This window comes from Oncorhynchus mykiss, chromosome 8 (assembly GCF_013265735.2).
Source record: "Oncorhynchus mykiss isolate Arlee chromosome 8, USDA_OmykA_1.1, whole genome shotgun sequence".
Classification (NCBI taxonomy): domain Eukaryota; kingdom Metazoa; phylum Chordata; class Actinopteri; order Salmoniformes; family Salmonidae; genus Oncorhynchus; species Oncorhynchus mykiss.
Genome location: NC_048572.1, coordinates 48110433 through 48182521, shown reverse-complemented (window position 1 = coordinate 48182521; position 72089 = coordinate 48110433). Strand labels below are relative to the sequence as shown.

The 72089-nt window shown below is 41.7% G+C and overlaps 1 protein-coding gene across 2 annotated transcripts; it reads right to left on the bottom strand.

Moving 5' to 3' along the window:
- Nucleotides 1-19975: 19975 nt before the first annotated feature.
- On the bottom strand, nucleotides 19976-36732 carry si:dkey-181m9.8. 2 transcript variants are annotated; one of them, XM_021612704.2, is made up of 21 exons: nucleotides 36417-36732; nucleotides 35459-35549; nucleotides 35101-35166; nucleotides 34811-34980; nucleotides 34418-34566; nucleotides 31465-31541; nucleotides 30141-30311; nucleotides 29683-29787; nucleotides 28376-28636; nucleotides 28019-28110; nucleotides 27615-27803; nucleotides 27083-27268; nucleotides 25054-25152; nucleotides 24687-24776; nucleotides 24489-24603; nucleotides 24055-24173; nucleotides 23656-23769; nucleotides 21888-21954; nucleotides 21554-21641; nucleotides 21225-21393; nucleotides 19976-20824 (listed from the first exon to the last, which is right to left on the bottom strand). In XM_021612704.2, exons 1-21 carry the CDS (start codon nucleotides 36459-36461, stop codon nucleotides 20648-20650), a joined length of 2640 nt encoding a protein of 879 aa, XP_021468379.2. In that variant the 5' UTR covers nucleotides 36462-36732; the 3' UTR covers nucleotides 19976-20647. The 2 variants fall into 2 exon arrangements, with proteins under 2 accessions (XP_021468379.2, XP_021468381.2); XM_021612706.2 differs by having other exon boundaries at nucleotides 34811-34977.
- Between the last annotated feature and the right edge of the window lie 35357 nt (nucleotides 36733-72089).

Below are 72089 nucleotides of genomic sequence, written 5' to 3'. Positions count from 1 at the left end.
TAATACATTTTACAATAAGGCTGTAACCTAACAAAATGTAGAGAAAGTCGAGTGGTCTGAATACTTTCCGTAGGCACTGTATATGCTTTATAATGCTTTTGAATGACACTTCCGGTTTTGGCATGAAATCCCAGGTTACCTGGGACAAAAGTTATTGATTCATTAGTAAAATTCTGGGAAAATATTCAACCCTTGCATGGATCAGAAAACCAGTCAGTATCTGGTGTGACCATAATTTGCCTTATGCTGTTGATTGTGGTCTGTGGAATGTTGTCCCACTCCTCTTCAATGGCTGTGAGAAGTTGCTGGATATTGGCGGGAACTGGAACACGCTGCCATTCCCTTCGATCCAGAGCATCCCAAACATGGTCAATGGGTCACGTCTGATGAGTATGCAGGCCATGTAAGAACTGGGACATTTTTAGCTTCTAGGAATTGCGTACAGATCCTTGCGACATGGGGTCGTGCATTATCATGCTGAAACATGAGGTGATGGCAGCGAATGAATGGCACGACAATGGACCTCAGGATATCATCATGGTCTCTCTTTGCATTCCAATTGCCATCGATAAAATCCATTGTGTTCAATGTCCGTAGCTTATGCCTGCCCATACCATAACCCCACCGCCAACATTAGGCACTCTGTTCACAATGTTGACATCAGCAAACCGCTCAACCACACGACACCATACACGCTGTCTGCTGTCTGCCCAGTATAGTTGAAACCGGGATCTGTGAAGAGCACACTTCTCCAGTGTGCCAGTGGTCATTGAAGGTGAACATTTGCCCACTGAAGTCGGTTACGATGCCAAATTGCAGTCAGGTCAAGACCCTGGTGAGGATGATGAGCTTCCCTGAGACTGTGTCTGACAGTTTGTGCAGAAAATCTTCAGTTGTGCAAACCCACAGTTTCATCAGCTGTCCTGGTGGCTGGTCTAAGATGATCCCGCAGGTGAAGAAGCTGGATGTGGAGGTTCTGGGCTGGCGTGGTTACACATGGTCTGCGGTTTTGAGGTGGATTGGCCGTACTGCCAAATTCTCTACAATAACATTGGAGGCAGCTCATGGTAGAGAAATTAACATTCAATTCTCTGGCAACAGCTTTGGTGGATATTCCTGCAGTCAGCATGCCAATTGCTCGCTCTCTCAAAACTTGCACACCTCCCGCAAACCTTTTAAAACCGCATCACCAGGGGAAAAGCCCCTACAGTGGCACCATCAATTCCCATGGCACACTGAAATAGCTGCCATATACACCTTCAAGTTGGAGAATGAACGGCTCTGCCCAAAAAGCCCCTGTAGGAATATTAAAATGTTAAAATGTCGACCAGAGAGCTCCGAAAAGGAGTAATTCCTTTATTTTGGCACCAAAGCTCAAACGGCCTCGCGTGGCGGTTTCCCTTGAGAACTGTATTGTAGCAATACCATTCAGAGGTAAACCCCTTGCCATAGATTCCACATCTCTGGCTTCGGGTGCCAGACCTCCCCTTGGATGGGACAAAGGGTCCCTGGGCAACGGGAATTGCCACGGGTCCCCGCATATAAATCAAATCAAATCAAATGTATTTATATAGCCCTTCGTACATCAGCTGATATCTCAAAGTGCTGTACAGAAACCCAGCCTAAAACCCCAAACAGTAAGCAATGCAGGTGTAGAAGCATGGTGGCTAGGAAAAACTCCCTAGAAAGGCCAAAACCTAGGAAGAAACCTAGAGAGGAACCAGGCTATGAGGGGGGACCAGTCCTCTTCTGGCTGTGCCGGGTGGAGATAATAACAGAAGATGGCCAAGATGTTCAAATGTTCATAAATTACCAGCATGGTCAAATAATAATAATCACAGGCAGAATAGTTGAAACTGTAGCAGCAGCACTGCCAGGTGCACTGGGGACAGCAAGGAGTCATCATGCGGCATGGTCCTAGGGCTCAGGTCCTCCGAGAGAAAGAGAGAAAGAGAGAATTAGAGAGAGCATACTTAAATTCACACAGGACACCAGATAAGACAGGAGAAGTACTCCAGATATAACAAACTGACCCTAGCCCCCCGACACACAAGCTACTGCAGCATAAATACTGGAGGCTGAGACAGGAGGGGTCAGGAGACACTGTGGCCCCATCCGATGATACCCCCGGACAGGGCCAAACAGGAAGGACAGCCCCCACACCACGAGAGGGATATCTTCAACCACCAACTTACCATCCTGAGACAAGACTGAGTATGGCCCACAAAGATCTCCGCCACGGCACAACCCAAGGGGGGACGCCAACCCGCAAACCATGTAATTTGGGCCAATGGGGATCAACACAAGGATCAACGACAAGACCTCCAGACACACCCTATCCAGTGTGTGCTGAATCAGGTCCACAGACAGAAATGCGTAAAGGAGGATCCAAGGCCACTGGTGCGTGAGAGCATCCCTTCCCAACCGAGCACCCAGGTCCCTTATCGAGAAAAACAGCCAACTATGACCATTTTCTTGCAATGTGTAAGATATATGTTGGCCCTGCCGGACATTTCCCAAGAATGGGGACACCCTCTGGATAGCAGATCCGTATCTGTGTTAAGGTCCCCGGGGAGATGCATCGTCCGGAGTTAGGGAAAGTGTGCACTGCTCCATAGCAGTAGGAAATGGGCCAAATATAAGAAGGGGCGAGACTACATCCCTCCCGGTCTGTTGATGTATGCCACCGCTGTCGGTCCTCACAAGCACGCTGGCCTGCCAACAACGGGAGAAACACCTGAGCACTATGTACACTGTCAAAAGCTCCAGGTAAGTGATGTCCAGCATGCTCTGCACCAATGTTCACAACCCACAAATTGAGCTTCCCTCGCACAGTGCACCCCAAACTCGGGTGAATGCGTCTGTCGTAATCACCTTGCGGATATAACTCGAACCAGGGACCTGCGACAACAGCCGCAGGTCCCTCCACCAGGTCAGAGCCCGTAAGCATGATGGCGACACCCGGAGTGACCAGTTTAGGTGGCGCAATATGTCCAAGCAAGTGTCTATCCTCCACCGCTGGAAGGTTGCAATGGCTATCAAAGAAGCCATCATCCCTAATAGGGGCAGGCACTGGCGAAAACACACTATGTGACCAAGCTGAAATTAGGCCAAGCATAGCCGGAAACCGGCCTCCATTTGTGGGGACAAGAACATACGATTCTCAACTGAGTCTAACCTGCGACCCAGAAATAGAATGTGCTGAGATGGAGTCAACAGCTCTTCTCTTGATAAACTATGAAACACAGAGACTCAACATGGAAAACCAGCATAGATGTGTGTAACACCACCTGCCCCCTCGACTCCATGACCTCCAGCCAATCATCCAGGTAGTCCAATATCCTGAGACCAGAAATTCGTAGCCTACAGCCTTGAGATGGAACCTTAGTAACTTCCTGTAAGGGGGATAATTAACCACATGAACGCATCCTTTAGGTTATCGGAGCTGAACCAATCGCCTGGGTGCACTGACTGTAACAATCGGCTGTTCGTGAGCATTCCGAATTTGTAGACCTTGAGGAGCTTGTTTAGGGAACACAAGTCTAAAATGGGATGCAAAGTCCTGGACCTTCTGGGACCCAGGAAATACCAGCTGTCCTGGGCCTCTGACCTATCAACCACTGATAAAAACATGGGGGACGCACAATCAATTGTAGCCTGTAGCCTTTACCCTGACGTCACTCTTTGCATAATCCAGGGCAACACTGTGTATGCGCGCCGTTGGCTGACACAGACAACCATAAAGTGCTATCTGAAGGGGCAGAATACCACTTTGTGGACTGAGATCATGTGGTTATTTTTTCATGCCCTTTTCCATTTCCACCACTCTCGACAACTGTGACAACTGTCTGACTGTGAGGAAGGGACTCTTTTTATTCAGCTCACATGTGGAGGACACAACACTCTTGACACCGTGGAACTTGTGTTTAAGTGCCAACGTTTGCCTGTAGTATGGTCCACTCCGGGTTTATGGGCTTTGGCTACCAGCAACGTACCCCGATTGGCCGTGCCAGATGCTTGGGGGCTGTGGTGGAATATTTTAATTGAGAGAGACATTTCTTCAAACAATCATCTTTATTCAATATTGATTAATTATTGCAATAATGGGGCTGATCGACCCAACACCCTTGAGTGTTGGACCAAGAGTCTAACCTTTACAGACAATGCTGTTTCTTATATAACTGACACTAAGAATGCTTAGTCATGGCTGGTTCCACCCCTCCCATGCAGATTGGGGGCATCATAAGCCACCTTGGGTTTATCCTGTGACAATCTGCACCCGGTGCCGTTTCCCAGATGCAAGGATGATTAGACACAATAAGGATTATGTTTTACTCCCCAAGCTACCCCTATCTCGATTACACCCACCACATCTAGGTATGGAATGCCTGCTGTAAGTTTTTAGGCTCCTCTCAGTTCACACAGACATTTGATGAGAACGTACTCGTCAAAGCTATTCGATGAGTAAACAGTATAATATAATCTTGCAATTTTGCTTCGATAGGGCTTCATACATGAAATATATACCCAGGGAAAAAGCATTATCATGGAGGTTATCATGCCCAAAAGTCATAGGTACCGGTTACACCGCACCTTGCATCCCAGCTGGAAAAGGGACAGACAACTTGAATTAAAAAAAGACCACATCTTTGATAACAGATAGGGCGATTCATAATTGAATCCAATTCCCAGGAACTAAATGCATTGAGCAGGAGACAGACAGCTCGTCTTGGAGTTCATATGAACTACAGAGGCAGTGTGAGGGATAATAACATAATTGCCAATCACCTTCCAAGTGAATAACCTGTATCAATAAGCACCTCATAGGGACCAGTGAGGTAAATGGAGGAATCAGCAATGAATCCCAGTAATAAGACACCTATGGGTGAGGGGTGCTCGCCTTGTGGACAGAGAGTGCATACTTTATAGCCCACCTGAAGCTGGCCCTTTTATTGGCAAAGTTGCAGCAGTGTTGGGGTAGGTTCCTTGTTCCTTGTCAATCAGTGGCTTATTGGTGAAATCAGTAATCAGACAATATCTTCTTTAACTATATCAATCAAACCTTTATTAATGCAATTGCAGACAGAAGTTGACAACGGAAACACAGCACACATGTTTCAGAGTAAATTCTGCAAAATAAAAAAAGTCAAAGTTGCTTTATTATGCTTGCAGTCAACGCCTAGTGATGTAACTGCCTATGTCAACACCTTCTACTCATGAGACCAAGCCCATGCATAAACAAACTTGCAGGCGCAAACAATTGTCCAGTGTTTTTTTCAGGAATCAGCCATCATTTTCCAGTCCCGTGTGGCTTACAGTGGTATGTCTGACTTGTCATGTATCTCTTTACTCCCCTGCAGGGGTCTGTGTCTATGTATCTCTTTTAGCCTTGAGGCGCTTTCTCACAGACACCCTGTTTTGACTGCAATAGCTCACACATCTCTCAGACCGTTTCTTATAAGAGGCAGAGACTAGAAAATAACTATGGAACGGTATTAAACCTTATAATGCATATACTGCTAATCTGTGGTCCAGGACCCTAGGGTTTTATAGCCCGTCCCCTTCTATTAATACAACATAAGCATAATCAATTATTATAATACAGCAATCATTTGGTGCAGCCCCTATCATGACCCCAAGGTGACCCCCATCAGCAACAATGGTCAACGTAGTACCCCGGTCGGCTGTAGTCAAAGTACCATTCAAAGTATCATATGCTAGCCGACATCAGCCATGCGGCTTCTCAGTCTTGCTAAGCCAGTAGCCAGCTGCCTGGCATTATCCCTGCAGGCTAGCACTAGCCAAGCCCACTGCCAGCAAAGAGCTAGCCAAAGAAAAAATGTCTCCCTTCGGTCTCGAAAATCTCTCTGACTGTAGCACAGTACGTTTAGAATAAGGAAGCGACTGAACGCAACATATGCTAAACGAGAGAGCTACACAAACACCCATGGGAGGCAGGAATTGCCAGTGGCAGTCAGCTAACCTGGCTAGCACGCTATGCAGCGCTGTTTAGCTAGCCTGATCAGATCCACATGAGACCGGATTATCAACCAAGTCTGGGAAGAGAGGTAAATGGTGCATAACAGAAGCATGCACAGGCAGCTGGGAGTGCCCACCGACAAGGTCGCCCTCTCCCTTCAAGGGCACAGCAACCGGGTTGAGCTATGGCAGCTTTCGCATACCTCAGCCCAGGCAAACAAGACATTTGACCCGACCAAAGCCTCAATTCATCCCCGGGTCCCCTAACTCAGCCACCCATGAGAGGTAGCCATAGGAATTGCACACATTTTCCAAGGGCTCACCATTATCTGGGTATGGTCTTGAACCCGAACCCAGCTTGTTAGCCTTCATCATTTTGGTTGCGTTAGCCGTCTTACTCAGCCAGTTAGCCAGGCTTAAAAGGCAGAAGAATAACTAACAGATTCAGCAGGAAGGTCACAAAACCAGTTACCAAGATTTAACACACAATGTCCAGAATGATGAGCAAGCCCTCCTTAAGTGGGACAGTTAAGTTAGCGTAAAGCTTGATAGATTTTTCAACTCAACTGGATGTGAAGAGTGGAAGAATTGAAGGAATTGCTGGCCTTGTCAGGGATGATTTTAATGTTCTTCAGTATAGAGTGCTATCCCCGAACTCCCTATAGCTGTGTTGTCCCGAGTTGAGTGACTGAAAGTGAACCCTGTGTTTCTAAAATCCCTGGCTCTCACAGATATCAATTTGTTGCCATGTCTATTGGCTTTGCAGTCGACAAAAAATGGTTTGTACTTAACCCAGAGAACTCATGTGACTTTTCATTCTTCATACTTAATTTAAAATAGCAAAGTTTTGCACTCAAAAATCTGCAAAATCATTCTGGTTGTCAAAAGCAACAAAAAAAAACGATTTATCTTATTGTGTACCCTTTCCTCATTCACAGTGTATAAGGGAAGGGAATCCTTGCTCAGATTGCCACTGCAACACACTATCTCTGTGGTTCTTCTGCTAGAGTTTGTGATGGTGTACAGCTGCATAGATGACAAGGTGTCCACAGCAAGGAAAGGAAGGTAATGGACAGCCCCTTCAGGTGTCCGACCAAAAAGGTACAGTAGTTAGTTCTTCAGTTCTGTATCACTCATATATTATTCTGCCCTCTGAGTTCAATAGCACAGTACTCTGTCTCTCTGAATTCACTGCCATGACCATCTATTCATATTGTCCTTGAATACAGACCCATTTCCCGGCCGTGTCATGAAAAGTTGTGCAGGCAGAAACCTCTTTGTTTCCACACAGTGTTGGCAAGTAGTCCAACTAGCAATTTAACGACATTCTGCAGTAGCTCGGGGGTAGTTGACAAACTTCAAATCTAGGAAGTGTATTCAGTAGTAGTACTTTTTTCTCCATGTAGCGGTGAAGCTAACTACTGGAACTACACACTACTTTTTTTACTAAAATAAAATAAGATACGCAATAAATTGTTTTATTTTCTGGCATCAGACATGCCTAATTCTTACTTGAAACATTGTTTTTGTGTTTAACAGTGGATACGATCACATGCAAATTCAAATGCAGTTCATGCAAATTAACAAACACGTAATCCGATGGTTATTGTCTACAACATCGCAGATGTCAACAGAAGATTGATTGCCTAGCAAGCTAGCGAGGCAAGGTAAAATATCGCAAATAGAGCTAGATAAAGCCAGAAAAATAATATACAGTACTAGTCAAAAGTTTGGATACACATACTCATTCAAGGGTTTTTCTTTATTTCTACATTATAGAATAATAGTGAAGACATGAAAAACAATGAAATAACACACATGGAAACATGTAGTAACCAAAAAGTGTTAAACAAATCAAAATATATTTTATATTTGAGATTCTTCAAAGTAGCCACCCTTTGCCTTGATGACAGCTTTGCACACTCTTGGTATTCTCTCAACCAGCTTCATGAGGTAGCCACCTGGAATGCATTAACAAATTTGGCTTTTTAAAAGTTAATTAGTGGAATTTCTATCCTTCTTAATGCGTTTGAGCAAATCAGTTGTGTTGTGACAAGATAGGGGTGGTATACAGAAGACAGTCCTATCTGATAAAATACCAAGTCCAAATTATGACAAGAACAGCCCAAATAGCCTCCCGGGTGGCACAGTGGTCTAAGGCACTGCATCGCAGTGCTAGCTGTGCCACCAGAGATTCTGAGTTCGAGCCCAGGCTCTGTCGCAGCCGGCCGCGACCGGAAGGCCCACAATTGTCCCAGCGTCGTCCAGGTTAGAGAGGGTTTGGCCAGCAGGGATATCCTTGTCTCATCGCGCACTAGCGACTGCTGTGTCAGGCCGGGCGCAGTGCACGCTGACCAGGTTGCCAGGTGTACAGTGTTTCCTCCGACACATTGGTGCGGCTGGCTTCCGGGTTGGATGTGCATTGTGTCAAGAAGCAGGTTGGGTTGTGTTTCGGAGGACTCATCTCGACCTTCGCCTCTCCCGAGTCCGTGCGAGAGTTGCAGCGATGAGATAAGACTGTAACTACTACCAATTGGATACCATGAAGTTGGGGAGAAAAAAAGGGGAAAAAATAAAATAAAAATATTAAAAACAGCCAAATAAGCAAAGAGAAACGACAGTCCATCATTACTTTAAAAACTTTTTAAGGCTAGGCATCCCGCTAGCTGGATACCCAAAAAGTATTTTTAGTGGCGCCATCGATTTCAGTAATCCACTCGTTCCACATGCAGACAAAGAATTCCAAATAGCTACCTCTTAAACTTTGTTTAACTTTGTCAAACTCAAATAAAATCAAAGTTTATTTGTCACATGCGCCGAATACAACAGGTGTAGACCTTACAGTGAAATGCTTACTTACAGGCTCTAACCAATGGTGCAAAAAAGGTATTAGGTGACAAATAGGTAAGTAAAGAAATAAAACAACAGTAAAAAGACAGCCTTTTGGACCTTGACTTGGCGCTCTGGTACCGCTTGCCGTGCTGTAGCAAAGAGAACAGTGTATGACTGGGATGGCTAGGGTCTTTCTCTGACACCGCCTGGTGTAGAGGTCCTAGATGGCAGGCAGCTTAGCCCCAGTGATGTACTGGGCCGTACGCACTATCCTCTGTAGTGCCTTGTGGTCAGAGATCGTGCAACCATGCAACCAGTCAGGATGCTCTCGATGTTGCAGCTGAGGAACTCAGGAACCCATGCCAAATCGTTTTAGTTTCCTGAGGGGGAATAGGCTTTGTCATGCCCTCTTCACGACTGTCTTGATGTGTTTGGACCATTCTAGTTTGTTGTTGATGTGGACACCAAGGAACTTGAAGCTCTCAACCTGCTCCACTACAGCCCTGTCGATGAGAATGGGGGCGTGCTCGGTGCTCCTTTTCCTGTAGTCCACAATCATCTCCTTAGTCTTGGTTACGTTGAGGGATAGATTGTTATTCTGGCACCACTTGGCCAGGTCTCTGACCTCCTCCCTATAGGTTGTCTCGTCGGTGATCAGGCCTACCACTGTTGTGTCGTCTGCAAACTGAATGATGGTGTTGGCGTTGTGCCTATGCCATGCAGTTGTGAGTGAACAGGGAGTACAGAAGTGGACTGAGCACTCATTCCTGGGGAGCTCCAGTGTTGAGGATCAGCATGGCAGATGTGTTGCTACCTACCCTCACCACCTGGGGGTGGCCCGTCAGGAAGTCCAGGATCCAGTTGCAGAGGGAGGTGTTTAGTCCCAGGATCCTTAGCTTATTGATGAGCTTTGAGGGTACTATGGTGCTGAACGCTGGGCTGTAGTCAATGAATAGCATTCTCACATAAGTGTTATTTTTGTCCAGGTGGTAAAGGGCAGTGTGGAGTGCAATAGAGATTGCATCATCTGTGGATCTGTTTGGGCGATATGCAAATTGGAGTGGGTCTAGGGCTTCTGGGATAATGGTGTTGATGTAAGCCATGACCAACCTTTCAAAGCACTTCATGGCTAAGGACGCGAGTGCTATGGGTCTGTAGTCATTTAGGCAGGTTGCCTTTGTGTTCTTGGGCACAGGGACTATGGTGGTCTGCTTGAAACATATTGGTATTACAGACTCAATCAGGGACATATTGAAAATGTCCGTGAAGACAACTGCCAGTTGGTCAGCACATGCCCGGAGCATACGTCCTGGTAATCCATCTGGCCCCGCAGTATGTTGACCTGTTTAAAGGTCTAACTCACGTCAGCAACGGAGAGCGCGATAACACATTCGTCCGGAACAGCTGATGCTCTCATGCATGCCTCAGTGTTGCTTGCCTCGAAACGAGCATAGAAGTCATTTATCTCGTCTGGTAGGCTCGTGTCACTGGGCAGCTCGCGGCTGTGCTTCCCTTTGTAGTCTGTAATAGTTTGCAAGCCCTGCCACATAAGACGAGCGTCGGAGCCGGTGTAGTATGATTCAATCTTAGCCCTGTATTGATGCTATGCCTGTTTGATGGTTCGTCGCAGGGCATAGCAGGATATCTTGTAAGCTTCCAGGTTAAGAGTCCTGCACCTTGAAAGCGGCAGCTCTACCCTTCAGCTCAGTGCAAATGTTGCCTGTAATCCATGGCTCCTGGTTGGGTTACGTACGTACAGTCACTGTGGGGACGACGTCCTCAATGCACTTATTGATAAAGCCAGTGACTGATGTGGTGTACCCCTCAATGCCATCGGAAGAATCCCGGAACATGTTCCAGTCTGTGATAGCAAAACAGTCCTGTAGTTTAGCATCTGCTTCATATGACCACTTTTTTATAGGGAGCACTCCTGCTTTAATTTTTGCTTGTAAGCAGGAATCAGGAGGATAGAGTTGTGGTCGGATTTACCAAATGGAGGGCGAGGGAGAGCTTTGTATGCGTCTCTGTGTGTAGAGTACAGGTGATCTAGAAACTGTTTCTATTTAATCCTCAGGTATCCTAAAATGTAAATAAACTATAATATGTCATACGGAAAGAAGTATGTTCAATAGAAAAGTAAAATTAGTAAGCGAGTGTCCTCTTCGTGGCGCGACGACAGACTGATATTGTACAGGGACTCTTTGTACAAAAACTTCAAATTCTTGCTAGTTTTTGAAGAAACAAGCCTGAAACAATGAACAAAGACTTGACATCTATTGGAAGCCATAGGATTTGCAATCTGGGAGCTGGAATTACATAGAACCCATAGCTTTCCATTACAAGAGCCTGGGAGCTAAAAAAAAAAAATCTGGTTGGTTTTTCTTTGGATTTTCGCCTGCCATATCAATTGTGTTATAGTCTCATACATTATTTTCACATTTCTACAAGCTTCTATCCAAAGCTATTAAGACATGAAGGTCAGTCAATACAAAACATTTTCTGAACATTGAATGTTTCAAGTGCAGTCGCAAAAACCATCAAGCGCTATGATGAAACTGGCTATCATGAGGACCGCCACAGGACAGGAATACCCAGAGTTACCTCTGCTGCAGAGGATAAATTAGAGTTAACTGCACCTCAGATTGCAGCCCAAATAAATGCTTCACAGAGTTCAAGTAAAAGACACATCTAAACATCAACTGTTCAGAGGAGACTGGGTGAATCAGGCCTTCATGGTGGAATTACTGCAAAGACACCACTACTAAAGGACACCAATAAGAAGAAGAGACCTGATTGGGCCAAGAAACATATCAATGGACATTAGACCGGTGGACATCTGTCCTTTGGTCAAACAGGAAGTACCATTGACGCGTTCAATATGGAAGTGGTCCGATGAAGCGGATGCTAAGCTACAGGCTTGTTTCGCTAGCACAGATTGGAATATGTTCCGGGATTCATCCATTAACATTGAGTTTACCACATCAGTCACCAGCTACATTAATCTGCATTGAGCTAAAGGCTAGAGTTGCTGCTTTCAAGGAGTGGGACACTAATTTGGACACTCATAACAGATTCCGATACAACATTCGATGAGCCATCCCAGGCAAAGTGTCAATACAGAACTAAAATTGAATCCCACTACAACAGCTCTGATGCTCGTAGGAAGTTTCAGGGCTTGCAAACTGTCAAGGACTGAAATGACTCCAACACTCAACAAAGAGCTGCAGTTAGTTTCAGAGTGGGTGGCAAGGAATAAGATGGCCCTAAATATTTCTAAAACTAATAGCATTGTATTTTGGACAAAACACTCACTAAATCCTAAACCTCAGATATGTGGTAGTGGTAGAGTAGGGGCCTGAGGGCACGCAGTGTGTTGTGAAATCTGTGAATGTATTGTAATGTTTTTAAAATTGTATATACTGCCTTAATTTTGCTGGAACCAGGAAGAGTGGCTGCTGCTTTGGCAGCAGGCTAATGGGGATCCATAATAAATACCAAAAAAATACAGAGATTGACGTCTTTAACCATCTATGAGATGATGCACCTACAGAGCCAAGAGAGTGAACAAGGCATATCAAGAAGCTAATTAAAAGAATGATCATTACACAGTTGCACCTGTCAGGTGGATGGAGTTTGGCCTCTAAAATGTGGAGTTTGTCACACAACACAATGCCACAGATGTCTTAAGTTGAGGGACCGCGCAGTTGGCATAATGACTGCAAGAATATCCACCAGAGCTGTTGCCAGATAATACCATTTTTATTTCTCTACCAACGTCGTTTTAAATAATTTGGCAGTATTTCGAACCAGCTTCACAACCGCAGACCATGTGTATGGCGTCGTGTGGGCGAGCGGTTTGCTGATATCAACATTGTGAATAGAGTGCCCCATTGTGGCGGTGGGGTTATGGTATGGGCAGGCAGGCATAAACTACGGACACAATTGCATTTTATTGATGCCAATTTGAATACAGAGATAACATGACTAGATCCTGAGACCCATTTTCATGCCATTCATCCACCGCCATCACCTCATGTTTCAGTATGATAATGCACAGCCCCATGTCACAAGGATCTGTACACAATTCCTGGAAGCTGAAATTGTCAGTTCTTCGATGGCCTGCATACTCACCAGACATGACACCCATTGAGGATGTTTGGGATGCTCTGGATCGACGTGTACTACAGCTTGTTCCAGTTCCCGCCAATATCCAGCAACTTCGCATAGCCATTGAAGAGGAGTGGGACAACATTCCACAGGTCACAATCAACAGCCTCATCAACTCAGGCAAATGGTGGCCACGCCAGATACTGAGTTTGTTTTTTTTCACGTCCCTACCTTTTTTAAAAGGTATGTAACCAACAGAAGCATATCTGTATTCCAAGTGATGTGAAATCCATAGATTAAGGCCTACTGAATTTATTTAAATTGACTAATTTCCTTAAACTGTAACTCAGTAAAATCTTTAATTATTGCATGTTCCGTTTATATTTTTGTTCAGTATACATTCCTAAAGAACAATGTACTTCTTCCATACATTTTCTCTGACACCCACACGTATGTTATATTTTGAATGCTTAGCAGGACAAGAAAATGGTAAATTTCACACACTTATCAAGAGAACATCCCTGGTCATGTGGACAAGGTCAGGACATGTTAGCACCAGGTATAAACGAGGCTATAATTTCCCCCAAGAACCCAGACAGAGACAGTCAGTCAGTAGAAAAATATGTTTATTACTAAAGACAGTAGTACTTTTCTTGAACAAGGAGGTACCAGCACAAGCTGTTAAATTGATGCCACATCACTGTCCTCTTCCCTGATCATTTTCACGTACAACAAAAATGCTCCGGGGTGATATTTCCCCTAGGTACAGATCTAATAGCAGATTCCCCTTCCCCAATTAATCTTAACCATAGGTGGGGGAAATGCAAAAAACTGACCCAAGATCAGCGTCTAGGGGCAACTTCAACCTACATTGTGCCATTACAGTAGAAACAAATTGCGTAACTTAAATTGCAAACCTTAGGGAATCAGATACTCATTACTACATATCATATACCAATAAGTAGTGAATACCTTTATTGCATAGCATAGTGAACTTATGAGTAAAAAAATTAAATCATGGTTTAATGCAGCTGGGAAAAAAAGGGCTTATTCAGGAGTGTGAAAGGTCCGGATAGAACAATATACAATAAACTTTGCACCCTACTGGATAAGGCCCAGAAATGTGCTGTGAAATTGAGTAGCTTTTTATATCTACTTGCATAATACAGTTCTGTACTTTACTTGAATTTAATGATGTACCAAAGCCAACAGCATAAATTGCGATAGGGAAAATACATTATAAATGGAGTCAATCATGCCTGTAATATGACCCAGGTTATCACTCAACCAACTACAGTGCATACCAATAGTCTAGGATCTGTGACATCCACCTGTATTGATCATATCTTCACTAATGCTGCAGAGCTTTGCTCCAAAGCATTATTAGATCCCATTGGCTGTAGTGACCATAACATTGTGGCAATAACAAGGAAAGCCAAAGTGCCAAAAGCTGAGTATAAAGAAATTGAAGAGATCATACAAAATGTTCTCTCAGGACTCTTTTGTTGAAGATATAAAACATGTATGTTGGTCTGATGTGTACCAGGAAGTGAATCCAGATGCAGCACTGGAAGTAAAATGATTCATGCCAATTGCTGACAAACATGCACCTATTAAGAAATTGCCTGTGAGAACTGTTAGGGCCCTCTGGATTGATGAACTGAAAAATGTTATGGTTTAAAGAAATTATGCAAAAAAAGGTGTCAAACAAGTCAGAATGCTCAGCTGATAGGTTGAAATGTTGTGCATTACCAAACCAAGATAAATTACAAAACACAATTGAAAGATTTTGGATTACCTAAAATGACATCATGGGCAAGAAACCCAATTAATATCCATCGATCATTGAAGTTGATGGGTCGTTTATAACAAAGCCTTTCGATATTGCCAATCATTTCAATTACTATTTCACTAGTAAAGTGGAAAACATCAAGAGTTTAAATGACAACATTGAACAGTAAACCATAATACAATTTTTATTTTTAAATTTGTTAAATCTAATGAAAGAGAAGGTTTGCTGTTTTGAATTTGGTCAAGTTTGTGTGGGAGAAATGGAAAAGCTATTGTTATCCATCAATAATGAAAAGCCGCCAGGTATAAGGAACCTTGATGGGAAACTATTGAGAATGGTAGACTGTAATGACACCCCTATTTGCTATATGTTTAACCAAAGCCTAAAAGGAGTGTGTCCACATGCGTGGAAGGAAGCTAAAGTAATTCCACTGCCTAAAAATAGTAAAGCACCCTTTGCTGGCTCTAACAGCCACCAGATCAGTTACCTGTTCTTAGTAAACTGATGGAGAGAAGGGCACTCAACTTGTACTGCACGGACTCAAATGACAGATGATTGGTTAAAAATAAATGGATAATAAGATTATTATTATTAGATTTCAGTGCAGCCTTTGATGTTACTGATCATAAATTGTTCATTAGGAAACACGCTAGCTATGGCTTTACATCACATGGTTTGAGAGTTATTTATCCGATAGAACCCAGAGAGTGTTCTTCAATGCAAGCTTCTCTAACATCAGATATGTACAGTGCGGTGTCCCTCAGGGCCGTTGTCTTGGGCTGTTACGCTTCTCTATTTTTACAAATGACTTGCCACTGGTCTTACGTAAAAGCTAGAATGACTATATATGCAGATGATTCCACACTCTATATGTCAGAACCCAAAACCAGTGAACTCACTGAAATTATAAATAAAGAGTTACAGTCAGGGCTCCATAGTGGCGTAGCTGTCAAAGGTACTGCATCTCAGCGCAAGAGGCGTCACTAGAGTCCCTGGTTCGAATCCAGGCTGTATCACATCTGTCCAGGATTGGGAATCGCACAGGGCGGCGCACAATTGTCCCAACGTCGTCTGGGTTTGAACAGGGTGGGCCATCATTGTAAATAAGCATTTGTTCTTAATTGACTTGCCTAGTTAAATAAAAAAATATATCCGAATGGAGGATTTATAATAAACTGGTCTTAAATACATCTAAAACTAAAAGCATTGTATTTGGTTCAAAACGTTCTCTAAGACATAAACCCCAACTGGAGTTTAGTATAAACGGTGTGACCATTGAGCAAGTTGAGGAGGCAACAGTTGAAGTCGGACGTTTACATACACCGAGGTTGTAGTCATTAAAACTTGTTTTTCAACCACATTTATTGTTAACAAACTATAGTCTTGGCAAGTCGGTTAGGACATCTACTTTGTGAATGTCACAGATAATTTTTCCAACAATTGTTTACATATTATTTCACTTATAATTCCCTGTATCACAATTCCAGTGGGTCAGATGTTTACATACACTAAGTTGACTGTGCCTTTAAACAGCTTGGAAAATTCCAGAAAATGTCATGGCTTTAGAAGCTTCTGATAGGCTAATTGCCATCATTTGACTCAGTTGGAGGTGTACCTGTGGATGTATTTCAAGACCTACCTTCAAACTCAGTGCGTCTTTGCTTGACATCATGGGAAAATCAAAAGAAACCAGCCAAAAAAATTGTAGACCTCCACAAGTCTCATCATTGGGAGCAATTTCCAAATGCCTGACGGTACCACATTCATCTGTACAAACAATAGTATGCAAGTACAAATACCATGGGACCGCTCAGGAAGGAGATGCAAACTTTGGTGCGAAAAGTGCAAATCAATCCCAGAACAGCAGCAAAGGACCTTGTGAAGATGCTGGAGGAAAAGGGTACAAAGGTAGCTATATCCACAATAAAACGATTCCTATATTGACATAACCTGAAAGGCCGCTCAGCAAGGAAGAAGCCACTGCTCCAAAACCGCCATAAAAAAGCCAGACTACTGTTTGCAACTGCACACGGGGACAAAGATCGTACTTTTTGAATGTCCTCTGGTCCGATGAAACAAAAATAGAACTGTTTGGCCATAATGACCATCGTTATGTTTTGAGGAAAAAGGGGGAGGCTTGCAAGCCAAAGAACACCATGCCAACCATGATGCTGCCACCCCCGTGCTTCATGTTGTGGGGGTGCTTTGCTGCAGGAGGGACTGGTGCACTTCACAAAATAGATGGCATCATGAGGTTGGAAAATTACGTGGATATATTGAAGCAACAATTCAAGACATCAGTCTGGAAGTTAAAGCTTGGTCGCAAATGGGTCTTCCAAATGGACAATGACCCCATGCTTACTTACAAAGTTGTGGCAAAATGGCTTAAGGACAACAAAGTCAAGCTATTGGAGTGGCCATCACAAACCCTGCCCTCAATCCTATAGAAATGTGTGGCCAGAACTGAAAAAGCATGTTCAAGCAAGGAGGCCTACAAACCTGACTCAGTTACACCAGCTCTGTCAGGAGGAATGGGCCAAGATCCATTCAATTTATTGTGGGAAGCTTGTGGAAGGCTACCTGAAAAGTTTGACCCAAGTTAAACAATTTAAAGGCAATGCTACCAAATACTAATTGAGTGTATATAAACTTCTGACCCACTGGGATTGTGATGAAATAAATAAAAGCTGAAATAAATCACTCTACTATTATTCTGCCATTTCACATTTTTTAAACTGAGGTGGTAATCCTAATTGACCTAAAACAGGGAATTTTTACTAGGATTAAATGTCAGGAATTGTGAAAAACTGAGTTTAAATGTAGTTGGCTAAGGTGTATGTAAACTTCCGACTTACTCCTAGATATAACGTTGGATGGTCAATTACCATGGTGTGAAGATGGGGAAGGGTATGTCTGTTATCAAAATATTTGTGTTTTGACACAAAATTCAACTGTACTAGTTCAGGCTCTGGTCTTGTCCATTCTTGATTACTGTCTGGTAATGGGTTCAAGTGCAGCAAAGAAAGACCTAACAAATCTGCAGCTGGCACAGAACAGAACAGCACACCTTGCCCTTAGCTGCACATACAGACCTAAACTATCAACATCATGCATGCCAGTCTTTCCTGGTAGACAAGAAATTAACTGCTTCTCTTCTAGTTATGGGAAGCACTACTGTAATGGAAATTCCAGATTATCTGCATAATCAAATAACATTCAGTTCATAGACCCATACATACCCCACAAGACATGCCACCAGTGGTTTCTTCACAGTCCCCAAGTCCAAAACGAACTCGCGGCAACGCACAGTATAATACAGAGCCTTGATCGCATGGAACTCCCTTCCATCTCCAATTACTCAAGCAAACAGCAAAAATTACCCTAAAAAAAATATTAAGCAACGGTTAATGGAACGGCTAAGACTGAGGGGACACACAAATGTTTGTACTACTATTATTTATTTTTGTATTTTAAATTAGTTTGACTGTCCTTGTCCATCAGTGTATCAGTGTTTGTTGACCCCAGATAGAATAGCTGCTGCTTAGCAAAAGCTAAAGGAGCTCTGAATAAAATCAATAACAAGTTTCACCATTTCACCCACATCTTAATGTATTATACCTGTCGGCTTTAAGTTAAGTGTTACATCAAGTTCCGTTCATTCAACAATATTTCAGTGTTAAAGTATGAAATAATTCACATGCTGGTCATAGCAGAAGAAATGTATGTCTCAAGAACATACAAGAAGAATACATTTTGAAAGTTTGTTTGAGATATCCTGAGAAGTGAGAACTAGAGGACTACAACAAAAATAAAACTGTACTGCAGTACAGTGGCTATAGAAAGTACACACCCAAATTACACACTTTTCACTTTTTGTTGCCTTGCAGCCTGCAATTTAGATGAGTTACTTATCATACATTTCCCACTGATCCTCACAGTGGGGTGTATACTGTCTATAGGGACAGTACTGTTTATTTTATGTGAACTAAGTGCTTTTAAAAAAATATAAAACGCAACATGTAAAGTGTCGGTCTCATGTTTCATGAGCTGAAATAAAATTTCCCAGAAATGTTCAATTCGGACAAAAATATAATTTCTCTCTCTTGCACAAATTTGTTTACATCCCTGTTAATGAGATTTTGTCAAGATAATCCATCCACCTGAGGTGTGGCATATCAAGAAGCTGATTAAACAGCATGATCATTACACAGCTGCACCTTGTACTGGGGACAATAAAAAGCCACTAAAATGTGCAGTTTTGTCACAGATGTCTCAAGTTGAGGGAGCATGCAATTCACATACTGACTGCAGGAATGTCCACCAGAGATGTGGCCAGAGAAATAAATGTTAACTTCTCTAACATAAGCGGTCTCCAACGTTATTTTACAGAATTTGGCAGTACGTCCAACCGGCCTAAAAAACACAGACCATGTGTAACCACGTCAGCCCAGAACCTCCACATCCGGCTTTCTCACCTGCGAGATGTTCTGAGACGAGCCACCCGGACAGCTGATAAAACTGTGGGTTTGCACAACCAAAGGATTTCTGCACAAACTATCAAACCATCTCAGGGAAGCTCATCTGTGTGCTTGTCATTTTGACCTGACTGCAGTTCGGCAATCCTCACCTTCGATGGCCACTGGCACACTGCTCTTCACGGATGAATCCCGGTTTCAACTGTACCGGGCAGATGGCAGACAGCGTGTATAGCGAGCGTCATGTGGTTGAGAGGTTTGCTGTCAACATTGTGAAGAGTGCCCCATGGTGGTGGTGGGGTTATGGTATGGGCAGGCATATGCTGCGGACAATGAACACAATTGCTTTTTAATCAATGGCAATTTGAACGCACAGATCAGAACCTGAGGCTCATGGTGGCGGAAGAATGGCACCACAATTACCTCATATTTCAGCATGATAATGCACAGTTCTTCCATGGCCCGCATACTCACCGAGCATGTTTGGGATGCTCTGGATTGACATGTACACAACAGCGTGTTCCAGTTCCGGCCAATATCCAGCAACTTCGCACAGCCATTGAAGAGGAGCGAGACAGCCTGATCAACTCACACCAGATACTGAATGGTTCTCTGATCCACTAGCTGTTTTTCCTGATCCACACTTTTTTACGGTATCTATGACCAACCGATGCATATCTGTATTCCCAGTCATGTGAAATCCATAGATTAGGAACCAACAAAATTATTTAAATTGACTGATTACATTATATTAAGTGTAACTCAATAAAATCTTTGATATTGTTGCATGTTGCGTTTATATTTTTGTATCTACATGTTTATTAAGAATAAACGTCAAACAAATTACAATTACATGAAAACAAACAAAATCTTAATGTACCAGATCCGGTAGTTATTTCAAATCAAAAGTGCACTGCACTTTACGCTCGAGTTGACATCCACTGCGTTTACCGTGATCTCAATGCACTTTTGATTGAATCCTGGCCACAGCATAGCTAGATCTAGAGCAGCAGTGTGCAACACAGCTCCTCAAAGGACCAATTGACCTTGTCCCTGCCTTCTATGGACTGTTTATGGTGCTATTTCTATGTCATTATTAGGCCAGTGTTACATAGCCATTATAACAGAGGGTTGAAGTTAAATATTACCCCTAGATCATGTTTATTAGGACACGCAACAACAAAAAATTGCAACGGAAAACAAATATGTGTTTCTCTCATTGGACAAGACCGGGTAGTCCCTTCCCCAGTTTCACTTAATTTTAAAATGTTTTCTCCCCACTTAACACAAGCCTGGGTGGTATTCACTAGGCACCAAACGGAAGAAAACGGACTGACGCAAGGAACCTGGCCTTATCCATTAAGAAACACATTTTTTTCTCCATAGCAAAACATGTAAAAGCATTTGCCATCATGTGCCCTAAGGAACCAAGCCCAGGTGAGGCCAAGTATTTTACATGGCCTTAGTCGTTGAGCAAGAGCAGCAATTGGGAGTCGTCATGGAAGCGCGTTGGTGTGTTTCTCTGAGCAGAAGACCAGCGTGGTCCCGCAGCGCTCGACGAGGGTAGGGGGCAAAGGTCATCTTTCACCTTCACAGGGGGTAGCTTGTTGTCCCTCAGGCTAACCTTCCTAGTCAGGGTCTGAGGGACCGGGAGAGGGGACAGACACATAGCATTATGGCAGTGTTTCCCGGACCAGTTCTGGAATCAACCCAGTCCTAACTACTCCACGTATGTATGTTTAAAATCCAGAACAAGCACACCAGATTATATTAGTCAACTAGCCTAATGATCAGTACGCCCTTCATGAGTTGCATCCGTTGTGCTAGTGTTAAAATAAAAAAAAGCTCTTTAAATAATACAGAATCTCCCAGGGACCAGCGAGCAATGGAAGCAAATTAACACTTGGGAACTGACTAAATCAGTGTTACCAAAACCATATCAGGCCCTGGCCAGCATCAACCAAGGGACCCAGAGGATGAGAAACACTGTCCTATGACAGTGTAAAAAGCCTTGTGGGTAGTCTCCCCCTGCGGCTCACCTGTCTAAGGTGCTGTACATAGAGTGCCTCAGGATCCTGAAGGTTCTTCTGTGGAACAGGAATGTGCCACCGCTGTAACTCGGCCAACATCTCGGCGACATCGAACAGAACGGCTGGATCCGCATGACTCCGGTTAATCAGCTCCACTAGACACTCTTTATAGTGTAAGCTAGGGAATCAAATTTAATCAAATGTAACCCTTTTTACATTAGCAGTTGTCACAAAGTGCTTTACAGTAAACCAAGCCTTAGACCCCACAGAGTAAGCAGAAGCAGAAGCACAGTGGCCAGTAAAAAGTTCCTAGAAGGAAGAAACTTGGTGTCTCTTACATGCAGTAGCCACTGTACTCTGGGAGAGTTGGTAGACCACAAGGCCCGTCTCCACCCATCTCTCTGTGCTCCAGTACTGCACACACACCTGACAAATGGGAATATAAATGTTTCAAAAACAACAGCAGCAATCACATTAACTGTGAAAACTACAAGTAAGAGTAAATACATATGAAGCAGCAACAATTTTGATGAACAAAATGATTACAAAAAGATAGAAACAATTGACGTGAAACAAGCTTCAATCAGAAGCAGACTGAAGCATTTAACTATTACCGGTAGATTCGAACATAATTATTTGTAAAGTAAAACCCCTTGTTGGCTTGTACTTTACCTTGTGAGTTTGTTCCTGTAGAGCCCACTTTGGATTTGACCATGCCCGCGAGGGACACTCCGTAAAGCTGGAAGAGGGTGTATTGAAAGTTTAGTTCAGATACATGATAAATTGCAATTCTATCTCAGCACAAAGGTTAATGTTCTCTATCTTTCATCAGAGATTATTATGGCAGATAGCATGATGGGTAAATTTACAGTTGAAGTCAGAAGTTTACATACACCTTAGCCAAATACATTTAAACTCAGTTTCACAATTCCTGACATTTAATCCTAGTTAAAATTCCCTGTTTTAGGTTAGTCAGGATCACCACCACAGTTTATGAATGTGAAATGTCAGAATAATAGTAGAGAATGATTTATTTCAGCTTTTATTTCTTTCATCACATTCCCAGTGGGTCAAAGGTTTACACACTCAATTAGTATTTGGTAGCATTGCCTTTAAATTGTTTAACTTGGGTCAAACTTTTCAGGTAGACTTCCACAAGCTTCCCACAATAAGTTGGGTGAATTTTGGCCCATTCCTATTGACACAGCTGGTGTAATTGAGTCAGGTTTGTAGGACTCCTTGCTCACACACACTTTTTCAGTTCTGCCTACACATTTTCTATATGATTGAGGTCAGGGCTTTGTGATGGCCACTCCAATAGCTTGACTTTGTTGTCCTTAAGCCATTTTGCCACAACTTTGTAAGTATGCTTGGGATCATTGTCCATTTGGAAGACCCATCTGCGACCAAGCTTTAACTTCCAGACTGATGTCTTGACATGTTGCTTCAATATATCCACATAATTTTCCAACCTCATGATGCCATCTATTTTGTGAAGTGCACCAGTCCCTCCAGCATTAAAGCACACCCACAACATGATGCTGCCACCCCCATGCTTCACGGTTGGGATGGTGTTCTTTGGCTTGCAAGAATCCCCCCTTTTCCTCCAAACATAACAATGGTCATTATGGCCAAACAGTTCTATTTTGTCATCAGACCAGAGGACATTTCTCCAAAAAGTACGATCTTTGTCACCATGTGCAGTTGCAAACCGTAGTCTCACTTTTTATGGCGGATTTGGAGCAGTGGCTTCTTCCTTGCTGAGCGGCCTGTCATATGTCGATATAGAACTCGTTTTACTGTAGATATAGATACTTTTGTACCTGTTTCCTCCAGCATCTCCACAAGGTCCTTTGCTGTTGTTCTGGGATTGATTTGCACTTTTCGCACAAAAGTACGTTCATCTCTTGCGGTATGACGGCTGCGTGGTCCCATGGTGTTTATACTTGCATACTATTGTTTGTACAGATGAATGTGGTACCTTCAAGCGTTTGGAAATTGCTCCCAAGGATGAACCAGACTTGTGGAGGTCTTGGCTGATATCTTTTGATTTCCCCATGATGTCAAGCAAAGAGGCACTGAGTTTGAAGGTAGGCCTGGAAATACATCCACAGGTACACCTCCCAATTGACTCAAATGATGTCAATTAGCCTCAGAAGCTATGACATAATTTTCTGGAATTTTCCAAGCTGTTTAAAGACACAGTCAACTTAGTGAATGTAAACTTCTGACCCACTGGAATTGTGATACAGTGAATTCTAAGTTAAACAATTGTTGGAAAAATTACTTGTGTCATGCACAAAGTAGTGTCCTAACCGACTTGCCAAACCTATAGTTTGTTAACAAGAAATTTGTGGAGTGGTTGAAAAACAAGTTGTAATAGCTCCAACCTAATTGTATGTAAACTTCCGACTTCAACTGTAGGTAGTGTAGGATTTACCTGAAGCAGCCTGTGTAGTCTGGGCACGTTCCAGTCCCTCAGGTGGTACAGGCAGTCCCTGGGGTGGTGGGCGTGTAACCCCTTGGACCCACACTCAGCTGAGAAGTCACACCCCTGAAGAAGTAATTTATTACATTTTTAGATCTAGAGTGTTGTTGCTTCATCCAGACCGTTTAAATGTTTTTTAAATTGGTACGAATATGTATCTGAGAGCGTGGCTTTAAGCATGTTATAGGATTGCATTTCCTAGTGTTCTGCTACTCATTTTGACTAGAGACTAGTGTGCCTGGGTTAAGAAAAATTATAGACATAAGATAATACAACTTAAATCTACTTTGACTGGAATTCTCCTTTAAATGAATGCTAAAGTGTCAGCTCAGATTCAACTAGGAGACTTACCACGCCTAATTTGAAGGGCCTATTACAGCCGCCACAGAACTCGTGCTGGCATTGGGTGCATTTGAAATGGAGACAGCCTCCCTTGGAAAGGTAGAACACAAACTTGCATTTTGGACATTCTGAAACGAGACAAATAATATATGCAGCTAAATGTCTTTCTCACCGAGACAGAAATTCAAAATATTGCATGTGCCTCATCCAATTTTGATTCAGGGACATGAGATATTTAATCTGAACTAAACATAAAAAAAGACTACATAACACCGTTACAATAATAATACAAAAATGTCTTTAATAGTGACAACTCAATTACACAGTCGTGACACAAACTGTTATTCAGATAGGCTAACAGCTAGCAGACCTATACAACTGTGTGCATCATAAACCGAGGGTTCAAATAAACAAAATAATGAAAGTAGGAGGTGTGTGTGTACCTATTTTATTCCTGCTGAGGAGATTCTCCAGTTTTGCGGTCTGGTACTCTGGGTTATTGTAGAGTTGCCACTCTCTGAACTTCTCACAGGAAAGACCCTGGTGTTGTGGAGCCCACTGGTGTATCAAAAAGTTGTTAGAAGGTAGATACAAGGCTTTCCAACAATTTGAATGCGAGTGTACATGAATACATTACTTACTGCAGTCTTGCATTGGGAGCAGGTGCTCTTCCTACAACTAGGACAGTCCATTCTCAGCTGGTCAGCCTCGTGTAGAAGGCCAAAGGAGCACTAGAACATTGCACACAAACTGACATTCATACGCACCTGGATGTTCCAGTTGAAAGAACAAGGCCACTGTCTAAAGGTGCAACTTCACCAACATGTCTTATCTAGTGGGGTATTGAAGCTTAGATTGCAGGGTTTTGAATTGAAAGGGAGGGAACGAGGGTGAAAGAAATACGAGGAGAAAGAGAGGGATACTATTAAAAACACAGAGGTGGAGACAAAGAAAAAAAGAGACGAAGGGACAAGCAGGAGAACCAGAACGATGAGTGAGATGTCTTACGTGGGCACACCAGCGGAAGTTAGGCATCTCCTGCAAGGCTCGGTCTCTCAGCTTCCTCTGGAACAACTCGTGGATCTGAGGATCTAGGTAGTGCCTGATCTGGCAAGAGAAAACAATGGATGTTGTTTTCTAAAAAAACTGTAAATTCCTCTAGCCTTTCAGCGCCAGTTTCCCAGACCCAGATGATTATTATTATTTAGTTTTTAAACCTTTATTTAACTCTGCAAGTCAGTTAAGAACAAATTCTTATTTTCAATGACGGCCTAGGAGCAGTGGGTTAACTGCCTTGTTCAGGGGCAGAAAGACAGATTTGTACCTCATCAGCTCGGGGATTTGAACTTGCAACCTTTCGGTTACTAGTCCAACACTCTAACCACTAGGCTAACTGCCACCCCACAGATTAAGCCAACTCCTGGGCTAAAAGGGATTTATGGTCTATGGCAGGGGTATTCAACCGGGGCTACGGAAAAAATAATATTTGTATTTGAAAGGTTTTATGAATGTTGCTAGCAAAATATTTCTTTTTTTATGACATACCTACAGTAGAAAAGAGGAGATCTTCTTTCTAATGATGCCAACTTTATTTATCAACTCCTAGTATTGAGCAACTTACACTCATTGGAGCCAATTACACCCACTGGAGTATGTGACATAGGCTTTGTAAAAGCAGCCGTGAATAGGCTACCAGTGCAATAACTGCTGCTGGTAAGCTTTATTGACTTGGACAGCTAAACAGCTGCTCTGAGCGAAAATGTGTTTGGCGTTAACCTATTAGCTAGAAAAAGGTATGTTAGAGTTCACACTTTCTCTTCCAATTCTAATGTGGAGAGGTCAAAATAGTGAAACACTATCTACTAAATCTATTAATTAAAAAAATGTTGATTACTTCTCCTTGACATTATAATTCACCTGATAAGACCCCCCAAAAAATTCTAACGATCGCCGGTTTGATTGGGAAAGAAAAGGTTGAAGAAACCTGCTCTATGGAGAACCTCCCTTGAATGTGCTTTTTAGTCCAGGTTTATCAGCGTTTATCAGAAACTGGACGTGAGACTGGTGCCTCTCTCTCCATGAATGTGCTCACTGACTCCTGCAAATCCGTACGCACGCATTGTTTCATTGTGTAGATTGTTTGCACTTTGTTAAACGTTTATCAATTTCCCACTATATATCAAATCTAGCACCCGTAGTAAATGTAGGCTACCGTCACTCATCACCATGTTACAGTAATTTCTGTTCAGTTAAAAAATATATATTATTAGATTCATACCGTTCTCATTCTTGAAGTGGATTTGTTGTTTGGAGAGCGCACAAACTATGCTACACCAAAGAGGAATAAACTTTGTTATTTCCATTGCATTAACCAGTTCGGTCAATTTCTTTATTGTCTTGTTTGGAGCACATGTCTGGTTTCTCCATGTTGTGTGAACAGAAGTATCTGGCCTGTGTGCCAGGATAGGTGTGGCTTATTTAGGTGCCTGTTTGGGTTACGTTCTTGTTCAGCTTGATTTTGGTTAATCAATGGGGAGGCTGCATCTGGGCCTAGTAGACTTCACCTGTGCTTTTCTAGTTAAGACAGGTTTTGCATGATAGGAGGCTTTTTCTTTTTGAATACTGACAATTAAAAGTCAGTAGATTGTAAATATATCAACTTGTTAATGTATCACTGTCATCACCAGCGCGGTGTAAATAAAGCCAACACCCATTTGCACCTCTTCTTGCCTGCCTCCTTCTGAATAATTTGTCCTTACAACTGTTACAAGGTCCCTATTTTACAGAAGACAAAATTATATTAAAATGATTTGCAGTAGACGTAGGAGATGGCAGCTAGCTATTTGGAACCAGTTTAGCGTTGCTCTAAATGACATTCCCTTCCACTAACAAAACCGAATGTTAATGGAATTTTTAACCAAACATTTCAATTGAAACAGAGCTAGGTAGAAAGGTCCACCCTGTCTATACAATGGTAAGGTCTGAACACTACATCGAAGCAATGTCTACTACTACCGGGAAGCTACTGGCGCCTGACCTGTGTGTCCAGAAGGCTGAAGTAGTCCAAGGCCTCCTCCACGCCTCCCTGGCTCTGACGCACGTCGGGTTGGCCACACATGGGACACACCACATGGACGATGCTCTTCTCCTTGATGGCCTGAGAGAAGTAGGCCTTGAAGCAGCTCTCGCAGAAAGCACACAGGCAATGGGTCATAGTGATGATCTGTAGAGGGACACGGAGTGAGGGAGAGAGAGAAAGATCGAGAGGGGTGGAGCACGAGAGACATTTTACTCTTCTAAACCTCGTAGTGCGCTAAAACCTTGTTCCCACACAAACTCTGGTAGAATGTCTTGCAGCATGCCTTTTAAAAAATGTGCATGAGTGGGTAGATATCAAGTAAACAGCGGTGCAATCGGGAGCTGCCATATTCAAATAAAGACTGCAGGAGACTAGGTCAACCCTACTTTAACCTGCCCAACAATAGTGGACCAGTGATTACTTCAAAGAAGGCAGGCAAAGAAGGATCCATGTTGACAGTATTTGAATGGGGTCCCAGTCTCTCACCCACCTTGCTGAAGGACACCTGCTCGCGGCAGATGGGGCATTCATGGGACAGGTACTTGAGGGCCGAGGGAAGGTCCCGGCACGACTGTACCGCCTCCTCCACGTCGGCCTGGCTGAAGCTCCGCCCCTCAAGTGACAGCAGGCTATGGAAGATGGCCGCCTTGTCGCCGGAGACGCTGGGCGGCACCGTAATCTGACGAAAGAGAATTGCATATATATGAAGAGTGTAGAGTAGTACTTTAGAGTCCACTGTTGAAACGGAAGTTGCTCTTTTTGCCATCTTTATTTTTTTAAATCATGGAAGGCCCACACTTATACAATATGCACACAAACCCTGCAGCACACATGGACAGACAGACACATACACACAGAAAAAAAAAACTGGTTGGGGGTTAAACCCACTCTTACCTGAGCACTGTTGACCCTCTTGAGCTGTATACGGAAAGGCCGCTCATTCACAGTAAAGATTCGGTCTGCCTGTAAGAGCACCTGCTCTGCATCTGAAAGCAGATCCAAAATAACAATAGAAAAACAATTTATCATTAGTGCCTTCTTGTTTCAGTCTATTTTCTTCCATTTGGTCCCTAATGAAAATAACCTTGATGTACTGTATATACACTCTCCCATACCATGTGCATAATATACATTTTAAAAATTCTACAATATATATTTTCAGGCTGTAACTCCATGGTAGTGTTTGCATGTTAACCTTTCACATCTACAGTATATGCTCTCTCTTACCCCCCCAGCCCCTTTCTCACTCACCTCTGGGACTGCGGAAGCTGACCAGGGCCTGGTCGTGCTGGGTCGGGGGGTAAGGGTAGGTCACATCCAGCACCTCTCCCCCACCGTTGCTCCTGCGCTGGAAGTAGAGGGTGAGCTTGTTCTTCACACGGCTGGGGGACTGGTCCGGTGGCAGCTGGCTCACCAGGATACGATGCTGGTTGTCCACTAGGGGCGTGACTGCAGTGGGGATTGGGGGGTAGTCACCACCACCTCGATCACCTCCATCGCCTTGCATCTGTCCTGAGGAGCGAGAATCGGTGGGCAGTTATTCACAAATGAATGGGAAAGATAAGCGTAATTTCATTTAATTATTTTATTCAGTGCCCTGCAAGGGCCGAAACACTTCTGGTTTTCATTCTGTGTAGACAAGTAACAAGTGTACTCTGTATGTATGTGTACAACATGTCGCAAATGTGTTCTCAACTGAGTTTGAGTCAGTGGAGATGTTATGCTCAAAATAAACTTGCACACTGGTTAAAACATAAAGTGGGTACAGCCTCAGTGTTCAATGTAAATGCGTACCGGAAGTTGCACAGAATGCTCAAAGTTTCCACTCCAGACCAAAAATTTGCCAGGTGAATTTGTTTTAGTTTCATGTTTCATAGTTTCAATCTACACTCTCAGAGTGGCTTACCAACAAAACCAATGGAGCAAATGCATCCCAAAACATTTTCACAAGCTATTGATTTCTATGATCCAGGCAGTAGCCAATATATGCTGCTCAATGTAGGACTTAAAAACATTATGCAGGGCTTGACATTAAGCTTTTTAAATTGTTGTCCAAAAAACACAAACAAAAAAAGGTCAAACACAATGGGCCAAATAGGTGAATGAAATGTAGGCTACCCATCTGCCTATTGGCTTCTTAGCATAGTCAAGTCTCAGAATACAGCACTGCCCCTTTAAAACAGACTAAATATTGGATGAATTTGGTTTGGCCTGTTGCTGATCTTTTTTTGATTCGATCACAAATCCCACATTAAAGGGGAAAATTTGATTTGATAAAAAAAAAAAAAATGGGCAAAAAGTTCAGTGAAGTTTATTCTTGTGCATCTCTGTGCAGATTGGCATTTTTTCTGTGCGGAACTCCTGGAGGAGCTGCAAAGCTGCGCATGAACAGCTTAGAGGGAATATTGACTGTAGGTGAATTGCTACACTCTGGTGTAGCTGAATACCTCAATACCTCTTGGTGAGCCGGCTGCCACCGGACCAGTCCCCCAGCCATGTGAATCAAACCTCAATTCATCAAATTTTTTAACACTTTAGGGATTCAGTTTTCCACTCACCTCTTTCTTTAGTACCAAGCTGGTACACATTGACAACATTTTCCAGCTGTAGGCTCTTGAATAGGTTGTTCATGTCCTCAGAACTAACAGGAGTGTTATTTGGAGCTGTGGAATGAGAAAATGAAATGGCAGATAATCAAAGCACAAAATACATTTCATTATGTATCACAATGCGATCAATACCAAACTTTAAATACACACAACTATGGCATGCGCACCATCAAACCTGCACTATGCAGCATTTTGTTAGTTTAGATATCCCCATGGCTTTACAAAAATACTACTTGGAGATACCAGATGTAGCTCAGTAGTACTTTCCTACAGTACCTTATTAGACTAGTCCTGGACTAAGAATAACTTTCAATAGAGAATCTACATTGAACATGATTGATAGTGCAGGACTAAGCCTAATGTGTGCCTTGGAAACCAGCACCAAATGTTTATATACTGGGTCCTACCAGAGGCAGTAGTGATGAAGGGGTTGGTGGAGGAGAATGGAAACTGGACTCCACCTGGCACTCCAAAGTTTATCCCCATATCCAGTAGCTCCTCTGTGTAGGACCGCCTCACACCAGTCACAGACTCTCTGAGAGGCCCCGATTGGCTGGACTTTAAACTCTTGGGCGGAACTAGGAGAATTGATAATACACTGTTAGTGAGGAAATGAAAGCAAAAGGTTGACAATTTACTAGAAGTCATTATAAATTAGGGTGAGGGAAGAGCAGTGAGAAGGAGTTGGATGAAAGAAGAAGTGGGTTGGCCGGTTAGCTATTGATTGTGTAGAGGGCCTAATATTAACAACCGCCACCTGCCAAATGCAGGTAGATTTTGGCATTGGCGGGTAAGATGTCTATTTCACCAGCCACATTGGTGGGTGGTCAGGGCTCCATAGTGCGAGCATTTCACTCACATTTGTGAGAAAAAAAACATACGTATTATCACATTTAATAAATGCTGCAGTAGCTGTTTTCAAAGTATTTCTGCCGTTTTGTTTCATAGCACAAAATAACTACTAATCCTATATAGCCAATTCCACTTTGCACTGCCTCACTGCCTGGCTGGGGGCTGTGCTCACGTGAAGAGCAGAGTGAAACATACATTTTAAGAAGCGCTGCGCACAGAAATAAAAGTTGGCCTAATTTACTTTAAACGAAAGTCTACTGAAATCAGACTTTGTCCTTGTTTCTTGGTTATTTATATTGTTTTGCTCACAAGCTAGGTTGTTTTTCTGTTTGAGTTTCAACGGCTAGGGAAGACTAGACAAGCCTCTACAAATCACTCAAATCACACAGGCACAATCATGACTGGAGTCGTGCTACCACGGTAACCTTCCACCCTTAATGGGGCAGGTGAACATTTGTCTCATCTATGATATTTTGGTTTAAAAAAATGAAATCAAAACAATATACCACATTAGTTCTTACTAGTAATACATGTATTGTTTTAGAAACATTACAAAAATTGCTCATCTGTTAATTTTTGTGTTTTGTTGGTGTAATTTCAGCGGTAAGTTGTTTTTTAGGGGGGAAATCTACCTGCCACTGTGGCTGGTGGACCAAAAAGTAAATGTTATGCCCCGATTGTGTAAATACAGCTTACCTTTTCCATTTATTTTAGATTGTGGCAGATAGCTGGCTCTACAAAACAGATGGCCAGGGGATGTTGACTCACCTTGACATTAGACCACTTTTTAAGTTTGAAAACATCTAACAAACTTTAAAAAGCAGGGAATGTTAGGGAATGCATTTCTAAGATACGATACAGAATTCGGAGAACACCCACCTATTTCTCTAGGTAGTGGCGTGGGGGACATTGAGGAGCGCCTGGCTCTTGGGGTAGAGCTGCTTGGTTGAGGCCAGCTAAGAGGGAGACACAGTACAATACAAACTCAAAGCATGAAGGGTTACTAACAACTGAAAATGAAACAATTTCACTTTAAACAAAAAAGGCTTAAACAAATCAAAATATTTTTTATATTCTTCAAAGTAGCAACCCTTTGCCTTGATGAAAGCTTTGCACACTTTTGACATTGTCTCAACCAGCTTCATGATTTAGTGCCTGAACTGCATTTCAATTAACAGGTGTGCCTTGTTAAAAAGTGAATTTGTGGAATTTCTTTCCTTCTTAATGCATTTGAGCCCATCAGTTGTGTTGTGAAAAGGTAGGGGTGGTATACAGACAACAGCCCTATTTGGTAAAATATCAATTCCATATTATGGCAAAAACAGCTCAAATTAGCAAAGACAAACGACAGTCTGTCATTACTTTAAGACATGAAGGTCAGTCAATTCAGAAAATGCAGTCGCAAAAACCATCAAGCGCTATGATGAAACTGGCTCTCATGAGGACCGCCACAGGAAAGGAAGACCCAGAGTTACCTCTGCTGCAGAGGATGGATAGGTTCATTAGAGTTACCAGCCTCAGAAATTGCAGCCCCAAAAAATGTTTCAGAGTTCAAGTAACTGACACATCTCAGCATCAACTGATCAGAGACCTCGTGAATCAAGCCTTCATGGTTAAATTGCTGCAAAGAAACCAAAACTAAAGGACACCAATAAGAAGAAGAGATTCTCCTGGGCCAAGAAACACGAGCAATGGACATTAGACCGGTGGAAATCTATCCAAATTAGATGTTTGGTTCCAACCGCTGTGTCTTTGTGAGACGCAGAGAAGGTAAACGGATGATCTCCGCATGCGTAGTTCCCACCATGAAGCATAGAGGAGGTGTGATGGTCCTTTTCTGGTGACACTGTCTGTGATTTATTTAGAATTCAAGGCCCACTTAACAAGCATGGCTACCACAGCGATACGCCTTCCCATCTGGGACTATCATCTGCTTTTTAACAGGACAATGACCCAACACACTTCCAGCCTGTGTTAGGGCTATTTGACCAAGAAGGAGAGTGATGAGTGCTGCATCAGATGACCTGGCCTCCACAATCACCCGACCTCAACCCAATTTAGATGGTTTGGGATGAGTTAAGCCGCAGAGTGAAGGAAAAGCAGCCAACAAGTGCTCAGAATTTGGGAACTCCTTCAAGACTGTTGGAAAAGCATTCCAGGTGAAGTTGGTTGAGAGAATGCCAAGAGTGTGCAAAGCATCAAGGTAAAAGGTGGCTAGTTTGAAGAAAATATATTTAGATGTTTAACACTTTTTTGGTTACCACATGATTCAATAAGTGTTAGTTTTGATGTCTTCACTATTATTCTAGAAAATATTAAAAATAAAAACCCTTGAATGTGTAATTGTCTTAACTTTTGACTGGTACTGTATACAGTGGCAAGAAAAAGTGTGTTAACCCTTCGGAAATACCTGGATTTCTGCATCAATTGGTCATAACATTTTAGCCGATCTTCATCTAGGTCACAATAAACAGTCTGCTTAAACTAATAAACATTTACAGTCCATGGTGGGAAAAGTATGTGAACGCTTGGATTTAATAACTGGTTGACCCTACTTTGGCAGCAATAACCTCAACCAAACGTTTTCTGTAGTTGTGGATCAGACCTGCACAACGGTTAGGAGGAATTTTGGACCATTCAGCTTTACGAAACTGTTTCAGTTCAGCAATATTCTTGGGATGTCTGGTGTGAACTGCTCTCTTGAGGTCATGCCACAACATCTCAAATCAGGTTGAGGTCAGGACTCTGATTGGGCCACTCCAGAAGGTGTATTTTCTTCTGTTGAAGCCATTCGGTTGTAGATTTACTTCTGTGTTGTTGTCCTGTTGCATCACCCAACTTCTGTTGAGCTTAAATTGGAAGACAGATAGCCATACATTCTCCTGCAAAATGTCTTGCTAAACTTGGGAATTGATTTTTCTGTCGATGATAGCAAGCTGTCCAGGCCCTGAGGCAGCGAAGCTGCCCGAAAACACCCAATCCCTCCACCATACTTTACAGTTGAGATGAGGTTGATGTTGGTGTGCTGTGCCTTTTTTTCTCCACACAGTGTTGTGTGTTCCTTCCAAACAACTCAACTGTAGTTTCATCCATCCACAGAATAATTTGCCAGTAGCGCTGTGGAACATCCAGGTGCACTTTTGCAAACTTCAGACGTGCAGCAATGTTTTTTTTGCACAGCAATGACTTCTTTCGTGGTGTCCTACCATGAACACCATTCTTGTTTAGTGTTTTATGTATCGTAGACTCGTCAACAGAGATGTTAGCATGTTCCAGAGATTTCTGTGCTGAACCTTCTCCATTTATAGACAAAATGTCTTACCGTGGGCTGATGAACATTGAGGCTTTTAAAGATAGTTTTGTAACCCTTTCCAGCTTTATGCAAGTCAACAATTCTTAATCTTAGGTTTTTTGAGATCTCTTTTGTTCGAGGTATGGTTCACATCAGGCAATGCTTATTGTGAATAGCAAACTCACATTTTGTGAGTTTTTTTATAGGGCAAGGCAGACCTAACCATCATCTCCAATCTAGTCTCATTGATTGGAGTTCAGGTCAGCTGACTCTTGACTCCAATTAGCTTTGGAGAAGTAATTAGCCTAGGGGTTCACATACTTTTTCCAACCGACACTGTGAATGTTTAAATGATGTATTCAATATGGACAATAATTTGTGTGTTATTAGTTTAAGCACATTATGTTTATTGTAGTGACTTGGATGAAGATCAGGTCAAATTTGATTACCAATTTATGCAGAAATCCAGGTAATTCCTGGATACTTTTTCTTGCCACTGTATGTCCATTATTCAAGGAATGAGCACCCTTCTCAATTTACCTGCCATGGTCCGAAGACTCTGCATATGCACTGGAGTGTGCTGCAGTAGGTAGCATCTGAACTCTGATTGGGTGCATGGCAAAGAGGGGCGTTTCCTTTTGAAATGCAGACCTCATTTCTGAGACGAGCAATGACAGGTTGGCCAGCCCCTGCCAATCAAAAGGTAGACGCAGTTCAAACAAACTAGAAAAGTAGATTGATTATGATGGTGCTAAAGTACCACCCCTCTTCATGCCACTCCACTCAACCCATGCATGCTACACACACAACCCATGCATGCTACACACACGGCCTCTCTCTCTCCATTTTCTAACCACTACTCTAACAATACATTTTAAAAAATCAACAAAACATTCACCAAGCACTATCAAAATCACATTGTTGTCGACTTACGCTCTTCCAGTTGTTGAGGCAGTCGAGGAGCACCTGCCCACTGGCCTCAACATATGGGCACCTGGGGTTGATCAACATGGAGATGGAGGGACACACGTAGCACCGTGGCCGGCTCTGGGGGTGAGTCTCGTGGAGCCAGATGCACACTGGGATATTATATGTGTTACCTGCTTGGAGGACGAATTAGGGTCACTTCAATAAGAACTTACATAGGGAATGGTGAAAATGTTATCAATGTGGCAAGGTACAAAAACTAGTTATTATTAGTATTATTATGATAGTGTGCTTACCGTCGTGTGGAACTGGAATAGTACCAGCCAAATAAACTAACTTCTTCTTTTCCTTATTGGGGAAACCTGTGCTTGAAACATAAATATCATGTTAGCTTTCTGCATAATTTAAGGCAGACACAGGGCACTCAAGCTGGTCTGGTCCAGAAACAACCCTAGAGTGCAAAACAACAATCTGCCCATACATCTTTGCTTAGCACAGTAAACCTTTCTAATCCACTTCGCTGATGACCTAAGGTGTCATGACCACTACAAAAATAGTGACACCAACGACACACCTAACAGTGACACAGGATCAATATATGTTAGGTTAAATAAAAGACAAGTGATGATACAGGTTTATAAGCTGTGAACTTACAGTAGAAGTCCACATACATACGCAGGTCTCCATAAGTCGCTGTAACATTCTTGATATCACTGACAACCTCAACAGGGAAGCTGTATTTACACTGAAAAGAATGAAAAGAGAGAGGGAGAAGGAACATGTAATCACTATTGGCACACTAGCCATTATCTTTTCAGTGTGTAATAGACAATAAAACAATGATCGATTCAATGCACTGTCCAGTTATTTTAGACATCAAGACGCATGTGGATTTGTTTACTGACTGCAGTACGGTTTAGGAACTTCAAAGCTGAGTGTGGCATTCCAATTATTGGTTAGTTAGCTAGCTACTTCATCCAAAGATGATCTATATATTCGCCTCTTCCTCTCTGCATCACCCCACGTTGACAGTACAGAGTACTAGAAACAATGACATTGTAAACAATTTTTTAGAAGTCAGAACACTCAAGAGGCAAAGCACAGCTGTAAAGCATTGGGAGTGGCTAACAAACTGTTCCATGGCTTGAAAACCAAGCATTACTTGCAAGCTAGCTAGTCAAACTGTGTTGTCAGTGAAGGGAAGCTATCAAGCTACCAACGTTCGCTAGCAATGTCTGGATAGTTACACCTGTTCATTATAGTAGCTAGCTGGCAACTCCTCAATTTAAACACGATAGCAATTTTTTTCAGCTAGGCTAGCTACCTATTCCTGAAAGTGCAGCCTCAGATAAATGCATAGCTGGCTAACTAGCTAACTTAGCTAGTTAAATACCTTGTCACAAAGTAAAGTTAGCTAGCTAATGTTAGTAGTTGGCTAACTAACTTTTGCTTAGCCCTACAACGGTCGTCCTATGTAGTTTGTCAGAGATATGAATATCTTTGCTTACGTTAGTGTTATGGTTAGCATATATAGCTAATTGCAGTAGCTAACGTTAGCTATCAAGATAAACCAGCTAGCCTAGTTTCTGAATTATGTTGTTTATCTTCTTACCTCGGTCAGTGTTTCATATTCAAGGACTGCTGGGACCCTCGGCATTTTTTATAATTTAACCTTTCAATCTTATGTGGAATTATGAATCAACATTCAAAACTAGCTATGACAACATCTGACATTCCCGACAGCTGCGATGAAATACACTAGGAACTCGAAACGGGGAATTTGGAGAGCTCGACATCAGTCCGTTCCAACAACTGGGAACTGAGAAAAAAAATCGAGTGTCTAACATGGAAAAATCGATTTGAACGGTCATCCAACGCGGAATTCCTACTCGGGGCTCATCTTCATCTTCTTCTTCGATGAGGCAGTTGGCATCCAATACATGTTGCATTACCGCCACCTACTAGACTGGAGTATAACTCCCTTAGACTTTGCTTGAAAAAAATCTACAATACCAATAATCAATCAATTACTCTACCATCTAACACTACACTCACAAAAAATATATATATAAAAAACATACTCCACTATTTAAATCTATTTCGTACTACTTCAGGCCAACAGCCTGAAAGGATGGGACACCACACCCTGTAATTCTTCTGATGTTAAGTTTTGCACACCCATGGTGTGGTGCTAAATACAGGGAAATTCTTGAGGGAAACCTGTTTCAGTCTTCCAGAGATTTGAGACTGGGATGGAGGTTCACCTTCCAGCAGGACAATGACCCTAAGCATACTGCTGAAGTAACACTCGAGTGGTTTAAGGGGAAACATTTAAATGTCTTGGAATGTCTTGGCCTAGTCAATGCCCAAATCTCAATCCAATTGAGAATCTATCTGTTGTATGACTTAAAGATTGCTGTACACCAGTGGAACCCATCCAACTTGAAAGAGCTGGAGCAGTTTTGTCTTGAAGAATGGGCAAAAATCCCAGTGGCTAGATGTGCCAAGCTTATAGAGACATACCCCAAGAGACTTGCAGCTGTAATTGCAGCAAAAGGTGGCTCTACAAAGTATCGACTTTGGGGGGGATGAATAGTTATGCACGCTCAAGTCTTCTGTTTTTTTGTCTTATTTCTTGTTTGCTTCACAATAAAAAATATTTTGCATCTTCAAAGTGTAAATCAAATGATAGAAACCCCCCAGAAATGCCAAGGGGGTGAATACTTTCTCAAGCGACTGTATATATCCTAACATCACTTTGTCGAGCAAAGACAACATCAAAACGCAAAACAGACAATGACTCTTCTGTTTCTCCACTCACGCTACCCTGTTTGCATCCCACAAAATGACAAGCATCACAAACACCGGGAATCTTCCCCTTCAGTTAGTCAGCTTTCACATTTACTGCTACCCAAGTAATCACTACTTTCAATGGCACCCTTTTCTTGAGAGCAAAACAATTCACATCTCTTGTCCCCTTTCATTTAATATGGAGCGCTTGCTCACTCTAACCAGCAGAAATACAAACAATTATCACAAGAACACTTCTGGTTACCCTCACAGATTGCACAGCACCCAACTCTGTTTTCACCCTCCCTGAAACCACAAATGGATGAGCCCAAATAGCAAGGGTCCACTTTTTCCAAAAACTTCACTCCTACTGTCACAGGCTCATCTTTATTCTGAACCCCGGTGCAAGCCTCGGGCTCCGAGAGCTTCACCACATCTACCATCTCCGATACTTCACCCTCATTCACTTCCATTTCTCCTCCTGCCTTCAACTCACTCTGGCTTACACTTTCTACCATTCTCCCCTTTTCCCGACATTTTTAACCTACTCAAGCTCACCCTCTTCATCCCTCTCTCTCTTACACCTCCACTGCCTCTCTTTTTCCTTCCATTCCTGATTTGTATTCCAAGTATAAGTCTCCTTATGATAATACTGCACTTCTCCTGACATACATCTTGTTCTTGCCTTGTCAAGGGATGCCATTTAACTGGCTATCACAATCTCCGTACAATCAACACGAACCCCTCGGGATGTAATGCTCACCAGTGCATCCCACTTGTAAAGCAGCTGCTATTCTTCTTAATCAATAGCTACCACAACGCTTTTCCATTTCAAACAAGCGGGCTTTCTTTCTCCCGGATTCCTCGATTCGCTTGCTCAGACCCAATCTTCTCTTAAATTCAGGGCTCTTTCTAGAGCTCCAACTTTCTGACCTGAAGATCACTGACGTCATGATTTGATCTCATATTTTTTTTGACCTCATATTTCCCAGTTGTGTTGAACGAAGCATTATAAAAAATATTATAGAGGCCAGAGTTCCCAAATTGAAATTCCGAGTTGGATGACCGTTCAAATCGATTTTACTGAGTCGGGGCAACATTTTTTTCAGAGTTCCCAAACAATGCGTTTTTGATTGGACCCTGCAAAATGTCTTTGATACATTCAGATGTTATTATATTATACAAAAATATAAACGCAACATGCAACAATTTCGAAGGTTTTACTGAGTTACAGTTCATAGAAGGAAATCAGTCAATTAAAAAAAAAAAAAATCTCAAATCTATGGATTTCACATGACTAGGCAGGGGCCCAGCCATGGGTAGGTAGCTTTAGCTTGGTACCTAGTGCTAGCACCAATTCAACCAGCCTGAAAACAATAACTATAAACTGTATTCATGCTCAATATTCATAGCAATGATTTAGGAATCCATGTGAGACTAAGTATTAGCTAGGCAGCCACTTCAGTTCATGAACATAACTAGCTCTCAAAAACTATAGGTGGCATTCTGCCTTCTCCCTACAGCTTTCAGCCATTACTTTTGCTCACGACTGGCTCGTGTGAACTACAGTCCCAACACTGTGTTATAATAATTAGAAACGTCAATAGTCATCACTTACAATGTGGCTTTTTGAAACATATGACCCTTATCTACACTTACTGTAAGTAAGATACACTTACTGTAGCAGTTTTGCACAGGTCCATACAGCTATGGGTGCCTCCATCTGACAAAACTACACTTTTACTACACTTCCAGAGTTATGCTTACACACATCTGCAACACACTCTTGTCTTCTGTCAGTTTCCCATAAACAAGCGCTGTAACATTGAGATATGGCAGATTGGGAACACTAACCCTATAAAGGTGTGAATCAATGTAACGTTTTGTTTTTAGAAAATTATTTCTCGCTAATATGAAAGGTCCTTATACTTATGAAACCGTACCGCGGGTGATAAGTGTTTATGTTGGGGCTCTTAACAAAACTTCCCCCTACAGAAGATGCCTATGTCCAATGACACTTATGTGTAATGTAATGGAACTGAGAGTCATGATCAAGGCTTTGCCAGCTACCTAGCCCTGATGCACCAAGCTAACTTTATAGCTGCTTGCTAGCTCACAGGCCGCTAGCTAGCTAGCTTATTCTGGCTCATATGGCTTGACTGGATCGAGTCCAACCATCAACCAAATACTAAATTAGGGGTATTTTAGATGACTAGAGCTAACTATAGCTACTGAAATGGATAATGTCATTTTGCTTTGTTTTTTTGGGAGACATTGTTTGCATCCATCAGCTAGCTAGATTTTGTTCTAACTAGCACTGTCCCTGAGCTTGGGGAAGTGTGTCTGCCTCGTGCGGCAACAGCAGGTGAGCTAGACAACTTTACAAGCATCATATAGCATACCTACAGTACCAGTCAAATGTTTGGACCTCTTATATGTTTGGATCTTCTCATTCAAGGGTTTTCCTTTATTTTTACTATTTTCTACATTGTAGAATAATAGTGAATACATCAAAACTATGAAATAACACATATGGAATCATGTAGTAACCAAAAAAATGTTAAACAAATCAAATATATTTTATATTTGATATTCTTCAAAGTAGCCACCCTTTGCACACTCTTGGCATTCCTTCAACCAGCTTCACCTTTCCAACAGTCTTAAACAGTGATGATAGACCATCACCACATTGACATTCTGAAATCAACACCAACGAGCGATGGAGAGGAACCAGAATCACTGCCTGGCCATCCCGAATTCATAGGGCCAAACACATTTGCATTTCTGCAGTATTTTTGACCATTTCAAACTCATGATGGTAAATGCCCACTGAAACCTATTGTAAATGGACAGTACATTTGCAATAAGATTCAACAGTGAAAAAACATCACCAAATGGACATGGTGAAATCAACAAAACGAGCAATGGAGAGGAACCACTATCACTGCACGGCCATCCCAAGTTCATCGGGCCAGGCAATTTTGCATTTCTGCAGGATTTTTGATCATGTCAAATTCGTGATGGTAATTGCCCATTGAAACATATTGCAAGTGGACAGTACATTTGCAATAAGATTCAACAGTGAAAAAACATTACCAAATGGACATGATGAAATCAACACAACGAGCGATGGAAAGAAACCACTATCTTTGCCCGGCCATCCCGAATTCATCGGGCCAGTCAATTTTGCATTTCTGCAGTATTTTTGAGCATGTCAAATTCATGATGGTAAATGCCCATTGAAACATATTGCAAATGGACAGCCGTGCGCCTGGTGATTGGAATGAGTTACCAGGAGCACATTTTTTAAATGTTTTTTAATGTCTTTAGGGGGGTGCAAGGGGTCTACGGTTGGGTAGGGAGCACCCCCCCACCCGTGCCCATCCAAAAGGGGGCACCCCTGGTCATTTTGGAAGTTTAAAAAAAAATCCCACTTCTCCCTCATCATACATGACAAATAGACCATATAGGTCTAGTATGAATGCTATTTGGACATGGTTCACTGACTTTTGGGTTTGGAAACCGACTTCCTATGATCGTACATGGAAAATTTACATAACATCCTGATTTGGTACTTTCAATACTTTCATATTGATTTTGGCATTTGGCAATGGTTCACTGACTTTTGACTTCCTATGAAATCATATTGCAAATGACAAAACTTATACCTTATGGACAATTTTAAATATGTATATATTATATTATATGTATATAATATTTAAATATGACAATAAAATATGACAAAAAGTATGTTCATACAGTTCTTATACATGTATAATAGACAAGAAAATCGAAAATAATTTTGAAAAACGGTTCAGGAAGCACTTTTTTTAAGGGGGTGATACGTTTTTGAAAAAATAATCACATTTTCAAAATTTGACACTTGAGTCTTGACTTGATGTGCATTTGCAATATGAAAATTTACCGTGGAGCGTGCTCGCCATATTTTAAATTTTTGTTGTGTGACACTTGGCAGTTGCCATATGGCATTTGCAATAAGTTTTGACTGAAACTACACCCATTTGAGTGGTATTGTACATCGTCTATATGTTTCATACGCTGCCAATAAGTTCCCATTCATTTTTGTCCATTTCAGGGGGGTATTCCCTTACATTCTGAAATCTTGCTCTGATTTATCATCCAAAGGGTCCCAGAGATAACATGAAGTGCTATTTTGTTAGATAAAATAATTTTTCATATCCTAAAAAGGTCCATATAGCATGCATGATTGATTTTGTATTTCCACTCATTAAATTTGCAGAGAAAGGAATCTGTGAAAATCTAACCCTAAACGTTGTTTCAACCATTCAAATCCCTTTTGTATGTATTCCTCAGAGATCCTAGAATGTAACCCGACTTCACTATATCTTTAGGGGTGTAATATATCTTATAGGACACCAAATATGGTGTCATGGTACGCCTACATGGCACGCCGTCTTCACTTGATCGACTCTAACTTTGTCAAATAAGCACCTGTCGGGGTCAAACAAAGCAAGCTTGATAGCCAATGAGCTTGGCTTTACGGGAGTATCCGTACACCCTGTATATGTCGCAAAATGTAGCTGCTAACCTTGTGCGACAGCATGCCTTTTCCTTTTGGACAACAATTATAAGAATATTCTGAGTTATGAAGTTATGAAAACTGGTTGTTTTGCAAATGTTGAACTCAAAATATGGCTACTAATACTGGAAAAGCTCAATCAAAGTCCAAGTATACAAATTTGACGATATTCTTGCAATTTTTTTTAACATGAATGCAAATGTCTCCCTCCCGATTTGCCCAAATGTAACTGGGTGACTTCACGCTAAATTTCATGTAGTTCGCTCATACTTCAAGTTATCCATCTGAAACTTTTCACATACACTGCTGCTATTTTATGGACACCATCATAATTACAACCAGAGTGATGGCTGGAAGTGGGACCTTTTTGTTTCATCATTTCAAATATGGTAGTTTTTTTTTTTAAACGGTTGTTTTATTCTTTGTATTTTCTTCTACTGGATCTATTGTGGTATATTCTCCTACATTTAATTCACATTTCCAAAACCGTCAAAATGTTTCCTTTCAAATGGTACCAAGAATATGCATATCCTTCCTTCATGGCCTGAGCTACAGGCAGTTACATTTGGGTATGTCATTTTAGTCGAAAATTGAAAAAAAGGGGCTATCCCTACGAAGATTTAAGGGCTTGTAAGTTAGCATTTCACTGTATGGTCTACAAATGTTATATTCAGCTCACGTGACAAATAACATTTGATTTGATTTTGATTTGAATGTTATGTTGAGCTTGCATTCAATTGTCTCTCCATGTTGCACACAACAAGCTTCCTATCACAAGTGGATTCATGGTTGATTTAAGACCTAGTTACTTTATTTGGTACGTAGCTCTTTACACTCGTACCCGTATACAGTTTGAAAATGGCAGATTTGGGCACTAATAAGCACAGAAATTGGAACACAATCTTAATTGTACTGCACGCTGCCCTTTCACACCTGGACACAAGGGGAATTAAGTACGTGAGAATGCTGTTCATAGACTACAGCTCAGCATTCAACACCATAGTCCCCTCCAAACTCATCACCAAGCTAGGGACCCTGGGACTGAAAAACTCCCTTTGCAGCTGGATCCTGGACATCCTGATAGGCCGGCCCCAGGTGGTGAGAGTAGGCAACAATACCTCTGCAACACTGACCCTCAACACCGGGGCCCTTTAGGGGTGTGTGCTTAGTCCCCTCCTGTACTTCCTGTTCACCCACAACTGTGTGGCCACGCACGACACCAACACCATCATCATCATCATCAAGTTTGCTGACTACACAACGGTGGTAGGCCGACCGCTGACGGTGATGAGTCAGCCTACAGGTAGGTCAGATACTTAGCAGTGTGTTGCCAGGACAACAGCCTCTCCCTCAACGTCAGTAAGACCAAGAAGCTGATCGTGGACTATAAGAGAAAGAGGGGAGAGCATGCACCCATGCTTCATTCTATAGCTAGAGGACTCCTGATATCTCCAGGAGTGATAAGTATAATTTTTGTCTTTAGCTGTTAGTCTAGTATTGCCTTTTTTCTATCTAGGGTCATCTACTTTAATAAGTGCTGCCTTTCTTCCCAGCATGCTACTTGGCATGTGATTTGCTGACTACTCATAACTTGCAGATGGTTGTTGACACATCAACCAATCAGTGGCTGTATTGCTAGGCAATTAGCAATTAGTGTTATTACTTTAGTCTCCCCTGGTTTCTCAGCAGCAGCTGTAAGCGGCGGTCGTGTCAGTTGCAGCCTCGGTGGCAAAACTAAGGCGGTTCTGCCGAGTGGTTTGAGGAAGGCTCCACATCACTCTCTCACTTGAGTATCTTAGCTATTATTTTCTCTATGGCAACTATGTGTGTGTTTTCTATACCTGTTTGCTCCTCTCCCTGTAGGCTTTACAGACACTCCCCACCCCTTGGCTGCAACCCTTTTATTGTGTATTGTGTTGCTGTGCTTTTTGTTGCCAAGCTTACTTTGCTACCTGACACCTTTACTGTTTTTAATTTTAAATTAGCGTTTTATATTTTGTTTTTCCCTCACTCAACCTTTTTACATTCAACTTTTTCACTCCGGACGCTTTATCTGGAGATGGTTCTTCAGAACTTCCAACAGCCCTAAGTATTAACATGATGCCTTCTAATTGCAGTCGCTGTACTCATAATATATAGGAGAACGATCGCCTTATGGCGAGGATAGCTGTGTTGCAAGCCCTGCTTCAGACGCAGTCGTTAGGCAAGGGTAATTTCAGTGTAGGAAAGGATGAAACCGCATCTGTGCCACCAGTAAGTACAGATAGTAACGTTAGTATAAATCCTCTCGCACGGTCCCCGCAGCCGGACAACTTTCTCATGGCTTCTGGAGGGAAATGCTGTAGGAATGCTCAACCGGTGTCGCTCATTCAGCCGACAAACTTTCAACCGGTTTTCCCAATTAAGCAGCGAGTCGGAGTCTGAGGCCGAGCCTTCTCGTCAATCTAATCCTCCCGTCACGGGGTCTGAGATGCCGACGCTTCCCACCATTAGCTCTGACAAATCAAAAACCCTAGTCTCCATTACTTGCAGTATTAGACTTAAAACGAATCATCCAGCGATCATACACTGTTTACCACGGGGTAGGGCTACCAACGTTAAGGCTAATCTGAAGATGGTGCTGGCTAAAGCTAAAACTGGTAAGTATAGAGATAATGTTTTCCACGTCGGCACTGTTTTCTGCCCCTCCCAAAAGATAGAATTTGTAGATAATTGGCCCTCTTTCTGGGACTCACCCACAAACAGGACCAAGCCTGGCCTGCTGAGGAGTGACGGACTCCATCCTAACTGGAGGGGTGCTCTCGTCTTATCTACCAACATAGACAGGGCTCTAACTCCTCTAGCGCCACAATGAAATAGGGTGCAGGCCAGGCAGCAGGCTGTTAGCCAGCCTGCCAGCTTAGTGGAGTCTGCCACTAGCACAGTCAGTGTAGTCAGCTCAGCTATCCCCATTGAGACCGTGTCTGTGCCTCGACCTAGGTTGGGCAAAACTAAACATGGCGGTGTTCGCCTTAGCAATCTCACAAGGATAAAGACCTCCTCCATTCCTGCCATTATTGAAAGAGTGATACCTCACATCTCAAAATAGGGCTACTTAATGTTAGATCCCTCACTTCAAAAGCAGTTATAGTCAATGAACTTATCACTGATCATAATCTTGATGTGATTGGCCTGACTGAAACATGGCTTATGAATTTACTGTGTTAAATGAGGCCTCACCTCCTGGTTACACTAGTGACCATATCCCCCGTGCATCCCGCAAAGGCGGAGGTGTTGGTAACATTTACGATAGCAAATTTAAATTTACAAAAATAATTACGTTTTCGTCTTTCGAGCTACCGGTCATGAAATCTATGCACCCTACTCAAGCACTTTTTATAGTTACTGTTTACAGGCCTCCTGGGCCATATACAGCGTTCCTCACTGAGTTCCCTGAATTCCTATCGGACCTTGTAGTCATAGCAGATAATATTCTAATTCTTGGTTATTTTAACCTGTTGGAAAAGTCCACAGACCACCTCCAAAAGGCTTTCGGAGCCATCATCGACTCAGTGGGTTTTGTCTAACATGTCTCTGGACCTTCTCACGGTCACAGTCATACTTTGGACCTAGTTTTGTCCCATGGAATAAATGTTGTGGATCTTAATTTTTTTCCTCATAATCCTGGACTATTGACCACCATTTTATTACGTTTGCAATCACAACAAATAATATGCTCAGACCCCAACCAAGGAGCATCAAAAGTCGTGCTATAAATTCTCAGACAACACAAAGATTCCTTGATGCTCTTCCAGACTCCCTCTGCCTACCCAAGGACGTCAGAGGACAAAAATCCGTTAACCACCTAACTCAATTTAACCTTGTGCGATACCCTAGATGCAGCTGCACCCCAAAAACTAAAAACATTTGTCATAAGAAACTAACTCCCTGGTATACAGAAAATATCTGAGCTCTGAAGCCATCTTCCAGAAAATTGGAACGGAAATGGCGCCACACCAAACTGGAAATCTTCCAACTAGCTTGGAAAGACAGAACCGTGCAGTATAAAAGAGCCCTCACTGCTGCTCAATCATCTTATTTTTCCAACTTAATTGAGGAAAATAAGAACAATCCAAAATGTCTTTATGACACTGTCGCAAAGCTAGCTAAGAACTAAAAAGCAGCATTTCTCAAGAGGATGGCTTTCACTTCAGCAGTAATAAATTCATGAACTTTGAGGAAAATATCATGCTCATTAGAAAGCAAATTACGGACTCCTCTTTAAATCTGCGTATTCCTCCAAAGCTCAGTTGTCCTGAGTCTGCACAACTCTGCCAGGACCTAGGATCAAGAGAGACGCTCAAGTGTTATAGTACTATATCTCTTGACACAATGATGAAAATAATCATGGCCTCTAAACCTTCAAGCTGCATACCGGACCCTATTCCAACTAAACTACTGAAAGAGCTGCTTCCTGTGATTGGCCCTACTATGTTGAACATAATAAACGGCTCTCTATCCGCCGGATGTGTACCAAACTCACTAAAAGTGGCAGTAATAAAGCCTCTCTTGAAAAAGCCAAACCTTGACCCAGAAAATATAAAAAAAATATCGGCCTATATCGAATCTTCCATTCCTCTCAAAAATGTTTGAAAAATCTGTTGCGCAGCAACTCACTGCCTTCCTGAAGACAAACAATGTGTACGAAATGCTTCAGTCTGGTTTGAGACCCCATTATAGCACTTGAGACTGTACTTGTGAAGGTGGTAAATTACCTTTTAATGGCGTCATACAGAGACAATGCATCTGTCCTCGTGCTCCTAGACCTTAGTGCTGCTTTTGATACCATAGATCACAACATTCTTTTGGAGAGATTGGAAACCCAAATTGGTCTACACCGACAAGTTCTGGCCTGGTTTAGATCTTATCTGTCGGAAAGATATCAGTTTGTCTCTGTGAATGGTTTGTCCTCTGAAAAAATCAACTGTACATTTCGGTGTTCCATTTTAGGACCACTATTGTTTTCACTATATATTTTACTTCTTGGGGATGTCATTCGAAAACATAATGTTAATATTTACTGCTATGAAAATGACACACAGCTGTACATTTCAATGAAACATGGTGAAGCCTCAAAATTGCCCTCACTAGAAGCCTGTGTTTCAGACATAAGGAAGTGGATGGCTGCAAACTTTCTACTTTTAAAATCAGACAAAACAGAGATGCTTGTTCTAGGTTCCAAGAAACAAAGATCTTCTGTTGAATCTGACCTTGATGGTTGTATAGTCGATTCACAAATAAAACTGGGAAGGACCTTGGCGTTACTCTGGATCCTGATCTCCCTTTTGACGAACATACCAGTAGTGGAGAGGGTAGTACAGTAGTGGAGAGGATAGTAAGTTTTAAGTTCCTCGGTATACACATCACAGACAAACTTAATTTGTCCACCCACACAGACAGCATTGTGAAGAAGGCGCAGCAGCGCCTCTTCAACCTCAGGAGGCTGAAGAAATTTGGCTTGTCACCAAAAGCACTCACAAACTTCTACAGATGCACAATCGAGAGCATCCTGTCGGGCTGTATCACCGCCTGGTACGGCAACTGCTCCGCCCACAACCGTAAGGCTCTCCAGAGGGTAGTGAGGTCTGCACAACGCATCACCGGGGGCAAACTACCTGCCCTCCAGGACACCTGCACCACCCGATGTCACAGGAAGGCCATAAAGATCATCAAGGACAACAGCCACCCGAGCCACTGCCTGTTCACCCCGCTATCATCCAGAAGGAGAGGTCAGTACAGGTGCATCAAAGCTGGGACCGAGAGACTGAAAAACAGCTTCTATCTCAAGGCCATCAGACTGTTAAACAGCCACCACTAACATTGAGTGGCTGCTGCCAACACACTGACTCAACTCCAGCCACTTTAATAATGGGAATTGATGGGAATTGATGTAAAATATATCACTAGCCACTTTAAACAATGCTACTTAATATAATGTTTACATAACCTACATTACTTATCTCATATGTATATACTGTACTCGATACCATCTACTGCATCTTGCCTATGCAGCTCTGTACCATCACTCATTCATATATCTTTATGTACATATTCTTTATCCCTTTACACTTGTGTGTGTATAAGGTAGTCGTTTTGGAATTGTTAGCTAGATTACTCGTTGTTATTACTGCATTGTCAGAACTAGAAGCACAAGCATTTCGCTACACTCGCATTAACATCTGTTAACCATGTGTATGTGACAAATAACATTTGATTTAAACGTTTCGTTGTATTAAATCATTATAGTCTATAAATTGCGCATATAGGCTGTGGCTTACTTAGAATTAAATACAAATTACTTAGTGCCTTTTGAATTCATTTTTAGAAACACAAGTATGGCCAGTCTGTGGCTTCAGGCTCATACTATGGTGCCTGGAGAGCCGCTAGCAGCGGAGAATATCCTCTCCATGCTTACAGAGCCACTGGGGATTCTAAACACCCTTTATGCATCTGGGCAGAGATGCAGAGTTGTGTAGTTTTCTATAGGTAGGCCTTAATAAGGTTTTTAAGTAAAATAACCCAATCAAAACGGAAAGCTCCTTAAACGTGGGACTATGCCAGGCCTATTGAGCCTAAATCAATTATGGCCTATTGCATAGATAATAGAACAAAAATGAACAAAACATTTAAGAGATCAGTTATAGTTTATAAATGCTTTGCTACAATGACACACTTTGTTTTTTACCCACCTAATTTCTTTCTTTTAGCATGTGCATGTAGTAAGTACACCATACATTTGGGATAAGTGTCTTTTCAGATTCCACAAAGATTCTTTAGTTGTGGATGTTTCATATAGCTAGCATGTAACAACTGCTATATCCCACGCATAGAACAATGGCATCCGGTCTATGACCTAACAGTTTAGCACCATACCAGCAGGTGGCATCCAAGACTTACACAACACTCCCTCTCTTGCTCTTGGTCTGCATTTTTGTAAGTCACCTTGACTTAGCCCCTGTGTTTTATCAGTTTATTTATGAAACTATTTAGCGAACTCTGTGACAGTAGCTAAAGCAAGAGACTATTAGTAGCACACAAGTAGACTTAAAATGCATACTGGGGCAGGCAGGCACTAAGCTCCTGAAGTGAATGCTACTGGAGTAAAATTGGAGTGGGCGAGAAGGCTGAAGCTCCAGCCTTTGGGAATCTTGCTCCACTACAGCTCTGCTTCGCTCACATACTCTGTCCCCCAGGAATGATGCAGTGCCCCCATTTGGGCCAATTAGTGACAACACTTTAAGCTCAAACGGGACAGGAGATATGCTTGTTTAACGTTTGGAATTTCAGTTGATTACTATTTCATCGTAGGGGACTAAAATAGTACTGATTATTCAATATAAAAACAGCTATATGGTTGGCTCATGGTTGACTGCAGACGTGTGTGGGTTGAGTTGTAAATTGGTTGTCATCTGATTGTTTGAAGCTCTTGTTTCTCATGCATTTTAGTGGTTCTCCATAGGACTTAAACATGTTGAAATTAGCATAAGAAAAGACTAATATATCAAGGCAATACGGCAACTATACTTAATGGCTGGTGTAGTCTGTGTGTGGCCGTGTGTGTGTGTGTGTATTATTGGACAGTGTGTTCAGATGTTAAGCTAGGCTGCTACCAGACTGGTCTAGTACTGACTGGTTTATTCTGTTTGTGGCTATATGTGCTTATACATGAGTGGTTTGCTGGTGCTGGCGATGTGGGCCAAGGCTAAAGTGAGCTTGTCAGATCCACTCCGGGCCTGTAGAGTAAGACTCCTAATGGCCTTTGTCATCTGCTAATGATAGCCCACAGCTGCTGCACACTGGCTCGGTAGGATCGTGAAGGGCGGGGGTCTCCCTTTGACACTCATCACCCAGGCTGCGTTCGGAATCATACCCTATTTAGTCTATTCGTGCACTACTTTTGACCAATGCCCATAGGGCACTGGTCAAAAGTAATGCACAATGTAGGGAATAGAATGCCATATGGGATGAAGCCCCAGCCTCCACTGGTGGATGGGGAACAAGTGATCCATAATGATTTGGCTTTTTCGTTTAATGAGTGCCCGGTGGGCATCCGTCCTTACCATGGCCAACGTGTCTCTCAGGCCAAAAGGAAGCCGGCGGGACCATAGAGTCCCTGCAGACAAAAAAGAGCAGTCAGTCACAACTAAGTCTTTACCTGAATCAACACTCAATCATTCTGGAGTACACACACTATACCTTCAAGTGTACAGGGGTACATAGCAGACTAGCCCTGCATTGAAATGAGCTCTCGTCTTCTTTTGAACATTGATGCTAAGCTAACGCTGAGTCATACTAAAGTTTTCCACTAATAAAAATATAATTGTATCTTGTTGCATAACAGCTGTGTTAATTGTGTTGACTTGAATTTACCCTCTATTCCTCTGAATTCAGGTCCAGCATCGTGGTTAAAAAAAAAATCTGTACATGTTCTGTTGCGCATAAAAGGATGTCTGAGGGGAAAGAAATGGTTTGTTGTTTGAAGTAACTTCTTTGTTGTAATATTCCAAACTGATGTGGCACTTTCACCAGGTACGGATTCCAGCTTTAAATCTTCTATTGTACCCTTTCTCAATGTGGTATGCTGAGTTGTCACTTTGACGGCACCAAAAACCTAAGCTGTCTGAAAGAGACTTGAAAACCACAGTTTGAGGCCTTGGTATTATCGAGTGCAATAGGAAAGTGAAACATTAGGGATGTGCATCTTTCCCTTTCAAGACAATTCGATACATATCTAGATACAGTTGGGCAAAAAAGTATTTAGTCAGCCACCAATTGGTGCAAGTTCTCCCACTTAAAGATGAGAGGCCTGTAATTTTCATCGCAAGTACACTTTAACTATGACAGACAAAATGAGAAAAATATCCAGAAAATCACATTGTAGGATTTTTAAAATCTGACATGTTGGCTGGATTCACAACGAGTGTAGCTTTAATTGAGTATCTTACATGTTTGATTTAATGACAGTTTGATTTTTATATCATTAAAAAAAACATTGCCGTGCTGCATTTTCCCTGGCTTTTGGCCAAGTGGGACGCAAGCATCCCCTATACCATAAGAAGTTAAGAAGTTGGAGCTATTCTCTGTCTGCATTAACAAGGACAACAATCAGGTCTTTCCATCATTGTATGATTTTTTTTTGTGTGCAAATGAACTCAAGCTTACGGACAATGTCAAATGTGATATAGCGAAGCACCTGAGTGAGTTTGGTGCGCAATAACGCAGGTACAATCCTGAAACGGATGACACAAACAACTGGATTTGTTATCCCTTTCATGCCCTGCCTCCAGTCCACTTACCAATATCTGAATAAGAGAGCCTCATTGAAATTTCTCCAAGCGGTTCTGTGAAAATTGAATTTAATCAGAAGCTACTGCCAGATTTCTAGATTGGGCTTCGCCCTTTTCTTGACAAATCACACTGTTAAGACACTGATGCCCTTTGCAACCACGTACCTATGTGATTGTGGATTCTCTGCCATCACTAGCATGAAAACTAAATAGACAGACTGTGTGGGAAATGATTTAAGGTTGAGACTCTCTCCAACACAACCCAACATGGCAGAGTTATGTGCATACTTTCAAGAACACCCTTCTCATTGACCTGTGGTGAGTTATTCAGTTTTCAATTAACAAATAAGGTTTTATATGTAAGATGGTTAAAATAAAGAGCAAAATCATTTATTATATTATTTTTTGTGCCCTGGTCCTATAGGAGATCTTTATCATTTCCCCCTATCCGGGTTGTAACAAACTCACACTCATTCTTATGTTTAATTCATGTATCATAAAGTGTTTGTGCCAGGCTTACAATGATGACAAAAAAACATTTGACAGTGCGCTGACCCTGGCACTAGAGGGGGAATACAGCTGGAGGTTGAAAATTTGAAGGGTTACGGGACTATAAAAAGTTTGGGAACCACTGCACTAGACTAATTAATAATATTTGGATTATTTAACTGACCTATAGAACCACAGACCGATAGGACAACCGCCAACACAAAACATTGCAAGTTCTTTTTAAAAATCCTTACTGTCCTTTTATTTTTTTGTAATTTGAAATAGATGTCTAAGTCTTTTTGTAAATGATTGTAACTTCGAAGCGATTTGAAGTTGTGAGAGTGACAAAATGTGTTACAATTGAATTTGAATTAACTGAATTATGAGGATGAAGAAGAGGGTGATTGAATTTAGAACAGTAGTGTAAGAATGGCTCTTCCTCTGTCCCGTGCGTACACAACAACAACAAAAAATTGCCAGAAGAAGCTGTAACTGGACTGTAACCTATTACTTACTAAAACTCTTGTTATACTGTAAGGTTTTTATTCTAAGAGAAACGAAAATGTTACATTTTAAGAATATAATGGAATATATGTTTTTACAGGATATACTCAAGTGATGTCTGCTAGAATTAACAAGTTGATGGCGAAGCCATAAAGCCTCGTCTACCAAGCACAGAAAAATAATACTAAAAAAAAGGTTTCACATATTTTCAAGACCTGAGCTATTTAATATATGTTGTATTTATTACATTTACTTGTGGAATGTTACCAAATAGATAACAACAATAGAAAGAAGCATCTGGTGGCATTGGTAGAGAGTCAGGCGGAAAGTGTAGTGAAAGTGCATTGTACTGTAAGTACACAACAGGGCTGTGGACCAGGTGTAAATGGTTTAGCAGCCTTTCCAATAAATTGGAATACAAAAAAAGCCATCCTCCCTTGATGGGCTATCAGTAGGACAATAAACTCTTGCCGAGTTTAGGGACTTTAAATGTATTAATGGATGTTTCCGAGGCATGTCACTTCACCCATCTCTTTGCATAGCTCACCACATGCACGTTTTCTAACCCCATCTGGGTGGATCCATAAGGAATTACTATGAGAATAAATATCACTGAATGACGGAACTATTAAATAAAGTAGGCTAATGCAAATGAAGGCAACAAATAGTTTCTTACTGAAACACCCTGTCATCCAATTGTTAGAATAGGATTTGAAGCAATATCCTACCCGCATGTGGTCAACTATTTCAGCACCTTTCGTGCTGCTTTGAGACAGGCATGGGGACTGGTCTTGATAAATCAATTAGATTCACTGAATCTCTGTTTGGATTAGGTTGTGGAAATGTTAGGATTATTTTGCTCTTCAGTTGCTTAGTAGCCTAGGCCTACTCCCAACTGGTCACATTGTACAGCACCATATTTTCCTAACGGAAACCCTACTATGACTTTATAGGCTACTATGAAAGGCATTTTGTTTTTTCTTGAAATAGAAACACAATAATATTAATACATTTCAGTAAGCTACATTTTTAACAATATAAACAACTCAACACATACAATAATAATTTACAAACAAATTAAAATCAATCCCACAGTCTGTTCTAAGAAATAAAGCTTTTAAAGTCTTTAGTACAACCAATATTAAAAACAGTCAAATGCATTCGTGAATTCAATCGCTTTAGCCGACATGTTGCGGTTTATCCATTGTTTAATTATTCAAGGCTCCCTTTGTTATTTTGTTTTAGAACTAAAATGATGGACTGTATTTAAAGACATGACTTGTATGCTGTGTGATGACATAAACAAATGAATGAATGTTTGATTGATATACTGTATATTCTAGTAGGCCTTTATGCCAATAAGTAAGTTATTTTAAAACAGCTACAGTAAACAGGACTCTTAGGCCTACAGCTTGTCGTGACTTTACTTTACATTAATCTGATAACTGTTATTTATTTAATCCACTAACTATGTTTAATTGTTACCCAATTCAATTAATGTAATAAGGATCAGGATTTGGGGCAGCACAGAATAAGTTGTTTAGAGTTACTATTAAACTCTAAGGTCTTTACCTATTTCATCGATAAACAGTCATCGTATTAATCATTACCTCTTATCAAATACTCATTCTGAATGATTGCAACCTTCTTGGATCTGCAAAACCCCCAGCCTTGGTCATTATTTAGTACAACTGTAAACAAATTGTATTATTTCTTTATTTACTAGCTAACTAAATAATAACACAGAATACTCAGACACACTTACATGAGATAAAAGTCCCTGGTGGACTGACAAGATATGATGGCTTGTTACACGTAGATGGAGAGTGGGTGGGGAAAAGAGAGGGAGAGGGAGAAAAGGACTCTTATCGTGGATAGATTCTAAGACTGTCCTCACATTAATCCTACACCTTGCACACGAACCATCGCCCATTTTGGAGTAAGAAATCGTGAATGTATTTACGTGTGAATGCTGTCGTTCGTCGTCTATCTCTGTTGAAAGGGGGATTTGGCTGTCTTCACTCAGCTCACTTGTATGTCTCTGATTGTCCACCAGAGGTTACAATGTCTTTCTTCTTAGTTGTCTTGTAATTTACGACCGGGTGTGAACAGTCAACCATCCAGCTACCCCCCCCCCCCCCCCCCCATCACCCCTGGTTACTGTCACAATCCCACCAGTCTGATCTGACCCATTCTGACCCTCCCAGAACAGCCATGACAAGCTCCATGTCATTTCCATAACTTAACTTCAATAAAAACCTTGAACCCACCTGTCCCTGACTTTTCCTAAATGTGTGTATTTTGCACTCTAGCAGTGGGCCTACATTGAGATAAATATCATAAAAGACAAACAAACTTTCCGAGCCTTTCATCCTCAAAGTACCATGAAGGTCTATTGCACCATATGCATATTAACAGAAGAATAGCTTGGACTGGATGAGTAGCCTACCAAAAGCCCCCAGTCTAATAAATCATTTTAATATACACATTCACAAAGAAGTCCATTAATATTTTGTTTAGGGAGGTCATTAAAAATAATGTACGAAGACAATTTATTTCAAAAGAGTAGAATAGCATATTTTAAGATTGATTTATCTGTGCTATAGTAGCTGAGGCTATGGCTGCGCCATGTCAATCAAATTATCTTGACTAATTTAGCAGACATCACATGCTTATATTCCCCAGCCCTTTACAATATGAATACGATGGAATATAACAGAATACAATAGAAAAGATATTTCCCCGAATCAGTATTTGCTGATTGTCAGCAGTATGCACGTAGCTGTGGTTATTCTTGGAAAACATATTTTGAAAGAGAAACCATCTGTAAAACATTTTGTGTTGTTTGGAAAAACGAGATTCATTAACCTTGGAACATGCTCTTTCGGATAGTCTATAGCAATCAAAACGTCTGACCAGCATGACCCTCTGTAGGATTATTTGGAAAAGTAAGCAATCACCACAAGCTTCAAAAAGATGCCCTCAAAGATGCCCTCAAGTGGTCGAACGATCATTAAACGGCAACAATGGCTGACAGTAAAATACTATGACATCATGCACTCCAAAGTGCCATAACATTCCGCAGCCTCACGCAAGCTATGCTATGGTATGACACAACTTTTAAATGAGGACCCACTGTATATCTGCCTCCCTCTGTGTATAATCTGCTTTCTCCCATTCACCCTCTTCTCCTGCTATCTTCTGACTCAGTGGGGGATCTCATTCTTTCTCTCTCTCTCCCTCTTCTCTGTCTCTTTCCCCGCTCTTTCTGTCCCTCCCTCACTCTTTTGCGCTCTCCTTCCCTTGCTTTCTCTCTCCCTTTCTATTTCCCTCCCTTCCACTCTCTCTCCAGCTCAATCTATCTCCCTCTCTGTGGTGGAGTTATTTCACCCTGGGTGAACTAGCCTTTAGGAGATTTAAGGCCGCTCTGACTCGGACTCTGAACCTGTGCCAACGTTGTTTCAATAAGCTGTCTGGAGTGAATTCCAGCCCCCCCCCCCCCCCCCCCCCCCCCTCCACCTTACCTCTTCTCTCTCTCTCTCTCTCTCTCTCTCACTAAGAGGTAGCGGCTAGACTTCTCCACTGCTCCACTGTTTCACGGAGCTCCACTCTTCCTCTATGCTGCTAAGCACTGGCTTAAGTGCTTACGAAGGGCTGTTAGTCGGACGTTCTAGGTTTTTAAACACAGGGGAGGAAGGAAGGGAGTGCGGTTGGAGGGGCAGTGTGTGTGGGATGTGAGAAGGGGCAGGTGTTGCAGTTTGTGCATGTGTCTGTGGGGGTGAGGGTGTATACAGTGTGTTTGTACTTGTAAGTGTTGTGTGTGTGTGTGTGTGCATCAATGTTAATAAATACACACAAGACAGGAATAATTAGTTTTCCCTAGCCTAGTGCTGTGGCGGTCATGAAATTCTGTCAGGTGTTTATTGTCATTCAGAAGACTGCCAGTCTCACGGTAAATGACCGTTAATTAACAAACACGTTTAGCATACAAGTCGCTGATGCGTGCCTTTAGAACATCTACATTCAAATCAGTTTAATACAGCATCATAATAAATTCATTTTCAGCAGGTCTAAAGAAACATTACAATATGAAGACATTTTATTTCAGAAGAACAGAATGTGTTGGCTTACTACAGTATATGTTATCTGGCTATGCACCATGCCATAGGCTGTAAGCTTGTTCATTTACCAGACAAGATATGTGTAATGAACATGAGGGGAGACAGAGAGCTGGTTTCCAACGCAGGGCGCAGCAGCTGTTTATTGCAAAGGACCATAGGAGGATGCAGGTAGCTGGGTCCAGGGGCAGGCAGAAAGTCATGCACAGGGGGTCCAAAAGGGCAGCAGTACAGGCAGGGAAAAGGCTAGTAACGTAGTCCGGGAGATCAGGCAATAGATAACAGGAAATAGATAAAGTACAGGCAGGAAATAGGCAAAAGGCGTTGTCAGTTTTTGCCTGCCTCACTATCGTACACGGGAGGAGTAACTCACGGGAAACCCAGCACCCAGATGTGTGTCACAAAACAAACAATACCGCACAGTGATGGGGTGCAAAGAACTGAACTAAATAGTGTGTGATAATGACATACAGGTGTGTGAACAGGTGATTTGAATTCAGGTGATTGGGAGAGTGAGCTGCGTTCAGGGGATTTAGGTGTTTTGAGAGTGTGAACTAGAAAGTGGGCTGGAAAGTGAGCTTCGTTCAGGGGGTCTACGTGTTTGAGGGTGTGAGTTGGAAGCAGACGTTACAATATAATTGTAAGTCCAGTGGCATTATTTTATATTATAGTAAGAAGGTTATTTATCTTAGCTGAATAAAATAAACCGGATATTTTTCATATTCCCGGAGCGAGTCCGCAGATGAAGTGGCTATGTTGAGTGTAAAAATGATCATTTGAAACAGGTCCTATATGCTAGATTTGGAGTTATTTGGCAACTGTAGTGGTGAATGATATAAACTTTAGAATGTCTTAGAAATCAAAACATATATGGGCTGCATGATGCGACTACAGGCCCTATAACAAACGGTTTCTGGGGTATGACTAAACTATACTCCTCATTTCCTGTTTAGGCGGAAGTGCTGTGTTGCATACAGGAGCGATAGCATCTCAAACAATTTTCGCACGTTGTTTGCTATAACTTCCTAGGATTACTATTAACGATGTACACAGTATCACCAGGTCATCTACAAGTTGATGATTACCAACAATGATTACCAACAACGATGAGACGGCCTACAGGGAGGAGGTGAGGGCCCTCGGAGTGTGGTGTCAGGAAAACAACCTCACACTCAACGTCAACAAAACTAAGGAGATGATTGTGGACTTCAGGAAACAGCAGAGGGAACACCCCCCTATCCACATCGATGGAACAGTAGTGGAGAGGGTAGCAAGTTTTAAGTTCCTCGGCATACACATCACAGACAAACTGAATTGGTCCACTCACACAGACAGCATCGTGAAGAAGGCGCAGCAGCGCCTCTTCAACCTCAGGAGGCTGAAGAAATTCGGCTTGTCACCAAAAGCACTCACAAACTTCTACAGATGCACAATCGAGAGCATCCTGGCGGGCTGTATCACCGCCTGGTATGGCAACTGCACCGCCCTCAACCGTAAGGCTCTCCAGAGGGTAGTGAGGTCTGCACAACGCATCACCGGGGGCAAACTACCTGCCCTCCAGGACACCTACATCACCCGATGTCACAGGAAGGCCATAAAGATCATCAAGGACATCAACCACCCGAGCCACTGCCTGTTCACCCCGCTATCATCCAGAAGGCGAGGTCAGTACAGGTGCATCAAAGCTGGGACCGAGAGACTGAAAAACAGCTTCTATCTCAAGGCCATCAGACTGTTAAACAGCCACCACTAACACTGAGTGGCTGCTGCCAACACACTGACACTGACTCAACTCCAGCCACTTTAATAATGGGAATTGATGGGAAATGATGTAAATATATCACTAGCCACTTTAAACAATGCTACCTTATATAAATGTTACTTACCCTACATTATTCATCTCATATGCATACGTATATACTGTACTCTATATCATCGACGGTATCCTTATGTAATACATGTATCACTAGCCACTTTATACTATACTATGCCACTTTGTTTACATACTCATCTCATTTGTACATACTGTACCCGATACCATCTACTGTACCTTGCCTATGCTGCTCTGTACCATCACTCATTCATATATCCTTATGTACATATTCTTTATCCCCTTACACTGTGTACAAGACAGTAGTTTTGGAATTGTTAGTTAGATTACTTGTTATTACTGCATTGTCGGAACTAGAAGCACAAGCATTTCGCTACACTCGCATTAACATCTGCTAACCATGTGTATGTGACAAATAAAATTTGATTTGATTTGAAGTGCAGCTAAATGTAAACTGGAGAAGGGATTTAAGTTGTCTTCCTACCTGTGTGACTATGAAGGTAGCTATGTACCGTAGCTGGACCTAGCTAGCTACTGTATTTTTTGCAGTTGTTTATAGCTAACATTAGCTAACTTTCTGGTTAAAGGGATACTTCTGGATTTTCTCAATTCCGCCCTTTATCTACTTCTCCAGAGTCAGACGAACTTGTGGATACCATTTTTTTCTCTGCGTCCAGTATGAGGAAGTGAGAAGTAACTTTGCGAGCCAATCAAATTGACTGGCAGTCAATGCTAACCGCTACCATAGATCTCCAGTATTTGCACTAATGCTAGTTAGCAATTGTGCTAACGCTAGTTAGCAACTTCCTTCAAACTGCATCCATGTAGCCAGTCGCATTAGCTACTGATCTACACAACATAGCTGTCTGTAGTTAAGCCTGCCTTGGTGATAAATATATTTGATTACAACTGGTTGTTTATCAACAGCTTGTAATATATAGGGGGTGAAGCCAGGACTTGTGGATGAAATGTTGTTGAAACCCAAACTAGATGGGACCTCAGAAATGCATGAGGTATACAAAAGTTGTTGACGGGCAGATCAAGTTTAAATAACATGTCGTGTGTACAGATATTCATGGTGAAACAAGTTTACATTTTCATAACTACACGGCTATGAATGCCTCATACGTAGGACATGGACATGCTTTTTGTAGTCCTCTGCTCAACCCTAAACTCTATTACACTACACTAATGTAACAATATGCATAATCAGTTTTGTGCATAGAATTTGTCTTTTCAGATCTGTGCTGTACAAAGGATTCATTGGTGCGCTTCCAGACCCCTCTCCCCTACCATTGAAGCTGTCTCTGTGAAACACCTGAGTGGCACTCCTTGAGGAAAGAAAGAGTGAATGCTTTTTACTTTTAGGGAAGTCATCAATGTGAGAGGGAAAAGTACAGCAGAAAACTTAGCTGAGATGATCGTTGTTTAAGCCCATGATGTTTGTGCAGAACATTTACAAAGATACAACTGTCTTCAATTAACTAAAGCAGACATGTTTTTTTTTATTTTACAGATACTGTACCTGCCAAAGTACCTCCATGAACAAATACATTTTAAGACATCAGCTCAATAGTTCATTTTATGATAAATATTTCATGTTAAATTAATGTCTGTTAGCTGTCAGTAATGCTATTACAATGAATCTGTGCTGCAAATATGAATTGTTGGATTTACAATTTGATTATAAAGCAGTGTGCTCTTTCACTACACAGCACTTCTGATTATTTTGAGACGGTAAGGAACAAACATATTGTACAGTAAATAATCCTTTCAGGAAAAAGATGGCGTCAGGTTGCATAATCAATGGCTTGATCTCATGTCGCCCAGTGATTTCTCTGCTTCTCCAAACTCTTTAGTGGAGAGGGTTCAGGGTTCCTCCCCTCCAGGTTTACTTGTTCCTAGTAGATCGTCTATAATTTGAAGGCACCGGCTCTGACAGATAACGGTTAATAGTGTCATTTTTTAAAATCATCATCATCCTTATCATTAACAGAAATTTAAACTTTTCATGAATGTAATTTACTAATAAAACAATCTGTTGATGTGCCCTTCAGCAAGGCACTCAACGGTAATTGCTCCTGTAATGACTAAAATCTCAATGTATAATAGCAGACTTCCCTGCACCCAATACAGCAGATAAAACACACTAAAGCTGATGATACACTGGCAATTTCTTGAGGCAATATGTTGCTAAGCAATGTTGCTGGCAACTGAGTGGGGTATGAGACACTGGAACAATGAGCAACATGGGCAGTTCATATGAAGCATATCAACTTAACTCAATTTCCCCATTTACAGTGCCTTGCGAAAGTATTCGGCCCCCTTGAACTTTGCGACCTTTTGCCACATTTCAGGCTTCAAACATAAAGATATAAAACTGTATTTTTTTGTGAAGAATCAACAACAAGTGGGACACAATCATGAAGTGGAACGAAATTTATTGGATATTTCAAACTTTTTTAACAAATCAAAAACTGAAAAATTGGGCGTGCAAAATTATTCAGCCCCCTTAAGTTAATACTTTGTAGCGCCACCTTTTGCTGCGATTACAGCTGTAAGTCGCTTGGGGTATGTCTATCAGTTTTGCACATCGAGAGACTGAAATGTTTTCCCATTCCTCCTTGCAAAACAGCTCGAGCTCAGTGAGGTTGGATGGAGAGCATTTGTGAACAGCAGTTTTCAGTTCTTTCCACAGATTCTCGATTGGATTCAGGTCTGGACTTTGACTTGGCCATTCTAACACCTGGATATGTTTATTTTTGAACCATTCCATTGTAGATTTTGCTTTATCTTTTGGATCATTGTCTTGTTGGAAGACAAATCTCCGTCCCAGTCTCAGGTCTTTTGCAGACTCCATCAGGTTTTCTTCCAGAATGGTCCTGTATTTGGCTCCATCCATCTTCCCATCAATTTTAACCAACTTCCCTGTCCCTGCTGAAGAAAAGCAGGCCCAAACCATGATGCTGCCACCACCATGTTTGACAGTGGGGATGGTGTGTTCAGCTGTGTTGCTTTTACGCCAAACATAACGTTTTGCATTGTTGCCAAAAAGTTCAATTTTGGTTTCATCTGACCAGAGCACCTTCTTCCACATGTTTGGTGTGTCTCCCAGGTGGCTTGTGGCAAACTTTAAACAACACTTTTTATGGATATCTTTAAGAAATGGCTTTCTTCTTGCCACTCTTCCATAAAGGCCAGATTTGTGCAATATACGACTGATTGTTGTCCTATGGACAGAGTCTCCCACCTCAGCTGTATATCTCTGCAGTTCATCCAGAGTGATCATGGGCCTCTTGGCTGCATCTCTGATCAGTCTTCTCCTTGTATGAGCTGAAAGTTTAGAGGGACGGCCAGGTCTTGGTAGATTTGCAGTGGTCTGATACTCCTTCCATTTCAATATTATCGCTTGCACAGTGCTCCTTGGGATGTTTAACCAGTTGCATCTCTAGGGGCGCTATTTCATTTTTGGATAAAAAACGTTCCCGTTTTAAGCGCGATATTTTGTCACGAAAAGATGCTCGACTATGCAGTTTTGGAAAGAAAATACTCTGAAGTTTCAGAATCTGCAAAGATTTTGTCTGTAAGTGCCCCAGAACTCATTCTACAGGCGAAACCAAGATGATACGTCAAACAGGAAATGAGCAGAATTTCTGAAGCTCTGTTTTCTAATGTTTCCTTATATGGCTGTGAATGCGACAGGAATAAGCTTAGACCTTCTGCCGTTTCCCCAAGATGTCGGCAGCATTGTGACGTATTTGTAGGCATATCATTGGAAGATTGGCCATAAGAGACTACATTTTCCAGGGGTCCGCCCGGTGTCCTTTGTCTAAATTTGTGCGTAATCTTCAGGTGCGGGCATTTTCTCCTGGGATTCAGGAGAGAAAGCACACTTCCACGAACGATATATCATCGAAGAGATATGTGAAAAACACCTTGAGGATTGATTCTAAACAACGTTTGCCATGTTTTCAGTCGATATTATGGAGTTAATTTGGAAAAAAGTTCGCGTTTTGAGGACTGAATTTTCGTTTTTTTTTGGTAGCCAAATGTGATGTACAAAACGGAGCTATTTCTAATACACAAAGAATCTTTTTGGAAAAACTGAGCATCTGCTATCTAACAGAGTCTCCTCATTGAAAACATCTGAAGTTCTTCAAAGGTAAATGATTTTATTTGAAGGCTTTTATGTTTTTGTTGAAATGTTGGGTGTTGAATGCTAATGCTAACGCTAAATGCTAACGCTAAATGCTAACGCTAAATGCTACGCTAGCTAGCTACTTTTACACAAATGATTGTTTTCCTATGGTTGAGAAGCATATTTTGAAAATCTGAGATGACAGTGTTTACAAAAGGCTAAGCTTGAGAGATGGCATATTTATTTCATTTCATTTGCGATTTTCATAAATTGTTAACGTTGTGTTAATGAGCTTGCTGATAGATTTACACAATCCTGGATACAGGGGTTTTTTCATAGCTAAACGTGACGCAGAAAACGGAGCGATTTGTCCTAAACAAATAATCTTTCAGGAAAAACTGAACATTTGCTATCTGAGAGTCTCCTCATTGAAAACATCTGAAGTTCTTCAAAGGTAAATGATTTTATTTGAATGCTTTTCTGTTTTTTTGTGTAAATGTTGTCAGCTGAATGCTAATGCTAAATGCTACGCTAAATGCTACGTTAGCCATCAATACTGTTACACAAATGCTTGTTTTGCAATGGTTGAGAAGCATATTTTGAAAATCTGAGATGACAGTGTTGTTAACGAAAGGCTAAGCTTGAAAAGCTAGCATATTTATTTCATTTCATTTGTGATTTTCATGAATAGTTAACGTTGCGTCATGGTAATGAGCTTGAGTCTGTATTCACGATCCCGGATCCGGGATGGGGAGATCAGAAAGGTTAAAGCTTGGGAAATCTTTTTGTATCCAAATCCAGCTTTAAACTTCTTCACAACAGTCTCTCGGACCTGCCTGGTGTGTTCCTTGTTCTTCATGATGCTCTCTGCGCTTTTAAATGACCTCTGAGACTTTCACAGTGCAGGTGCATTTATACGGAGACTTGATTACACACAGGTGGATTGTATTTATCATCATTAGTCATTTAGGTCAACATTGGATCATTCAGAGATCCTCACTGAACTCTGGCGAGAGTTTGCTGCACTGAAAGTAAAGGGGCTGAATAATTCTGCACGCCCAATTTTTCAGTTTTTGATTTGTTAAAAAAGTTTGAAATATCCAATAAATGTCGTTCCACTTCATGATTGTGTCCCACTTGTTGTTGATTCTTCACAAAAAAATACAGTTTTATATCTTTATGTTTGAAGCCTGAAATGTGGCAAAAGGTTGCAAAGTTCAAGGGGGCCGAGTACTTTCGCAAGGCACTGTATTTACTAATCTGCCTGTTGCCTGCCGCTGCCTGTTGGCTGCCACATATTGGGGTGGCAGGGTAGCCTAGTGGTTAGAGCGTTGGACAAGTAACCGGAAGGTTGCAAGTTCAAACCCCTGAGCTGACAAGGTACAAATTTGTCATTCTGCCCCTGAACAGGCAGTTAACCCACTGTTCCTAGGCCGTCATTGAAAATAAGAATTTGTTCTCACACTTACAAAAACTGTGTGAAATCAACATGGTGAACTACATTGAATGAAAATGTAACATGCTGGTTCCATGTTTCATGAGCTGAAAAAAAAAAAATCCCAGAAATGTTCCATATGCACAAAAAGCTAATTTCTCTCATTTTGTGCACAAATTTGTTTACATCCTTGTTAGTGAGCATTTCTCATTTTACAAGGCAATCCATCCACCTGACAAGTGTGGCATACCAAGAAGCTGATTAAACAGTATGATCATTACACAGGTTCACCTTGTGCTGGGAACAATAAAAGGCCACTAAAATGTGCAGTTTTATCACACAACACAATGCCACAGATGTCTCCAGTTGAGGGAGCGTGCAACTGGCATGCTGACAGCAGGAATGTCCACCAGAGCTGTTGCCAGAGAATTTATTTTGAATTTCTCTACCATAAGCCACTTCCAAAGTAGTTTTAGAGAATTTGGCAGTACATCCAACCGGTCTCACAACCGTAGACACGTGTATGGCGTTGTGTGCGCGAGTAGTTTGCTGATGTCAACATTGTGAACAGAGTGCCCTATGGTGCGGTGGGGTTATGGTATGAGCAGGCATAAGCTACAGACAACCAACAAAATTACATTTTATCGATGGCGATTTGAATGCACAGAGATACTGTGACGAGATCCTGAGGCCCATTGTCGTGCCATTCATCCGCCGCCATCACCTCATGGTTCAGCATGATAATGCATGGCCCCATGTCGCTAGGATCTGTACACAATTCCTGGAAGTTGAAAATATCCAAGTTCTTAATTGACATGCATACTCACCAGACGTCAACCATTAAGCATGTGGTACAGCATTTCACAGGCCACAATCAGCCTGATCAACTCTTTGCGAAGGAGATGTAGGTTTGCGCTGCTTGAAGCAAATGATGGTCACACCAGATACTGACTGGTTTTCTGAATCAATGCCCTTACTTTAATAGTTCAGAATGGCTAGCGAATGAACCTGTTTGTCCCATTGACTTTGCATGAGCTCCAGTTAGCATGCTAATCGATTAGCATGCACCCCACCTTGGATATTTGTGTAAGTTAAACATGAAACTGAACACAGTATGTATTAATGTATTATTTATTGCATTACACACTCATAAATGGAAAGGAATAAGCAAGGGTTAGCCACATACCAGGTATTAAAACATATCATCATCATCCAACCCTGCAAACAGCTCCAACCCAAACTTCTGTAGAGTCGTCTCCTGTAGCTTGTTTTGCAGTTCCTCTATCTCTTGCTTCTGTTCCTTTATATTTTCATGTGGATTATCCAACACACTTGGCTCTGGCCTGACACAATTGTGACATTCAAGCACTTTTAAAAGTTAATTTAGGGGTACTAGCTAACTTTGAGATTATTAACGTGCGGACGTAAACAAACTTGTTTTCTGGTTTGGTGAAGTGAAGTTCGGAATAGAGCCTATTCATGATTTGAGAAAGTAACAAAAAAAGTGTTTGCTCTGTTCCTTGCCTCAGACTGCACACACGTTCCCTCATCAAGTGATCATATTTTCAATATTCTCAAATTAATTTTGTCTTTACTAATATGTAAAATTTGTTTTGATTTAGAATGGCCCATTATCAAATGGGCAGGAACAGAGGCAGATGGAATAGGGAATGGAGGTTGCTTTCCAGCTGGTTTGTTTTTCAGGCTTCTCCGGTTATTTCACTCCAAAAGCATAAATTACTGTTTGAGCATGCAGCCTCTGTATGCTTAATTTGGGAAACCTAGTGAAATCTGTTTGGGAACATCGATAAACATGTATTCACAACTTAACATACACTACATGACCAAAAGTATGTGAACAGCTGCTCGTCGAATATCTCATTTCAAAATCATGGGAATTAATATGGAGTTGGTCCCCCCTTTGCTGATATAACAGCCTCCACTCTTCTGGGAAGGCTTTCCACAACATTGTTGTGGGGACTTGCTTCCATTCAGTCACAAGTGCATTAGTGTGGTCGGACACTGATGTTGAATGATTAGGCCTTGCTCGCAGTCAGCGTTCTAATTCATCCCAAAGGTGTTCAATGGGATGGCCTCCCGAGTTGCAGTGGTCTAAGGCACTTCACCGCAGTGCTAGCTGTGCCACTAGAGATCCTGGTTCGAGTTCATGCTCTGTTGCAGCCAGCTGCGACTGGGAGACCTATGGGCTGGCGCACAATTGACCCAGCGTTGTCCTGGTTTGGGGAGGCTTTGGCTGGCAGTGATGTTCTTGTCCCATCGCACTCTAGTGACTCCTTTGGCGGGCTGGGCGCAATGCACACTGACACGATCGCCAGGTGTACGGTGTTCCCGCCTCTCTGTTTATCATATATCACATATGCATAGTCACTTGAAACATACCTACATGTACATACTACCTCAATTAGTCCGACTAACCGGTGCCCCCACACATTAGCTTCCCAGACAATCTGCATTGTGTCCCACCACCCACCAACCCCTCTTTTACCCTACTGCTACTCTCTATAATATATGCATAGTCACTTTAACAATACCTACATGTACATACTACCTCAATAGGGGCGACAGGTAGCCTAGTGGTTAGAGTGTTGGACTTGTAACCGAAAGTATGCAAGATCAAATCCCCAAGGTAAAAATCTGTCGTTCTGCCCCTGAACAAGGCAGTTAACCCACTGTTCCTAGGCCATCATTGAAAAAAATAATTTGTTCATAACTGAATTGCCAAATTAAATAAAGGCCTGTATATAGCCTTGCTACTGTTATTTTCCACTGTCTTTGTACTTTTTTTTTTATTTATTTACTTATCTATTGTTCACCTAATACCTATATTTTACTTAAATTGCACTGTTGTTTAGGGCCTATAAGTAAGCATTTCACTGTAAGGTCTACTACACCTGTTGTATTCGGCGCACGTGACAAATAAACTTTGATGTGATTTGACCAACAGTTCTTGTGCTGATGTTACTTCTTGTGCTGAGGCAACTTGGAACTTGGTAGTGAGTGTTGCAACCTGATTTTTACCTGCTTCGCGCTTCAGTTTGGTTGTCCCGTTCTGTGAGCTTGTGTGGACTACCACTTCCCGGCTGAAACGTTGTCACTCCTAGATGCTTTCACTTCACAATAACAGCACTTACAGTTGACCGGGGCAGCTTTAGCAGTGCAGAAGCTTGATGAGCTGAGTTGTTGGAAAGGTGGCGTCCTATGACGGTGCCACGTTGAAAGTCACTGAGCTCTTCAGTAAGACCATTCTACTACTAATGCTTGTCTATGGTGATTGCATGGCTGTGTGCTCAATTGTATACACCTGTCAGCAACGGGTGTGGCTAAAATAGCCAAATCCACTCATTTGAAGGTGTCAGCATACTTTTGTGTGTATATATAGTGTATTTCATTAAACTGTTGACAGCCCCTCTCTCTCTGTGCGCTGGATGAAACGAATGAAGGAGAGAGGAGAAGATGGAAACTTACGATGGTGAGATTTTCTGTAGCTATAGGTAATGTGCCAGTCTATTAATTATGAATTTATAAGAGAATTCCCTATTACAAGGCTATTCAAAATCAAATACACTATAACAGTACGCTTATGCACTACCAATGAAACAACAGCATCACCTAGCCCTGCCTATATGTTCTCTCCCAGACTCATAAATAGAACGTTTGGAGCGTAGCATAATAATACAGTCCACACTCAAAGGGGATCACTAGAATTTGATTAATTTTGGAGTGTAGGCTAGACCAATTATGAACCAAAAACATCTTAAATAATTGTTTTAATGTTTTTCCGCAGTACGTGATATGCGGTAGGCTATGTATTGTATAATGGCACAATAATTATTTTAAATAAGAGGATTACCATGACTAATGCTCACGTGGAATTTTACTGATGACTCATGATTGCCGGTGTGACGCTAATTCAGTCACCACAACAGCCTATGGAAAATGGAATCACTTTCAAGGTCAAAGTTTCCTCAGAGATGGCACTGCTTGAGTATTAATCAAGGCATTTTTTATGTGCACATCTTCTACCTTTTCCCCTTTGTTATGTAAAATAACAATTCCTTTCCAGGCACAGCATGCTGGCCACGGGGAGTATCCCTAGTTTCTACATCCAGTCAGCAGTTTTGTGGGAAATCCTGTGTCGATGCCAGGCAGACATTTTATTTTTATTACCAGTGTTGACTGCCTGTCTCAGGCGAAGTGGGTCGTCACATAATGTGTTCAATGTGGAATGAGGGCGAGCTCGGTTTGTTGTTTTGAAAGTATCTGTTCTATTGAAAGAGTTTGGTTACTAGCTACCTTGCTAGGACCATTATATATGTCCAGGGATCCTGCCAACCAAAAGTTTGAAGAGCTGCTTGGTTTAGCAGCTAGCCTAGCTACTAACTAGTTAGCAAGCTAACAAGGATTCCTTGTGCGGTTAACGCTTGTGGCTGGGACCACGGATTATCCCTGGCTTGTGGCTGTCTAAATCGCTGCTGTTTGTTGCTGTTTAAATCTGCCCTGCGATCTGCATGGAGTACCAGCATTAGCCTACGTTGCTACCATGGCATCCAAAGCCAAATATGGGAGTAATGGAGAGGACAGTGTTTCTCTATCACAGGTGAAGGGTCTTTTAAACAAACAAAAAAGAGCTTTGTCCAAATACTGATGGACTCAACTAACAAAAGAATGGCCCATCTGACCAGAAAGGTCCAGGATCTTAGGAACAGTTTGCAATTCTCCACGGAGAAGTGGATGTCCTGAAAGAGGCTTGCCGCAGATGACAAACTTCAAGTCCTCTCAAGATAACATCAACACTGTCTGTGAATCATTATTAACAATTTCATCCCTGTTCCTGGAGATTTACCTTCCTGTAGGTTTTTGCTCCAACCCCTGTTGTAACTAACCTGATTCAGTTGATCAACCAGCTGATTAGTAGCATCAGGTGCCCTAGATTAGGGTTGGAGTGAAAACCTACAGGAGATTAGCTCTCCAGGAACAGGGTTGGAGAGCCCAGATCTAGAGGGACAATCCTGGAGGAATTACATCATTGTGCATGGCATACCAGAGTCTCCACATCAAAACTGGGCCGAGTCTGAGGAGAAGGTAAGTAAAATTATCACTGAAAAGCTGCAGATGGATCACATGAAGATTGAGGTGGAGCGCGCTCACAGGTCTGGAAAACATGTAACCAGCCCAGGTGTCAGACCCAGGCCAATAGTGGTCAAGTCCTAAAGGTTTAGGGACAGGATGGCTGTTCTGGAGAGAGCCAAGAAATTAAGAGGAACCAACATCTTCCTCAATGAGGACTTATCTGAAGCTGTGAGCCAGAGGTGGAAAGAACTAATCTCAGCTATGAAAGTCTGCCGGAGATCATGGGAACATTATTTATTTTTTCTCCATATTATCTCGATCTCCATTAACCTTTCTGATCTCCCCATCCCGGATCCGGGATCGTGAATACAGACTCAAGCTCATTACCATAACGCAACGTTAACTATTCATGAAAATCGCAAATGAAATGAAATAAATATGCTAGCTCTCAAGCTTAGCCTTTTGTTAACAACACTGTCATCTCAGATTTTCAAAATATGCTTCTCAACCATTGCAAAACAAGCATTTGTGTAACAGTATTGATGGCTAACGTAGCATTTAGCATTAGCATTCAGCTGGCAACATTTACACAAAAAAACAGAAAAGCATTCAAATAAAATCATTTACCTTTGAAGAACTTCAGATGTTTTCAATGAGGAGACTCTCAGATAGCAAATGTTCAGTTTTTCCTGAAAGATTATTTGTTTAGGACAAATCGCTCCGTTTTCTGCGTCACGTTTAGCTATGAAAAAACCCCTGTATCCAGGATTGTGTAAATCTATCAGCAAGCTCCTTAGCATAACACAACGTTAACTATTCATGAAAATCGCAAATGAAATGAAATAAATATGCCATCTCTCAAGCTTAGCCTTTTGTAAACAACATTGTCATCTCAGATTTTCAAAATATGCTTCTCAACCATAGGAAAACAATAATTTGTGTAAAAGTAGCTAGCTAGCGTTAGCATTTAGCGTTAGCATTTAGCGTTAGCATTTAGCGTTAGCATCCAGCACGCAACATTTCAACAAAAACATAAAAGCCTTCAAATAAAATCATTTACCTTTGAAGAACTTTTGATGTTTTCAATGAGGATACTCTCAGTTAGATAGCAGATGCTCAGTTTTTCCAAAAAGATTATTTGTGTATTAGAAATAGCTCCGTTTTATACATCACATTTGGCTACCAAAAAAACCCGAAAATTCAGTCCTCAAAACGCAAACTTTTTTCCAAATTAACTCCATAATATCGACTGAAAACATGGCAAACGTTGTTTAGAATCAATCATCAAGGTGTTTTTCACATATCTCTTCATTGATATATCGTTCTTGGACACATGGTTTCTCCCCTATATCAAATGGAAAAGTACAAGCAGCTGGCAATTGCGCACCGAATTCCACGCAGGACACCAGGCGGACACTTGGAAAATGTAGTCTCTTATGGTCAATCTTCCAATGATATGCCTACAAATACGTCACAATGCTGCTAAGACCTTGGGCGAACGACAAAGTGTAGGCTCATTCCTTGCGCAATCACAGCCATATAAGGAGACGATGGAAAACAGAGCTTCAGAAATTCTGCTAATTTCCTGGTTGATGCATCATCTTGTTTTCGCCTGTAGAATGAGTTCTGGGGCACTTACAGACACAATCTTTGCAGATTCTGAAACTTCAGAGTGTTTTCTTTCCAAAACTGTCAGAATATGCATAGTCGAGCATATTTTCGTGACAAAATATCGCGCTTAAAACGGGAACGTTTTTTATCCAAAAATGAAATAGCGCCCCTAGAGATCTAACAGGTTAAGAACTGGGGAGTTTTTCTTGATCAAAAAGAAAAGGAATGGAGCTAAGCACAGGCAAAATCATAGAGGAAAGCCTGGTTCAGTCTGCTTTGCACCAGACACTGGGAGATGAATTGACCTTTCAGCAGGACAATAACCTAAAACGCAATGCCAAATCAACACAGGAGTTTCTTACCAAGAAGACAGTGAATGTTCATGACTTACCAAGTTATAGTTTTGACTTCAATCTATAGCAATACCTGAAAAGGGTTGTCTAGCAAATGATCAACAGACAATTTGACAGAGCTTGAAGAATTTTCAAATGAAAAATGGGCAAATATTGTATAATCCATGTGTGCAAAGCTCTTAGAGACTTACCCAGAAAGACGCAGCTCTATTCGCTGCCAAAGGTGATTTTAACATGCATTGACTTAGGGATGTGAATACTTATGTAAATTTGATATTTCTGTATTTCATTGTCAATACATTTGCAAAAATGTCTAAAAACATGTTTTCACTTTGACATTATGGGGCATTGTGTGTAGATGGGTGAGAAGAAAAATATATATTTAATCCGTCTTGAATTCGGGCTGTAACACAGCTTTCAAAGTTCATTCTTACATGTATTGACCCAGGGATGTGACATGTTGCGTTTATATTTTTATTCACACCACTGAGTCAATAGATGTAAGAATCACCTTTGGCAGCTGTGATACAGATTGAGTGTTGGTCCTATGTTTCATGAGCTAAAATAAAAGATCCCAGAAATGTTCCATACGCACAAAAAGCTTATTTTGCATAATTTTTGTGCACAAATTTGTTTACATCCCTGTTGGTGAGCATTACTCCTTTACCAAGATAATGTATCCACCTGAGAGGTGTGGAATATCAATAAGCTGATAAAATCATTACACAGGTGCACCTTGTGCTGGGGACAATAAAATTGCACTCTAAAATGTGCAGTTTTGTCACACAACACAATGCAACAGATGTCTCAAGTTTTGAGGGAGTGTGCAATTGGCGTACTGACTGCAGGAATATCCATCAGATCTGTCGGCAGAGATTTAGTTTTTCACCGCAAAAGGGCTTTACTACCGACATAAATACTCCTCAGTTTCATCAGCTGTCCAGGTGAAGAAGCCAGATGTGGAGGTCCTGGGCTGGCATGGTTACAAGTGGTCTGCGGTAGTGAGGCCGGTTGAACATACTGCCAAATTCTCAAAAA

Excerpts from the sequence above, each read along its gene's own strand:
- si:dkey-181m9.8 (XM_021612704.2), bottom strand. The coding sequence starts at position 36,461 with ATGCCGAGGGTCCCAGCAGTCCTTGAATATGAAACACTGACCGAG. Across the intron at positions 29,788-30,140 it reads CTTCATCACTACTGCCTCTG|CTCCAAATAACACTCCTGTT; the intron begins GTAGGACCCAGT and ends CTCATTCCACAG. Across the intron at positions 28,111-28,375 it reads CAGCTTCCGCAGTCCCAGAG|ATGCAGAGCAGGTGCTCTTA; the intron begins GTGAGTGAGAAA and ends ATCTGCTTTCAG.